Below are 52,357 nucleotides of genomic sequence, written 5' to 3'. Positions count from 1 at the left end.
CTCAGGAGGCAGAGATAGGTGGATCTCTGTGAGTTCGGGGCCAGCCTGGTCTATAAGAGCTAGTTCCAGGACAGGCTCCAAAGCCAGAGAAAGCCGGCCTCGAAAATATATAAACTGTTGCATGCTTCATAGAATTATGAGTTTCTGGTCACTGACAAAAATATGTAAAACTCTGGAATTATAGAACCCAAGATTCCTATTTCTTTACAATTTTAAGACCAACCAAGTCCAGGCAAGTGAAATGGCCCAGCAATAAATGGTGCTTACCATGAAATTTAACAACCTGAATTTAATCCTAGGGGCCTACATAGAAGAAAACCTGTAAGTTGTCTATCTTCTGCTCTCTATACGTCCACCATTGCACATGCACGTCTACACAAAAATAAATAAATGCAAGTTTTTAAGATGATTAACTGAGTGGTTCGGTGGTAGCACACACCTTTAATTCCACCACTGGGAGGCAGAGGCAGGAGGATCTGAGTTCAAGGCCAGTCTGATCTGCAGGTTGAGTTCTGGCACAGCCAGGGCTAGCAGTGAAACCCTGCATCAAACAAAAAATAAAATAAAAATTAAAAATATTGAGATAGTAGGGTATGGTGACTCAAACCTGCAACCTCGGTACTCAGGAGGAAAAGACAGAAAGATCCCAAGTTAAAGGTCAGCCTGGTCTACAGAGCAAGTTCCAGGACAGCCAGGGTTACAGAGAAACCTTGTCTTGAAAAAACAAAACAAGACAAAAAACACAAAAACCTTACACAGTCCAAAAAAAAAAAAAAAGAAAGAAAAAAAGAAAAAGGGGAAAAAAAAAAGCCAGGGCAGGCACACTCCATTAATCCCAGCCTGGTCTACACTGTTGAGTTTCAGGACATACAGGGCTACAGTGAGGCCTTGCCTCCAAAACCAATAAATAAATAATTCAGAAGGCAGAAGCAGGCCAATATCTGGCCTGGTCTACAGAGTAAGTTTCAATGAAACCCTGAACTACACAGAGAAACCTTATCTAGAAAAAATAAATTTAAAAAGCCAAAGGCATGTAGTAGTTAGCCCTTAATCTACTTCAAGTGCCACTTTAATGAGGCATAAAGAGGAAGACAAACCTCAATTTAACCTAGTTTTATTTCAATACGGGTCGTCTTTAATTATTAATTTCTCAACCCCTAGTCTCTCATAAGCTGCTGTCATGGCCTCACATTCACAGGGGCAGAACTCCCCCTGCGACTCTGGCTAGGAGACTTCCTAGTCCTCACTAGGGTCTGGTTCTGAGGAGTGAGCCATACCAGGTCTCACGACAGGAGGCCACAGGGTCGCTCCGCTCCGCTCCCACCAGCCCCTCCCACCCAGGCCAGTCGCTCCTGCCACCACCACCCCCAATCAGTCACTCTGTTCCGCTATTCGCCCCTGCCCACCCACTCCTTCAGGTCGCGAGTCCCATCCCCGCCAACCGCTCCCGCTCCCGCCACCGCCCCCTCTTCTGATGTTGCGCCCTCTCTGGGTCCCCCTCCCCCCGCCAGCCCTGCCCCCAATACTCCCTCCCCTCGCAGGAAATGCGCAGCGAGCAGCCCCCACCCCTGCTTTGGTGCCTCCAGTCCCCGTGCCTCACCAGCCAGCCCCGCCCCCGCTCCCCCCCTCCATTGCAGCGATCGGCTTTGGTCCCTCCAGCCCCGCCCCCGTACCTTACCAGCCAGCCCCGCCCCCGCTCCCCTTGCAGCAATCGGCTTTGGTCCCTCCAGCCCCGCCCCCGTGCCTTACCAGCCAGCCCCGCCCCCGCTCCCCCTCCCCTTCAGCAATCCCACTTCAGTCCCTCCAGCCCCGCCCCCGCTTGCCCCTCTCTTGCAGAGCTCAGCTCCCTCCAGCCACCCCCCCTTGCAGTCCCTGGCAGCACGCGCCCACAGCCCTAACTCTGCTCCTGCTCAGCCCTAACTCTAACCCTGCTCCGTTGCCACCAGCCAGTCCAGCCCCCTCCCTCCAATGCCCGTGCCCTCGCCCCCCAATCCGCTGTAGTCCCCCCCCATAAGTCGGCCACGCCCCGCTCGGTCCGGGTCCCCTCCGGTCCCCTCCGTCACTATTGGACCCTGCCCTGTCCCATTCCCGCCAGCAGCATCTGCCACTCAATGTCCCCAGGCTTCTGCAGCTTCCTATTGGCTGCGCAGCCAGGGGTTCTTTCAGGCTCCTCCCCCAACCCGCCCACGGGCCTGTTTTTTGAAAAATTCTATTAACACAATAGCTTCCCATTGGCTAAGCAGTCAGGGATTCTCTCAGGCTCCTCCCCACAACCCGCCGACCGGCCTGCCTAGTATTTCTGAAAAATTCTAGAAATACCTTCCCATTGGCTGAGCAGCCAGAGGCTCTCTCAGGCTCCTCCCCCCAACCCACCCAATGGCCTGCCTAGTATTTGTGGAAAATTCTAGAAACACAATAGCTTTCCATTGGCTGAGCAGACAGGGGCTCTCAGACTCCTCCCCCCAACCCACCCAATGGCCTGCCTAAGTTTTGTGGAAAATTCTAGAAACAGAATTGGCGCTCTTCTAGTTCTAGAAACTTCCATTGAGACTTCTTCGACCCCTCCTTCTTTTCCCTACCTGCTAGGCCACTGGTCTACTGTCCCATGATCCTCAAACATCTCCCCTCAGCTCACCAACAACCCCGTACCCACTTGGACACCTCCAAGTAGGTGTGCGGCCATAACACTATGTACAGACAGAGCTGCGCCATTTCTTCCACAGCATAAAAACTCTAGGCCTACACCGCTGTTGTCCCACCTGTCCCAGACCCGACCTCCTACTACCTGAACAGACCACCATGGCACCTGTTTGGAGCCAGAACTGCCCTCTTCCCACTATTCACTTGTCCCACTTGTCCCTCCATCCTCCCACTCCGAGACCTTCTCCTCAAACCCCCTCAGAGGTTTCGGCCAAGGTCTCCGCACCCCACCCCCACCGCCATGCTGGTAACAGCTTTAAAGGGGGACCGGAGGGCCTTTACGGCAGTGCCAGGGATGGTACTCAGCTACATTCCCACCCACTCGATTCCTCTGCCCTTTTTCTGGGGGGAAAAGGGTCTAAAGGAACCTCAGTTCCACAGTTCCCGTGTTCACACACAGAAGCCGAGAAAGGTGAACAGTCGCGGTGGCGCTTTTAACAACATCCACCACACTAAATGAAGCCGCTGCCCCACCTAGGCCGCCTTCTCTGTACCTGCTCCGACGGTTTCTGGCGGACCTCACAGCCGACCCTCAAAGCAATGGTCCGGTCCTGAGCGGATGAAATGGCCGCCAGCACTGACACAGCCACCACCAACGGCTCCGGCGCACGTCACAGCCACTAACGGCTCCACCAATGGCTCCGGCGCACGTCACAGCCACCAATGGCTCCACCAATGGCTCCGGCGCACGTCACAGCCACCACCAACAGCTCCGGAGGCCAGGCACAGTGCCTCTTATAAGGCACAACCCTCCCCCCACAGGAACTGACGTTTTCCCGCCTTCTTGTGCCCACCTATCACAGCTCATCATAGAGCGAATTTGCATGTTACTATGGAATCGGCACACCAGCTTCGGGAATGGAATCCTTACCTACCGAGACTGAGATAGCACTTGTGACCTTGATAGCACTTGTGACCAAGTAGCACTTGTCGTATATGTGCACCTTCTTGAACAATTCTCACCTTCTCACCGCCCTCATTTTGTTTTTGCGGCCATTTTGTTTTTGCGATCTGATCTATGTAGTACGGGTTAGAGTGCTGAAATTACAGATGTATAGCTACCATGCCTGGCTTCTAATAACTTTCTGAGTGCTAAGAAAAACCAAACTTCTTTAAAAAGTGAGAATTTGAAGGCTGGTTCTACTTACCTTGCTTAAATTGCCAAAAAAATTTTTTTTTTGGTTGTTTGAGACAAGGTTTCTCTGTATAGTCCCAGCTGCACCCGAACTCGCTGCCGTCTAACTCATTGCCTCCGCCTCCCGAATGCTGGGATTAAATGCGCCACCACTACCAGGCTGCCCAAATCTTTTAAACGTTTATCTACCTGGTTGGTCCTCCAACTACTCTGAGGGTTGGCTGGCATAAAGGACCATCTAGTCCCCTCAATAAAAGCAAGAGGGAGCAACGCAAAAACATCTAGCAACAGAGATTTGTGGTGCTGGCATCCAGAATTGTCAGACCCTGGAGAAAAAAAAAATGGAGAACGGTTACTTTAAGCTTTTTGGTACCCATTCAAAACGCAACAAGAAAAACAAGTGCTCCAAAGCTACACAGAGAAATCCTATCCTGAAAAAATGAAATAAATAAAGCAAACAAACAAAAAAAAATCAAACAAAAAGTACACGAAGGGGCCAGGTACAGTGGCACACACCTTTAATCCCAGCCCATGGGAAGCAGAGGCAGGCAGATCTCTGTTGAGTTCGAAGATAGCCTGGTCTACAGAGTGAGATCCAGAACAGCCATATAGTGATACCATGTCCTAAAAAGGGCTGGAGAGATGGTTGCTTCAGTGGTTAAGAGCACTATTTTTTTTTTTTTTTGTTTTTGTTTTTTCGAGACAGGGTCTCTCTGTAGCTTTGGTGCTTGTCCCGGAACTAGCTCTTGTAGACCAGGCTGGCCTCGAACTCCCAGAGATCCACCTGCCTCTGCCTCCCAAGTGCTGGGATTAAAGGCGTGCACCACCACCGCCTGGCAAGAGCACTATTCTTGCAGAGGATCTGGGTTTAATTCCTAGCACCTGTACAGCGGCTCACAACCACCCATAACTCCAATTCCAGAGAATTTAAGGATCTCTTCTGACGTCCTCAGGCACCAGTGCACACATATGGTGCACTGACATACATGCAAGCAAAACCTCATACATGTAAAAGAAATTATAAATATAAAAAATTAAAATCTAAAAAAAAAAATGTGTACATAAGCCTCCTAGACACTGGCATGCCACACCCTCGTTGCAGCTACTCAGGAAGTGAGACCGAAGAATACCTTGGGGAACCCATGAACGTTCCTAAACAACAAAAGGAAAGTATTGTCTCTAAATAATTAAAAATTCAACGTTAGGGTCTGGGAAGACGGTTCAGTAAGCAAAATGCATGCTGGAACAGCATGAACATAGAGTACAGGTGTCTCTTTAATCTCAGGGCTTGGAGATAGGGCCAGGTAGGTAAGGGATGAAAGATGGAAATAGTGAACTAGAAATAAGATGGAGCATCCCAGAGAGAGAAACAACTGACATCCACACAGAAACAAACATATACTACACACCCAAATTTTTAAAAATAAAAATATGGGGCTGGAGAGGTGGCTTAACTGTTAAGAGCACTGGCTGCTCTTCCAGAGGACCTAGGTTCAATTCCCAGCACTGGCATTGCTGCATGCAATCATCTGTAACTCTAATTTTCCAGGAGATTCAACACCCTCTTCTGGGGTCTGTCACCTCACGAACATGCAAGCAAAGTACCCATACAAGACCTAAAAAGAAATATTAAAATGCAATGTTAACACTCTCATTTTAAGAGGCCAAACAACTAGAAAGTGGCATAGCTAGAACTCAATTGTAACAGCTCTAATTAGTTCCAAAATGCACCATAGATTAGATAGATAGATAGATAGATAGATAGATAGATAGATAGATAGATAGATAGATAGGTAGGTAGGTAGGTAGATAACTAGGTAGATGAGTAAATGAATATACAAACAAGCAGGCTCCTTGAACGGAAAAACAGTAAGAATAATTGTAACTCTCCTCCACAAAAATGAAGATTGCTTGACGATGTGGATTAGAAGTATAGGTCAAGAATCTAAACGGTAGGTATAAGAAACATAAGCCAAAAGTGTCTGTAGGGGCTGGAGAGATGGCTCAGAGGTTAAGAGCATTGCCTGCTCTTCCAAAGGTCCTGAGTTCAATTCCCAGCAACCACATGGTGGCTCACAACCATCTGTAATGGGGTCTGGTGCCCTCTTCTGGTCTGCAGGCGTACACACAGAAAGAATATTGTACACATAATAAATAAATAAATATTTAAAAAAAGAGTGTCTGTACATGCTATACTCCCAGCACTTGAGAGGGGGAGGAGAGGTTCAAGACCAGACTGAGAAATGTTGTGAAACTACCTCAACAACAAAAAGCTTCAAATAAAAGTTAGAATTCAAATTAAACCTTCAAACAGTTCAGCCAGGGACGAAAACACATACCTGTAATTCCAGATCAGGAAGCTGAGGCAAAAGGATAAATGTGAAGACAAATTTGAAGCCAGTCAGTACTTAGTGATATCTTGTCAAATACAAAATACCAGTAGGACGAGAAGGCACATGCTTATAATCTCTTTAACATCAGCACCCGGGAAGCAAAAGCAGGAGAACCTGAAGTTCAAGGCCAGCCTTGGCTACACAAAATCCTCTCTAAAAGTGCAAAAGAAGTTAAAATTCAGGCTGTTCACTAATTACACAAATTTATTTAGTCTGTTTAAGGAATTTAGACTGAATGCAGGAGCCACCTAAGAGGAGATAAATGAAACAATCTTAACAATGAGGGTGAAAGACAGACTTACGATTAGTTGACTTCATCCCACACTACAGAGTAGTGAGGCCAACCTTTTTCCCATACCATCTTGTTTGAGACAGGGCGTCACTAGATAGCCTGGGATGCCCTTGAATCTCTAGTGCCTACCAAATCTGTCTCAGCCTACCAGTGCTAGGATTTACAGCTCTGAGTTAGAACACACACTCTAATACTATTAATCATTATGACCCAAAGTATCCACATTCCAACAAACATAAGTCTCATTAGGGCTTTGGAGGTACAATAACATTGTTAATTATATGAAAATTTACTTAATATTATTTGAACATTTAAAGTATGTTATGTGTATGGGTTTTGCCTGCATGTATTTCTATGCACCATGTTAATATATATGTTTTTAATTTTTAAGTGTTTTGCCTGTATGTATATTCATCTGTGCACCATGTGCATACCTGGTACCCAAGAAGGCCAAAAGAGGGTATCGGATCCCCTGGAACAGAGAGTTACAGATTACCAAGTAGGTGTTGGGAATCGAACCTGAAGCCTCTGGAAAGTGCACCCAGAATTCTCAACTACTGAGACATCTCCAACCCCAAACATTTCCCTTTTATCTCTGAAAAAACTGGAAGCCAAACTTGTGACTGAGTTCAACCATTGTCCAGAGTGAAGGGGAAAAAAACTGTAAGTACCATATTAAAAAATGAGATTATATGGGCTGTACCTGTAGCTCAGTATTTATGTACTTGAAATGCATAGGGCACTCTGCTCAGTCCCCAGAATGGAATGTAAACAAAGAATGACCCACAAAAGCGTATACAGGTATTTGGGGCTCTGCTGATCCCTTAAAGAATTATTTAGTATCTCCAATCCTCCCATCAGACTTGGCAAAAAAAAAAAAAAAAAAAAGTTCTTTTTTTTTAAAAAAAAAGATTTATTTATTTATTATGTATACAATATTCTATCTGTGTGTATGCCTGAAGGCCAGAAGAGGGCACCAGACCTCATTGCATATGGTTGTGAGTCACCATGTGGTTGCTGTGAATTGAACTCAGGACCTTTGGAAGAGCTGCCAGTGCTCTTAACCACTGAGCTATCTCTTCAGCCCACAAAGTTAATTCTTAACATCACACCTAAAGTAAGGAAACACTGCCTGGTCATGCTGTTTTGAGCTATTCAAGCATAGGTTTCGCCAGTAATACTTAACATAATGAGACAAAATACATCAAGCCACATTAAGGGGAAATCATCCATTTATTGTTTAAAGATTGCAAGACAACATCTGAATTTCTGGAGCACAATTTAAATGCTTTACTTTTTCAATAAAGCAGAGTATAATAGAAAAAAACAAATTAGTTTCCAGTAATATCTATAACTTTATCAGAATTAAGTCTTCCACAGACATGTTACCTGGAAATAAAAGCCTGTTACAATATGCAAAGCTTCAACCAGAGCGGCTACTTTTCGTGCCAAGAAAAAGTTCATCCCTATAGGAGGAATGATGTGCTATGTAAAATGGCCACAGATCACAGCCTCAGCGGCCCTGGATGTCTATCATTCAATCCCACATTTAGCAGTTCAGTGGTTTTTGAAAGTCAGTTTACCTGTAACCATGCTGGCAACCTTTAACTGAGATCTATTCAGTTAAAAAATAAATTAAGAAATCCCTTAACTGTTTTCCTTGATTTACATTACTAAAGGTACACAGTTCATTACAATGTAATTCTGCTTCAGAATTACACGTGAGACTCCTTGCTTAGGTTTTAACTAGCAGTAAAAAAAAAAATCACAAATTCAAGTTCTTTATTATCAACAACTTGTCAGCTAAGGTACATTCAGGCAACGGCTGCAACTACAGAATAGGTGCACTGCCTAGGTGCTTTGGAAAGACGTAGTCTAGAGCGCTAACAGACAAAACTGGTCGGTGGCTGGAGTCTGAGTGCAGGGGAGCAGCACAGAGTCCTATGGCTGCCTGTTTAAGCTTCAAGCCCTCTACCCTTTTATTGAAATGCAACTGTCCTTTATCACCAAGAACTCAAGCTCCAAGAGGGCAAATGAATGTCTAACTTGTCCTCTAAACCAAGTAGTGACACAAATTCACTACTATCAAGGCTGAATCCACAAACTTAGAGACTAAGTCAAGAAGATATACACTAACACAGTCTGAAAAATAACTGCTTGTATAGAGATGGTCCTTTCAGAGCTTTTACCTCGAAATCTGTCAGTGAACAGTATTTAATATACAGAAATAACTGCAACTTACTAATCAAATATTTGAATACTTATACTTACCTGGAATTTCATTTCTGCTGAAAGAAATAGGAAGAACAGGACTCACTTTAAAAAACAAACAAACTTTAGAAAGGAAAGTAAAAATCTCATCACACACTAACACTTTTGGAAGCAGCATAGGAGGGGCAGTCAAGGGCTTAAACACTGGTGAAATAGTTAAAAATTAGGCAAAAAAATCTACATTATTATCAATAACAGTACCACAACTGTGCCCTTCATGATTAATATTCACTCCTTAAGAATTTTCATTTGGCACCAGATGGTGTGTTTAAGAGAAACACTCTGGGATGTTTGAAACAAGACTTAGTTTTGTTAGCAGTCACAGGAGAATTTAAAGGAAGTGGGGGAAAAGAACTGGGAAAGAGGCTGAAAAATCCTAAGTCACTGTCTAAATCAACAAAGCACTGACAGTATCAAGCATTAGGTCAGACACTAAAACGACTGATATAGGCTCAAGTGGTTTATAAAACCTATAAAAAGACTACACCAGCACAGTCCCTGTCACCCTGTCAGAGTTCAGACACTAAAACAGGAAGCAACATTTTAGTTTAAAACCTTATCTCAGAAGAATCAAGATCACTTCACGTAAGTAAAAATACCTGAAAGCAAACATTTTTAAAAGCTCCAATACCCAAAATATAAAGAAAAAAAAAAGGATCAGAAGACTCATTCTATCCATGGAATTACGAAATGGCTGGTCAATCTCTATCTCCCTCCACATTAAGCATCCCATGGAAGACCAAGGGAGACCAGACCTTCCAGACCTCTGCACCACCTGCTTGCTGCAAAACTCTACAGAGATTCCTTGTGGAATAGCAGTTTCTTATCTCTTGTATCTCCCTATCATGCAGGAAGCAAGTTTGGCTGTGCTATTCTATTATCATTATATATCACCCATCTGCAACAAGGTACTGTACAGATAAGTACAAAGCATGTTATCTAGTTCCCTTTCCCCCAGAAGGTTGAGGCTCAGGTATAGGGGTAATTCTCCCGTGCGCAGTCTTTTATTCAGGCTGACTCAGTGACTTCAACAGGCTTAATCATGTGGTCAGGTTTGTTGCCGGCTGCATAATGCTCCCACATCTGCAGATAGAGCCGCTCTAATTCCATTGTGTACTGTTTGGTGTTGAACAGAGGACTAGATATTCTCTGTTTCCAGACTTTGCCACGAATTTTCTTCAGGCTAGGTAATAAAAACAAAGAGAACCTATTTTACAAATCAGAACAAAAACTCAGAACTAGACTCTATAGTCATTTTTGTGGCATAATATAAAAAAATTTTTTTTCTGCTTGGCCTGGCAACTTGACACACATATCTGGGAAGAGGGAACCTCAAGTATTCATAAGAATGGTCTATGGGCATGTCTGTAGGTAATTTTCTTGATTCTTGATTAATGACCCAAGCTAATATGGCCAGTACCACCTCTAGCAAACTAGGGGGATCAAGCCAACAAGCAGTGTTTCTCCATTTCTGCACTTCAATTCTTGCTTCCAGGTTCTTGTCATGGCATCCATTCATGATGAACTGAGTTATGGATATGTAAGGCAAATAAACCCTTTCCTCTCCAAGTTGATTTCGGTCATGGATTTTAACATATCATCAGAAATATACTGAACTGGGTGGTGGCGCACGCCTTTAATCCCAGCACTCGGGAGGCAGAGGCAGGTGGATCTCTGTGAGTTTGAGGCCAGTCTGCTCTACAAGAGCTAGTTCCAGGACAGCTAGAGCTGTCACAAAAAACAAAAAGCAAACAAACAAACAAAAAAAGAAATATATTGAAAGTGAAAGTTGGCTGTCCATTGATTAGACTCAACTCAACTGTATTCATAGTAATATCAATGCTTCCTTTAAAAAAAACAAAACAAAACAAAAAGACCCTATGGACTATGTGTATTTGGGTATATATGCTTGTGTTTGTGTGTGCATGTAAAGTCCAGAGGACAACAGCTGGCCTTGAACTCAGAGAGATCGCCTGCCTCTTCCTCCCAAGTGTTAGGATTAAAGGCATGCACCTATACCACACAGAAAAAAAAAATTTAACACTTTAAACAAACACCATAAAACAAAGGGACAAATTAGAAACACTATTTTATTGAATGGGCGAAGCTCCATTTACCTTAGCATGATCCCTCTAATTTCCACTCATTTTCAGTCAACTAAGCTTTTTTTGTGATTTTTGTTGTTGTTGTTGGTTTTTTAAAATACTACTATGAAGAAATGGATACTAGACTAAAATATCTGATGCTTTGAAAGTTCTTTATTAAAGTCTAGTGATTACTTGAGAGTTTAGATTATGTCCCCTTCTATCCAGAGAGCATACAACTTAATTCATCTATTTTTATATCATCCTTAATTTATGACTTTATTTTGTCACATTTTCACATATAGTTTGTTCCTGGCAGTTTACTTACTATTCTAGATCAGTTCCTAGTTTCACAGCTATGTCTTCATATTCTTGTCTGCTTTTAGCAATGAGCTCAAGACATCCTAGGCAAGTGAGCTGAGAAGCCGCAACTCGAGAGGCAAGAGTCTCTCCTAGAAGGTAAAAATAGTAATTGCTCATCTTAGAACTGTAGGTCACATAGTCATCATTGGTAATTGCATTTAAGTATCCACAGTACAAGATGAGGAGGATGGTGTCAAGTATTCAGGCTTGAGTAAGTCCCATTTTCTATTATCCTGCCTTAATTACTTCTAATACATATAATTTCACCTTCAAGTACCCCTCGACCCAAAGAAAAATGTTAACGAATAAAGAAGAATTGAGTGATTTGTCGGCCACTAACCTGGCATAGTCACCATGGGTGTTCCTGCCCAGAGAACATCCATTCCTGTGGTGTGTCCATTACATAAGGGAGTGTCCAGACAGACATCAGCCAGCTGACCTCTCCTGACATGCTCCTCTTTAGGAGCCACAGGTGAAAAAATGATACGGTTCTGGGGAAGACCCATATTTTGTGCATATTGTTGAATATTGGGTTCTCCTACTGCTGGAAAACGCAACAGCCAAAGCACGCTATTAGGTACACGTTTCAGAATCTGAAAAAAAAAAAATATTAATAGCACATCTGCCCTTTCCCAAAACCACTCAGAAAGTGTGACTGACGCCCAACACCACCTAATCTGGGCATTGTGGCACACACCTATAACCCTGGCAGAACTGAAGCATGAAGTTTCTAAATTCAAGAAGACTCTGCCATAAACAAGTGAAGAAGCCTGCTTGGGACCTGGGTCTTTTCTTTAAAAAGATGAATTAAATCATCTGAGTTACTTCTTTTCTCTTAGCTGTCCCCAGAGAGTTTGAGGACAGAGAAAAGAATTAGAAGACAAAAGTCAAGTTACTAACGAGTACAATCTGAGGCAACAATATCTGGCAGGAACTAATATAGGAAGTGGTCTTTGTTAAAGATGGAAATGTGGGTGTCTTTATGTTTGCTTTTTAACTTACATTTTTTTAAAAAAATGTTTTGACAATTCCATTATATATTTTTGGAAAGAGTCATTTCCACCCTCCACTATTCACCCCTTCCATTTTTACTGAAACCCTCTTACCTTCACCTTTACCGTTGTTATTTTGTGTTTATGATCCACTGAAATTAGTTGGGATTGCTTGCATGAAAATGGGTGAGGTGAGTTACTGGAGGATGGGCAAATGGCCACCACAGAAAAGAACTCTCCCGCTGCGAGTAGCCACCAGGGAACGCTGAGGCTGTGTAAGCCTCTATCCATCCCTATTTTTGTTTTTAAGGAACAGGGTCTCATTAAGTTTTCCAGGCTGGCCACAAACTCTAGCAACTCTCTTATCTCAGCCTCCAAAGTAGCTTGAAGTACCAGCACATTTTACCATACACAGTACTTCAAATTTTAAATCCCCCACCTCACCACATTAGAAAAGTAACTCAAGAATTTGCCCAAATTGCCTAATGTCAACCAGAAGGCAGCATAAACTTCTATAAATGACCAGGGAAAAAATAGTACTGGCTTTTTAGTCACTGCCTGTTTTGTAGCTTGAAAGCAGCCATAGATAGTAAGTGTATAAACACATGTATGTGGCCATGTGTCAAAGTTTTATTTATAAAAATAAGCAATGAGAGGCTGGGAATGTACCTCAACGGTAGAGTACTTGCCTAGCATGTGCAAGGACCTGGGTTCCACCCCAGCATCAAAAAGTACCAAGCAACGAGCCAAGCAGTGGATTTGGCCTCCAGACCAGTTTACCTACTCCTGATTCAGAAGTGCATTTATTCAACATATCACAGAACTTCACACTTCCTTCTCTGAAAAATTTGAGAATAGACAAATTTCCAAATTCAGACTATTTCACATTTTTAAACGTACAATGTACATACATTTATCTAACACTCTTGGAAGCAACTCCTTGTTTTTTTTAAACACATTAGTATCTCTATATTGAGAAGCAGGAATATTCATAAGCAGAATTTTTAAAAAAGTAAAACTAGCCTACTGTTAGGTAAGTTTTGGCTAAAGCGAGGATTCAGGGAAAATAGAGGCTTACTCATCCACTTCCTCTCTTTCTACATTACCCTTCCCTTTCAAACAAATAGAACAGATATGGGGGGGGGGGATCAAGCAAGGAATGATTTCTTTCTAACATTAAGGTAAAATATAGCATTTCAGTTATACAAACTCAGGGCCAGCTGGCCGCATACACTCAGTATTGTACTTCTACAAACCAGGTTCATGAGCTGATTGCAAAATAGGGTTATTGACCAATTCTTTCCTGGTTAACACAATAGAATTGCAAGGATGTTAAATATGGATGTCCACATAGCAAGTTTTGCTATCACTTCAGGTCAGGGGTTGGGAAACTATGGTTTATAAACCAAGTATGGCATACAGCCAGGGTTTAGAAATAAAATTTGATATGCTAAGCCATGGGTTAATTTATATAATATCTAAGTGTTTTCATTATACATACTATAAATAAACAGGAGAGATGACTAGATTACTTATTAAAAAACTGAAAATTTCATTTACTAACTCTTTAAGAAGAAAAAGTTCGCTGACATCAGGTTTGGATAAAACACTTTGAATAAATAAATAAATGTTTATAGCATGAAATTTAAAAAAAAAACACCAAGACTGAAACCAGGCTTGGTGGTATACAACATTAAACCTAGAACTCAAGAGGCAGAGCAGGTGATCTAAGTTTGAAGCCAGCCTGGACTACATAGTGAGTTCTAGAACATTCAGGGCTATATAGAGACACTGTCTTAAAAAATGAAAATAAATACACCAAAAGACTGGGGATACAGCTCACTGGTACAGAGCTTGCCTACTGTGTATCACACCCTGACCTTGATCCCCACACACTGGAGGAAAATACAACAGCAGTAGGTAAAATCAAAACTGAAGATGACTGTGGACATAGCTCAGCTGGTAGAGTTATTTGTCTAGCGTGAAGGCAGCCCTGGATTACTTTCTAGCACCACATAACCAGATGTGGTGGCAATCCCGTGTTATCCCCATACTTGGGAAGTATAAGAATGAACAGAAGTTCAGTATTATTCTCTGCTATGTAACAAGGCCAGCCTGGGATACATTGAGACCTCATCTCAAAAACAACAATACAAGTAGCATTATACAGAATGAGTGGGTTTCATTTATACATTTAGGAATACACATGAATACACAAACCATTAACAATTACTACTACTAAAAAAGAAGCACTGGGCGGTGGTGGCGCACGCCTTTAATCCCAGCACTCAGAAGGCAGAGGCAGGTGGATCTCGAGTTTGAGGTCAGTCTGGTCTACAAGAACTAGTTCCAGGACAGTTAGGGCTGCTACAGAGAAACTCTCTTAAGAAAGAGAGAGAGAGAGAGAGAGAGAGAGAGAGAGAGAGAGAGAGAGAGAGAGAGAAGCAAACAACAACTAAGGAAAAGAAAGCCGTGAATTTGAAAAAGAGAAAAGGGACTGGACCTGGAGAACTTGGGAGAGAAGAAAGGGGGGGATTATATTGGTTATATTATAATCTCAAAAAATAAAAATGATTTAAAACAGTTGAAAATGTCACAACTCTTGGAGCTAAGAAATGAGCTTAATAGTCCATAAATGAAAGAAGCTTCAGCAAGGTAGCCCAAATACATAATCTTTACTCATCAATAGGCATTAATTAATAACAAATCTACACATACTCACATTTGCCCACATCTGCAGGGTAGAAGGGTCGATTTTATATAACTGATTAAAGTTACAGTACACAATGGCATCTTCTGGTAGCCCGTACTGGGAACGGGTGGTTACAATAATGGTACGGGGAACCTCCTCTCCAGTTGCAGCCTTATTATTGATCTAGAATAACAAAAAGAACATTTTTTTTTTTTTTTGGTTTTTCAAAACAGGGTTTCTCTGTGGCTTTGGAGCCTGTCCTGGAACTAGCTCTATAGACCAGGCTGGTCTCGAACTCACAGAGATCCGCCTGCCTCTGCCTCCCAAGTGCTGGGATTAAAGGCGCGCGCCACCATCGCCCGGTCAAAAAGAACATGATTAAATTTAGAGTTAGCACTGGCCAAAGGGAATTGCAGATGTGGTTCAGCTGGTCAAGATGTTAGAAGCCCTGGTTTTGATTCAAGTGTTGCATAAACCAAGGCATAGCAGTACCCAATTATAATTCTAGTATTCAGGAGATGGGGGAAGAAGGCTCAGAGATCAAGATTTGAGGCTAGCCTGGGCTATATGAAAGCCCTACCCCGACAAGCCAAGAAATGGGAGTATATCTACATGGCAGAGTGTTTATCTGGAATGCACAAGGTCCTGGGGTTTCATCCAACACACACATACATATACATATACATACACACACACACACACACACACACACACACACACACACACACACACATCCAGGAAGGCCTCACACTATGTACAGGCCTCAGTCAACAGTAAGGCTTCCCAAATGCTAAGATTAGAGTGTTGTGTATGTCCCTATGCCTGGCCTGTTTTTTGTTTTTGTTTGTTTGTTTATTTGTTTATTTAAGACAGGGTCTCACTATGTAGCTTTGGCTGACCTGGAACTTGCTATGTAGACCAGGCTGGCATCAAATTTATAGGCAGACAGATTTCTTATGACTCTGAGGCCAGCCTGGTTTAACATAATTCATGGCTAGCCAGGGCAACATAGTGAGAGACAGATGCAGAGAGAGAGAATAAAGAGTGCCATGAGTCAGTGAGCTAGCTAGAGATGGCTCAGTTCTGTAAGAACACTAGCTGTTCTTCCAGAGGACCTAGGTTAGAGCTTCAGCACCCATGTGGTGGGCAGCTCGCAAGCATCTGTAATTCTAGTTCCAGAAGACCTTCTGGCCTCCCTAGGCACAAGGCACGCACATAGTACACAGACATACGTTCAGGCAATATCCATACACATAAAATATTTTTTTAGAAAAAGAATCAATTCAAAATATATAAAATGGTATAAAGATTTTAACTTCTGTCCCTGAACTGTAATGAGAAAATATTTTTATATAGTTTAGTTTTTTAAAAAAAAAGATTTTATTTACTTATTGTGTATACAGTATTCTGCCTACATGCATGCCTGCAGGCCAGAAGGGGGTACCAGATTTCATTACAGATGGTTGTAAGCCATTATGTTGTTGCTGGGAATTGAACTCAGGACCTTTAGACGAGTAGGCGGTGCTCTTAACCACTAAGCCATCTCTCCAACCCTATAGTTTACTTTTAAGACATAAAAAGTTACACCATTACTTTGACTTAAGAGTAACTGCCCTATGAAAAGAGGCCGGGCAGTGGTGGCGCACACCTTTAATCCCAGCACTCAGGAAGTAGAGCAGGCAGATCTCTGTGAGTTCGAGGCCAGCCTGGTCTACACAAGCTAGTTCCAAGACAGGCTCCAAAAACTACGCAGAAACCCTGTCTTGAGAAAAAAAAAGGGGGGGGGGGCTGCCAAGTTTGAGAACAGTCTGGGTTACATAGCCAGATCCTGTCTCAAAAATAACCAGACAAGGCTAGTGGTGATAGCCTTTAATGCCAGCACTTAGAAGGCAGAGGCAGGTAAATTTCTCAGCCCAGGGTCAGTTTATTCTATAGAGTTCCAGGACAGCCAGGGCTCCAAAGAAAAACTCTTGTCTCATAAAACAACAACAACAAAAAGTACTAAAAACCCCATAACCAACAGTAAAGCTTTTGCTTTTTTTACTCTGTTCTTCATGGATGAAATAAATGCTCTTCTCCAAATCATATCCTCTCTCCAAGACAAATTTCAATTACTCCTCCCCAAAGGGTCTCTTCTCCCCAAGACTCAAGACTCCCCGTTACACTGATGGTCAACTCCTTCAACTACAGTTTTATTTGTAAATCCCATACTTGTTGAAGACTGCCTTATGATGTTACATGAGTATGGACATCTCAATAAAGTTGTCAGCACCTAAGAAGTCTAAGATTCCTGCCCTATGTATTTACCTCTTCCAGTATGCACTCTCTCTCTCTCTCTGAATGCATACTATATTATTATTGGGGCTAAGACATGAGTTCTAAAGTAATTCCATTTGCTGAAGGATACAAATACAAACATTACACTGCACTATGCTGAATATAACAATATACCCCAAAACAACAGAAGCACAGGAGACAAGTACCAATTAGTATGGAAAGAGAGGCAAAAGATCAGTTCAGGAACTGGTTTCCATAAGAACTATCTGAACTGAAAGGCGAGGCAGGATTTGGCCAGGAAAAGGGTGAGTTTACAGAAGCAAGCAACCATATGGTGCCTAGAGGTAAGAGAATAAAGGTACAGACAGGCAAAAACAAATATTAGCACAGTAGGCACTCACTAAGGAGCCTGATGGTTGAAGCCGAATGACTTTCAAGACCAGACACAGCTACAAGAGCAAGTTTCCAAGAAGCTTATTTCCTCCTCTGTAGAACAGAGTGGTTATAAGGCTTCAAGGAAATGATGCATGTATGGTGGCACATAGTTAAGGTCTTTCCCACCTGTGTAGTTGCCAGTCCATTGCTAATGCTGAATCCATTAATTGTTATCTGAATCTGTCCTCTGTTAATCATTTCAATAACTGCTTCTGCAATTGTATTCATGGGAATGACAGGCATATTAAGAGCTGTGTTACTGCTGTCTACATTGTCACCTCCATCAGGACATTTCATCTGAAAACAAAATCCAAACAGAAATGCATTATAAGAAAAAATTAACAAATTCAGTTCATTTCAGTAACAAATGCCGACTGGGTTCTGACCTTGACAATCTTCACATCTGGTAGACTATCAAGAAATGCTTTGAGATCGATGCCATTCAGAACTATCCGATTGTCGTAAATGTGCCCATTGGATTTAAAATCGATGACTGCTTTTTTCTAATGGAAGAAAAGTTGACAAGCCTGTCAGGGTGCATATGGACAATCCAAGGGGAAAAATGAATTAACCCCATAGCATTATTTTCTGCCTACCTTCAGGTGAGGGAACATATTAGCATGATCACCAATAAAAAAAGTATGAGGCATGTAAGCCAGTTTCTCAGAATACTGTTCTGCAACTTCAGCTGGGGAAGTTTCCTGATCAGTGATGATATAATCCATAAACAGTGCACCACTAGTCCCAGGGTATCCCAGCCACATTGCCTAAAAAACAATCAGACCGAAAACTAAGAACTTTTATCCATCTGTAAACCCACCAAATTACCGCAGTTTTTCAAAAGAGGATCTTCATTTAAAGGCTCCCAAATCACTTATGTACATATATAAAGGAGGCTGACTTCTTTGGCCAAGAGCAATCAAGCAGCTTTTCAGACTAACCCTGTAAGTGGTAAGGTGTTCTTCAAATATATTAGACAAAGGAGCTATTTATTATAAAACCATGAAATGCTAGTCTCCATTGACATTTTACCTGTGGGCACTGGGTCTACACCCAAAAATCTATCCTAGTGCATTACAAGAACACTCAAGAATGTCTATCCTGTTGTTTTCAAGGGTAGTTAGCCAGATGGAAGAAAACCAAAAACCACTGTCTTTTTAGTCCAATAAACATTGTGAATGATTATTCTCTTACCTGAATAGGAGCTGGCCTGAGAGCAAAGAGCTCATTTCGAGCACCCTTGGTATACCCATTCATATTTACAAGGATGTGAATTCCATCTTGGTGGATGCGGTCAGCTGCTTTTCCATTGCACGGAATCTACAGGATAAACAGTAAGAACTATGTAGAATCTCAAGATTAATTCAACTGGTTTTAATAGCATTAAACAGAATTCAGACCTAGATGCAAAAGAGATGAGTAAACTGGGTATAGTGGCTCACTCTCATAATCCCAGCACTTGGGAGGTAGAAGTAGAAAGATCAGTTAAACATCAGCATCAGCTACATGAGACCCTGTCTCAAACAATCAAATAAATGAACTACGTTAATGGAGGTAACAGAGCTAGCACCACTATAATAGCATCAAAGCATTACAGAAATAGAAAATAAAGGAAGCAGACTTTCCTTCGAAATTGGATGGATTAGTAACAGGGTTACAGAAGGGAGCGAGTATTTTAAATGGGCCTTCAAAGATGAACAAGAGGCTAAGCACATATTGTTACAAGCCTTGAAGGCAAGGATTCAGGGAACCTGAGACAAAATCATGAGTTTCCACTAGCCAGAGCTAAACAGACTGTCTCAAATCAATCACAACAATTACTAGATGTTTGATACTCTATAATCTCAATGGGAAACAGTATAAATAAGACGAGAGATGACTCAGTAAGAAGACTTAAGTCTGGATTCCAGCATCCACATAAAAAGCCACATATGACCACACATGTGCACCTGGAACCTCAGCTCAGGTCTGTGGGGGTTGGAGACAGGAAGATGAGTCATTTTCAGTATTGAGAAAATAAGGCCAAGAGTGGTGGAGCAAGATCTCCACAGTTGGCTGGGTAGGAAGGCACACACCTTTAATCCCACAATCTTGGGAGGCAGATAGAGCTTACTTGGAGGCCAATCTACACAGCGAGTTTAGCTGAGCTTCAGAACAGCCAGCCAGGGCTATGAAGAGAAGATACCCTGTCAAGAAAGGAAAGAAAGAAAGAAAGGAAGGAAGGAAGGAAGGAAGGAAGGAAGGAAGGAAGGAAGGAAGGAAGGAAGGAAGGAAGGAAGGAAGGAAGGAAAGAAAGAAAGAAAGAAAGAAAGAAAGAAAGAAAGAAAGAGAGAGAGAGAAAGAAAGAAAGAAGCCAAAGATATCGAACATCCTACTCTGAGCAACATATGAACCTGCAAGTACACTTACATGTACACTAATCACAATACACATACATACATGCCAAAAAAATACAGCAACAGGTGCCTATAATCCTAGCACCTGAAGACTAGATTGACTACCTAGTGAGACCCTATAGCAAAAAAGGGGTGCAGGGCTAGAGAGATGGCTTACTGCTAAAGAGCACTGAAGGACTACATGTAGAACTCAGCACCTACATGGTTAACAACCATTTGTAACTCCAGGGCATCCAACTCCTTCTGACCTCCAAAAGCACCAGGCACAAACATAATGTACATATATGGTGCAAATATAAACAAGCATATCACACACACAGATAAATCTATCAAAAACATTTAAAGCCAGGCAGTGGTGGCTCACTCCTTTAATCCCAAGGATCTCTGTAAATTCCAGGACAGTTTCAGAGGTCTACACAGATAGTCCCAAACCAACCACGGACACATAGTGAGCCTGCCAAATCAATCAATAGATGGCTGGATGGACAGATGGATAAATTTTAGATAGATAGATAGATAGATAGATAGATAGATAGATAGATAGATAATAGATAGGCAGGTAGGCAGATAGATGAGGGAAGAGTCATTCAAGATATCTCTCATTTGCAATTCTAGCACTAAGAAGGCTGAGTTCAAGGCTAGCCTAGGCTACACTGGGAGTTTACAGGCAGTTCTGATCACATAGTTAAAGTTCTGCCTCAGAAAAATAAAAAAATCAAAGCTGGAAATGTAGTTCACTGGGTAGAATACTGCCCTAGTTAGTATGTACCTACCAGAAGTGTATGAGACTGCTCACAGTAAAAAGGCCAGCCTGGGGTACGGTGAGACTCTGTCTCAAAAATCAAAAGCAGACCAGACATATTTTTGAAGTAGTAACCATGCTACAAAAGATACTGGTATGCAAACTTTATTAAATAAGATAACTCTCCCAACCCATCTAAGAAAATGTCTATTATTTACTCATTCAGTTAGTTAGTTATTGGTTATTTGAAACAGGGTCTCCCTATGTAGCTCTGCCTGGCCGGGAACTGCTAAGTATATCAGGCTGGCCTCAAACTCAGAGAGATCTACCTGCTAGGAGCTACACCATCCCTAGCCTTGTTTTTGAGACAGGGTCTCTAGCCCAGGCAGACCTTGAACTCTACGTAGCCAAGGATGACCTTTAACCCTGATCCTTCTGTCTCTGTCTCCACCTCCAAAATGGTGAGATTATAGGTATGAGTCACAACACCCAGTTTATACAGTGCTAGGAATCAAACCCAGAGTTTTGTGTATAATAGACAAGCCCTGTACCAACTGAGCTATGTCCCCAATCCCATTATTTACATTTAGATGTGTGCCTACATGCAAACATAGACATACTTATTCATATTCATGTCTAAATATGTGTATTTCATTACTAATCACCCATGTGACTAATTCTCCCATAGGCTTCAACTTTAACTCATCATAAAATTTACAGAGGAAAAAAAATAGAAACAAAGACAAACAACCAGTAGGGTATGATGGCTGAAGCAGGAGGATTACCAAAAGTTCAAGGCCAACTTTGTGTATTGCAAAAGAATAAAACAAAAAGACCACACACACACACACAAATGCAAAAACTCAGAAATAGATGGGCTTTTTGCTGCAGTCCCCTCATTTAAAAAAAAAAATGAGATGGGGGTCTCACATAGCCTAGTCTGTCCTTAAACTAGCTATTTAGCCAAAGCCGGCTTTTGAAAGAAATCCTCATCTTCTTGACATCGCCATTTACCCTTCTTGATTTTGTTCAGTATGTATTAAAAGTATCTAGAAAAGTTATATATCAAACAGAATTATATCACATTTCTATTTTATGTACAACTTAAAAGTCATGCCAAATATAAATGTAAATGACCAAGGAAACAAGGCCCAAATACAGTAGTTACTCCTTTTAATACCCATCATCAAAACCTACAAACATGAGACCCTCCATTCAACTCCTAACACAAAAAAAAACCCACTTTGTACCAAAAGGGTTTTTTTCAAATTTACTCAAAATTTAAAACATAAAGGCACTTGCTGTGCTTGCAGAGGACCTGCAATTGCTCCAGCACCCATATGACACCCCTGTAACTCCATGTCTGGGCAATCTGACACCCTCTCTTCTGGCCTCCTTGGGCACCTGTCTTCATACAAGCACATCCCCACATACCATACCAAACACATATACTTAATTAATTATGAAATCTTAAAATCTGAAGAAAAGGATCAGTGTTTTGCCTACCTGAGAAAGATCAATGAAATGATTGGCTTCTGCCATGACCTTCACTCGGAAGTTTGTGCCGTCATCTGGGCTCAGGGCATAACAGAACACCTAAAAGACAGAGGAGGGCGTACTTAATAACCTTGGCTCCAAGCCTCTCAAAACACTGGGCTTAACATCAAAGATGACAGAAGAAAGTCACCAGAACCTACTCTTACCTCAAATTTATCAGGATTGTGCATGCCTGGAATAGACTGCATAAGGTGAGAAGTAGGGTGATTCCCAAAGTCAGAACTCACATACCCTACACGCAACCGGCCATCACTGAGTTTCAAGTCTTTTGGATGCTCATATGGTGGTTTATGAAGGACATTAATCTACCAAGAGAATACAATGGTTGTTAACAAAGTCAAGTCATGTGCAAATTTTTATCTAAAAGAAAAAACCGTTAACAGGGACTGGTGATTAGTGGTGTGTTTTCACTAGCATGTATAATGCCCTAAGGGTTCTGTCCCCAGAACTACATAAAGAACAGGCATGATAGTACCCATCGTTGATCCCAACCATTAGGAGGTGAGGCATAGTTTGAAGGCTGAGTTTGAAGTCAGCCTGGTCTATGCACTGAATTACAGGAAAGCCAGTCTGACATAGTGAGCAAAACAGAACAAACAACAAAAAATAAATGGACATGTTGATGCACTCTTGTGACCCCTGCAATTGGGAGGTGGAAGCAAAAAGGATCAGAAGTTCAAGGTAATCCTCAACTACAGAGAGAGTTTAAGGCCAACCTGATATACATAAGACCTGTCTCAAAAAAAAAAATTAAATAAAATAAATGAAGGTAGAATCTAAAATCATATAGACCCATAATTATGAAAAAACTTTGGTGGTGGCGCACGCCTTTAATCCCAGCACTCGGGAGGCAGAGGCAGGCAGGTCTCTGTGAGTTCGAGACCAGCCTGGTCTACAAGAGCTAGTTCCAGATCTTTGTGAGTTCGAGACCAGCCTGGTCTACAAGAGCTAGTTCCAGGACAGGCTCCAAAACCACAGAGAAACCCTGTCTCAAAAAACCAAAAACTTTAGATGGCAAACTTTATTTATGTGGCCAGTTTAATGGCGCCTTCAAAGGTAAACAGCTGTGTGTGGTGGCTGCATAGTGCTCATGCTTCATATCTGACCTGTTCTGAAGTGTAGAAAATATGCCTGAACAGACTCCAACATGAAATATGGAGAGAGTATCATTATTTTAGGAAATTCGACAAAGAAGCATTTTTGTATTTTAAAAAAAGAAGAAGAAGAAGAGGGCTGGCGAGATGGCTCAGCGGTTAAGAGCATTGCACGCTCTTCTTCCAAAGGTCCGAGTTCAATTCCCAGCAACCACATGGTGGCTCACAACCATCTGTAATGAGGTCTGGTGCCCTCTTCTGGCATGTGGACATACACGCAGACAGAATACTGTATACATAATAAATAAATAAATATTTACAAAAAGAAAAAGAAAAAAAAAGAAATCTTAATCTACCACTGTTTCCTAGAACAGACCCCAAACTCTTAACAATTCATATTCTAATTCTGAAAGTTGAGTATATAATACCATACACTCTGTATTTAAACCCTATTGGGGCTTTTGTTGTTGTTGCCTTTAGTTTGGTTTTTAGATGTTCTTATTAGGTGGAGGTTTTTGTTGAGATTACAGATTTATAATCTCAACTGGGATTATAGGTTTGCATCATCATGTGTAGCTGTGAGTTTCACCTTAAGAAAAATACCACTATTAAACTTGTTCAGAGCTTGAAATGAAAAGTCTCTCCAGGCAGTGGTGATACATGCCTTTAATCCCAGCACTCGGGAGGCAGAGGCAGGCGGATCTCTGTGAGTTCGAGGCCAGCCAGGTCTACAGAGAGAGTTCCAGGACAGGCTTCAAAGCTACAGAGAAACCCTATTTCAGGGGGAGAAAGAAGAAATAAAAGTCCCCATCCTGCCAGGCGGTGGTGGCGCACGCCTTTAATCCCAGCACTTGGGAGGCAGAGGCAGGCGGATCTCTGTGAGTTCGAGACCAGCCTGGTCTACAAGAGCTAGTTCCAGGACAGGCTCCAAAACCACAGAGAAACCCTGTCTCAAAAAACCAAAAAGTCCCCATCCTTTGGACTGAAGGGAATTCAGTTGAAGACAGGACACATTAGAGAGTGACTTCTGGAATAGCCAAGAAAGCTTTATTTCTTAACTTGGGTGATGTTGACTACATGCTGATTGGCAAAACCATACTGTACGTTTGATTTGTACAATGTTTTTATTTATTTGCATTTGAGTTTGTAACAGAAAAAATGAAAGGACAAGTCACCTTATCCAAGCAGAGATTCCCATGCCTCTCCGCAATAGCCTTCCTGAAGCCATGAGAAAGAGGGTACAGCATGCTGTGATGAGGATGCACAGAAGGCAGCCTATTCTTCTCTAGCTGCTCAGCTACAATACTAACCAATTTCTTCATTCGCTCATCATAGTCTGTCCAATCACAGACAATCTAGAGGAAGCAAAAAGAAATGATCACCCAGAAAACCTACCAAAGGATTTACTTTGCAAATATTTGACTTCCTAAAAGTGTTAGATAACCTACTAAAAATATGATCTTGGGGCTGGCTCAGTGAATAAAAGACAAGAATAAAAGGCAAGCCAGACAATTGGAGTTAATGCCTGGGACCCACATGTCATGAGAGAAATGACTCCTGAAAACTGCCCTCTGACCTCCACTTGCTAAAAAAACAACAATCTCCAGCCAGGCTTGCATTATTATGGTACATAAAAATTAAAAAGTGGTAACAATACAGAAAGAAAAACACTAGACTACTGTTCCTTACCTGTAGGCAATGAGCCAAATTACAATAGGCATCAGGAAAATCAGGCTTAAGTTTCAGAGCTGTGCGGTAAGAAGCTATTGCTTCTGGGATATTCCCTGAATCCTGGAAAGAAAGAAAGCTTGTAAGGAGTTTCCTATAATGAAACATGCTAAGGTGCCCATGTCACAATAAGCAGTAGTACCTTGTGAATAGAAGCCAGATTGCTGTGTGCATCTGCAAAGGCAGGATTAATCTGGATGGCACGAGTATAACACTGCAAGGCTCCCTGAACATCCTGCATCTCCTTTAGAGTGTTTCCCATATTAGAGTAAGCATCAGCAAATGTAGGACTGATTCTGAAGGAAAAGACAAGGGTTTGATTATCTCGTGTAAAATCCTTGTTGTTGTTAAAGCATTGGAGGAGGGAGGGGGTTTGATGTGGTTTGGTGGCACAGTTCTTGCCTACCAAGCATGAGGCCTAGCTTGAATCCCAAAGGCAGGGAATCATTTCAGCAGCTGCCAAATGCCAACCTTTAATTATTAATAAGAATAAATTATTAAATAACAATAAATTATTTAATAGTTGAGACTCAGCAGTTAAGAGCTCTTAATATTCTTTTAGAACTGAGTTCTCTTCCCAACAACAATGTCCAGCTATAGAGAATCTAACACCTTTTGAATTCTGAAGGGATTTTATATACATACTTTAAAGTAAAATAAGCCTAATCTCAGCACTCAGAAAGCAGAGACAGGCAGATCTCTGAGTTCAAGGTGAGCCTACATTACAAAGTAAGTTCTTTTTTTAAAAAAATATTTACTTTGTATACAATTTTCTGTCTACATGTGTGCCTGCAGGCCACTAGAGGGGACCAGACCTCATTACAGATGGTTGTGAGCCACCATGTGGTTGCTGGGAATTGAACTCAGGACCTTTGGAAGAGCAGGCAATGCTCTTAACTGATGAACCAACTCTCCAGCCCACACAGTAAGTTCTAGGACAGCCAGGGCTACACAGAAGAAACCCCGTCTTGAAAAACAAAAGAACAAAAAAGTAAAACAAATCTTTTTCAAAGATGACAATAAAATTTTAAACCACAAAAGAGATGGGTCAGCAGGTAAAGACACCTGCAATCAAGCCTGACATGAGTTCAAACCCCAGAACTTATAACAAAGGATAGAAACAATGCCAGTAAGTTGTTCTCTGACCTTCACATGGGTACCACAGTATATGCCCACATTGCTTCCATGAACACAAAATGAATAAAATATATTAAATAATGTAAACCAGGAGCCAGGCAGTGGTGGCACACTTTTAATCCCAGCACCCGGAAAGCAGAGGCAGGCAAATCTCTGTGAGTTTGAAAACAGCCTGGTCTACAAGAGCTAGTTCCAGGACAGCCAGGGCTGTTACATAGAGAAACCCTGTCTCAAAAATATATAAATAGCCGGGCAGTGGTGGTGCATGCCTTTAATCCCAGCACTTGGGAGGCAGAGGCAGGCGGATCTCTGTGAGTTCGAGACCAGCCTGATCTACAAGAGCTAGTTCCAGGACAGGCTCCAAAACCACAGAGAAACCCTGTCTCGAAAAACAAAATAAATAAATAAACAGACAGACAGACAGAGAGGAAAGAATCAATGAGTAGATGAATGGATATGGATGAATGAATGAATAGGGACATTATATTATACACGCCTTTAATCCCAGTACTTGGGAGGTAGAGGTACAAGGATTTCTGTGAGTTCTAGGCCAACCTGGTCTACAGAACGAGTGAGTTCTAGGACAGTCAGGGCTATGTAGAGACCCTGTCTCAAAAAAATTAAAAATAACTAAGTGAATAAATAAATAGAGGTGGCTCAACACTTAAGAGCACTGACTGATCTTCCAGGGGACCTGAGTTTTCTTTTTTTTTTTTCCCAGAACCTACATAGTGCAGCTCACAACTACCTTTACTTTAGCTCCAAGGTTTCTAAAGTCTTCTTCTAGCCTCTGTAGCAGGTATCTACATGCACTACAGAAACCAGGCATTGAGGGGCTGGAGAGATGGCTCAGGAGTTAAGAGCACTGGCTGTTCTTCCAGAGGTCCTGAGTTTAATTCCCAGCAACCACATGGTGGCTCACAACCATCTATAGTAGAATCTGATGCCCTCTTCTAGCATAAGGCCAGATATGCAAACAGAGCACTCACATACACAAAATAAATCTTTTGTCAAGTGGTGGTGGCGGTGCACGCCTTTAATCCCAGCACTTAGGAGGCAGAGGATCTCTGTGAGTTCGAGGCCAGCCTGGTCTATGAGAGCTAGTTCCAGGACAGGCTCCAAAGCTACAGAGAAACCAAGTGTCGAACAAAAAACAAAAAAAAAGAGAGAGGAAAAGAAGAAGAAAGAAGGCAGAAGGCAGAAGGCAGAAGGCAGAAGGCAGAAGGCAGAAGAAGAAGAAGAAGAAGAAGAAGAAGAAGAAGAAGAAGAAGAAGAAGAAGAAGAAGAAGAAGAAGAAGAAGAAGAAGAAGAAGAAGAAGAAGAAGAAGAAGACGACGACGAAGAAGACGACGAAGAAGACGACGAAGAAGACGACGAAGACGACGAAGAAGAAGACGAAGACGACCATTAATCTCATCATCTGGAAGGTAGAAGCAGGTGGATCTCTTTTTGGAGTTCAAGGCAAGCCTGATCTACAAAGTGAGTTCCAGAACAGCTAGAGCTACATAATAAAACCCTGTCCTAAAATAAAAAGTTTAAAATAAATAAATATCTTTCATTATTTTATGTGTATGGATGTTTGATCCACATGTAATTCCGGGTAATCTGAAAAAGCAGTCAATGCTGTTAATCCTTGAGCCATCTCTTCAGCTTCTAAATTTTGTTTTTTTAAGACAGTATCCTACCATGTAGCCCTGGCTGCCCTTGCTCTTTTTCTATGCAAACCAGGCTGGCCTCAAACTCACAGAGATCCACCTACATCTGTCTCCTGAGTGCTGGGATTAAAGCATGTGCTGCCACCATGTGCCAACCTTTAAAAAATAGAGATGCCAGGCAGTGGTGGCATATGCCTTTAATCCCAGTATTTGGGAGGCAGAGGCAGGCAGATCTGAGTTCAAGGCCAGCCTGGTCTACAGAGTGAGTTCCAGGACAGCTAGGGCTGTTACACAGAGAAACCCTGTCTCAAAAAACAAGAGGAAAAGGGGGATGGGAGGAAAGAAGAGAGGAGAGGAAAGAAGAGAGCGGGGAGGGGAAAGGAGGGGAGGAAGAAGAGAAGAGGGGAGGGGATAGGATGCTGAAGTGGATTAGGGCAAGCCCCTGAAGCCTCAGTCCAATACAAAGAACTACAGGGCATCTAAGGAATGCTGAGAGCAGGAGAAATATTCTTCCCCAGGGAAGAATACACCAATTGGTTATCCAATCCCAAATAGTCAGACCTGAAAATATACATCTGAGTAATATTATACATAACAAATTATGCTTAGAAACATATCTGCATATAAATACATATATATATATATATATATATATATATATATCTTGCAAGAATTAATGGAAGAGGAGGCCATGAATTTGAGAGCAAGGAGAAGTATATGGAAGGTTTTGCAGGGAAGGGAAGGGGAGATGATGTAATTATACTATAATCTCAAAACTGAAAACAGAAAAAAGAAGCCATAAACTTCTTACCGTATGGCTTCCTTATAATGCATCAGTGCTTCCTGCAGCTTCCCCTGTTGTTGCAGTACACTTGCTAAGTTGGAATGCGCAGCAGCAAACTCTGGGAAGACCTAGAGAGTCACGATCACGGCTGACATTAAATAGCAGAATCTCCCAATTATCTCCCACAACTCTTTTTCCAAGTTTACTCATTCTTCAGGTCTAGTAGCTTAAATTCTACTGATTCCTCCATTTTATACCTATCTTCATTTGAAATGTGAAGTAGGCCTCTCTTCCAGTTACTCACACTGAGTAATGCAGCCTCTTTTCTAAACTCCTACCACACCTACCAATCACTAGACACTGACCTGAGCCCTTCATTGTAATAGCTTTACTCAGTTTACTAGTCATTGGCTTTGTCCAGATCTCATCTATGTACAAAGTAATGAGCTCAATGTAGGGACGTCTGGCATTGTCATAGGACCTTACATAGGTAATGAAGAGGTGAACAGCAGGCAAACTTAATTGCTTTCCCTCTACCGTCAAACAGGCTAGACACCCAGTCACAGTACTCAACATACTTCTAATGCTTTGCGATATAGGCGGACCGCCTCTTCAATATTGCCCTGTTCCCGTTTGATATTGGCGAGGTTATTCAAAGAGTCTGCATGGGTAGGACACAGACGAAGAGCTGTGTTATAACAATCTTCTGCTTCAGCAACCTGGAAAATAAAACAAATCATTCAGATACTACAGAGAAGAATCAGAGAAACCACTTATGTTCTAGTAATTTAAGTAACTGCATCATTGAGCCTAATGGCTGGTAAATACACCACAAAATGGATACTTTTCAGTATTCTCCTTCCCATCAACCAAAACTCCAAAGAAAACCAATATTACTTAATATGTACAATGAAGACTTTTCTACCATGTAACAAAGAAATAAAAATAGACTGAAAATCCTTACACTGCCCTTCTCTTTGAGTGCATTTGCTAAGTTGCAGTAAGCATCTGGGAAATGTGGCTGCAGTTCTATAGCTCGTCTGTAGGTATCGATAGCCAAGTCTATTAGGCCTTGCTCGTAGTACACACAAGCCAGGTTTCCATGCACCACCGCATGATTTGGGCTCAAACTTAAGGCACGAAGATAAGCTGCTACAGCTCTGTGAAAAGCAAAAACATACAAACACATATACACAAATGCCACTAATATTAAATATATTATTATTATAAGTTTGTCTGTGACATGAACAGATTGGCAAATGGCAAAAACCATGGTACACATGTGGAAGTCAGAAAACAACTTTCTGAAGCTGGTTCTCTCCTTCCATTATGGGTTCCAGGGATCAAATTCAGGTCAATATGATTGCATGCCAGGCACTTTTACACACTGAACCATGTCACCTGCCCAAATCCAACTAACTTGAATGTGTATTTTGTTACAATTAATTCCAGATACACTATACCAAAAATGCCATTAACTAATAAAAATTAACTTATGATGTATTTTACTGCATAACAAAAATATCACCTTTATAAAATATATTTTTTGGGGTGCCAAGAACTGAACCTAGGGCCTCGTGCATGCTAAACAAGGGCTCTACCACTGAGCAAATCCCTCGGCCCTCCACTTTTGAGTGTGTGGTTCGGTTTGTTTTTGTTGTTGTTTGGTTTTTCGAGACGGGGTTTCTCTGTGGCTTTGGAACCTGTTCTGGAACTAGCTATAGACCAGGCTGGCCTTGAACTCAAGAGATCCACCTGCCTCTGGGATTAAAGGCTTGTGCCACCAAGGGCCACTTGTTTTTAAGACAAGGTTTTACCCTATAGCTTAGGCTGGCTTGAAAGTCTGAGCAAGCCCTTCTTCCCTTGGCCTCTCAAGAGCTGGTATTACAGGAAAAAGCAACTACAGCCAGGCAGGCCTCTGTTAAGTTTTTTAAGAGAGAGTATTGCTCTATAGCCCAGTCAGGCCTTGAACACACAGCAGTCCTTCTGCTTCAGACTCCCAAGTGCCAGGCTATAAAACATTTTCACAGGGAAACAGTTGTCTATTCCCACTCAAGTAGATTCTCCTTTGACAAAAAAAGTTAAAAGTCGGGACTGGAGAGATGGCTCAGAGGTTAAGAGCACTGGCTGTTCTTCCAGAGGTCCTGAGTTCAATTCCCAGCAACTACATGGTGGCTCACAACTACCTGTGAGATCTGGTGTCCTCTTCTGTCATGCAGGCAGAACATTGCATACACAACAAATAAAATCTTTAAAAAAAAAAAAAAGTCAAGTGCTGAAAAATATGGCTCAGAGGACAAGACCATTGGCTGCTCTTCCAGAAGACCATGATTTGAATCCTAGAACCCAAATGGTAGCTAACAGCCATCTGCAACTCCAGTTCTAGAGGATTTGATACCTCTTCCAACTTCTGCACATAGTTCACAGACATACATGCAGGCAAAACACCCATATACATAAAATTTTAAAATCACAGGGCTGGGAAGCTGATCAGTGATCAAAGTGCTTGGTGTGTAATTATGAGGACCTGAGTTTGGATTCCTGCCCCCATCTACCAAGCTTAATGGTCATGTACATATATGCAACTTCAACACTGGGCGGAGGGGCTGTGGCAAGAGGACCACTGAGGCTTACTGACTGCAACCTAGCCCAGATGTGAGCCCCAGGCTCCAGGAGAAACTGCCTCAAAGGCAGAAGGTGCCAAAAAACAGGATTGAGAAGGACACCCAATGTCTTCTTCTGGATGGACTCCAATGTGCATGTAGCTCCTCTCACAAACACACACAATTAGAAAAGCAGTTTCTTCAACAAAACAGTTAAAAGTCAAGTTTTACTTAGCTTTCTGAATCAAAAACAAACAAACAAAAAAAAAACAAAAAAAACAAACTTAGCCCAAAAGGTAATCATCATTTCTAACAGTTTACAATAAAGGAAATTTCAACAGCACTAAGTGGAAGGATAAAAGCATTCAGGAAAACCAACAAGGAAAAGTCAGCCAACATCTATAGGTAAAACAGAAGAAAACAGCTATCAGGAGGGAAAAACTATAATCTAGGAAAATGTACTTCAAGAAGCTGTTGTCACATTTAGTTCAAACTCTGAAAAGACAAGAAAATTCATCAAACAGAACATTCTCACCTGTCAAAAATGCGTGCCTCTTTCAAGACATTTCCTAAATTGATATAAGCATCCAGAAAATTTGGGTCAAGGGTGACAGCCTAAAAATTACAAGACAGTTACTTAGAAAAAGATAGGCTTTTGTCAAATTAACTTCTCATTCAGCTTTTATTCTGAAGTCATTTTAGATATCCAATTACATTTTCTACTTTTTTTTTTGTTTTGTCTTTTTGTTTTTCGAGACAGGGTTTCTCTGTGGCTTTGGAGCCTGTCCTGGAACTAGCTCTTGTAGACCAGGCTGGTCTCGAACTCACAGAGATTCACCTGCCTCTGCCTCCCAAGTGCTGGGATTAAAGGCGTGCGCCACCACCGCCCGGCCAATTACATTTTCTAGAAAACTCATTTTGTTTTTAAAAACAGTCCTCATTTAGTTCCCTTTCATCGATAAGCCTCATTAATATCAAAATAACTGGAGAAAGGGGCTAGGCGTGTAGCCCAGTGACAAAGCACTTCCTACTAGGCTCCATTCCCTGCATCACAAGAAAGGGAAAACAAAAGCAAAACCTCATGAGCAAAATAAACCCAACTTAACTAAGCACAGTACTTCCTTCCTTTAATCTGTTTGGTTGTTTGGTTGGTTGGTTTTTCGAGACAAGGCTTCTCTGTGTAACAGTCCTAGCTATCCTTGAACTAGCTCTTGTAGACCAGGCTGGCCTCGAACTCACAAGGGATTCACCTGCCTCTGCCTCCTGAGTGCACGCGCCACCACAGCCTGGCCCCCTTTTATCTGTTCTTTGAAACAGGGTTTCACTACGTAGCTCTGGCCAGGCTGGCCTCAAACTCAGAGATCCACCTGCCTCTGCCTCCCAAATGCTGGGATTAAAGGAATGAACCAGCATACAAGCAGACTATTTCTAATGATTGGCCCGATTTTATTCAGTCAGTCAGGTTAACATTTCTAAAAGACGGGGGCAGAAACAAGCAATGATCTCTTAAGTATGTAACTCTGTTACATAAACACGACCCAGCAAGTCCTTAGTAAGATATGTAATTAGAGCTGTAACATTAAGCCAAGCAAGGCACAGCCTCTATCCAAGCAGCTGGGAGGTGGAGGTAGGAAGATGCAGCGTTCAGGTCATCTTCAACTACAAAGTGAGTCTGAAGGCAGCTATAATGAGACACATTCTCCAAATAAGCAAATGATAGTCTGGTGCTCACTGGTAGAATGCTAGCCTAGTATACCTATACCAAGAGCTCTAGAAAGATATCCCTCTAGAATGGTAAATGTAAATTTAACCAAAACACTGAAATAGATAAATGTTTAAATATTTTAAAAATTCCTAGAAAACACTTCTTTACATAGATAATAAACAAGTCTCTATCAAATAAAAGCATGACACACTTAGCTTATTATCTACAGTCATAAATATCTAGCCTGAAAACTTTAACTTTTGCTTTGAGGAAAGGTCTAACTCTATTACTATCCTAGAATTTACTTTGTAGCCCAGTGTGGCCCAGAACTCACAACAATCCTCCTGCCTCAGCCTCCCAAGTGCTAAGATTAATAGGCATAAATCACACCTGGCCCTCTTAAAAATTTCTTGTAGGCAACAAAGACATGTCATGGCTCATCATCTTTATAAATTCAACAATCATGCTGGCTTTCATTTATTATGTATCTACTCCCCTTTCTTCCAGATAATTTTGAAGCAAATCTCAAACATCTCATCCCATTTAAAATTATAAATTCTAGGGAGGTGACAAGAATGTTTTCTCACTCAAACATACCACACTATCATTATCTTAAAAAATGAAATTCCTAGCAGGAGGCTCAACAATCACCTATAACTTCAGGAAACCCAACACTTTTTTCTGGCCTCCAATGGCACCTGCACATTCAAACACACAACCACACACAAACACATAATTAAAACGTAAGGCCAAGCAGTGGTGGTGCACACCTTTAATGCCAGTACTCAGTTAGAGGCCAGCCAGGTCTACAAGAGCTAGTTCCAGGACAGGCTCTAAAACTACAGCAAAACCCTGTCTCCAAAAACCATTAAAAAAAAAAGAAGAGGAAAAAGCAAAAAAAAAAAAAGCAAAACAGCCAGCCACTGGCATTCATCTCTACCTCAGTCTGAAAATGGCGATCCTGCCTCCAGGAATCTCAGAATGAGATTGTGTGTGAGAGCTGTCTCCTCCCATTTTAAATTCCTCTCTGGAGCTGGGATTAAAGACAGGACTATACATATACCTGAACTCACAGAGATGATTGCCTCTGCCTTCTGAATGCTTGGACTAAAGTCATGTGGCACCTGGATATTTTTTTAAATGCTTACAAAAAAGAAAACACAGGGAGATAGGTCAATGGTTAAGGATGCTTGTTGGGCCGGGCGGTGGTGGCGCACGCCTTTAATCCCAGCACTCGGGAGGCAGAGGCAGACGGATCTCTGTGAGTTCGAGACCAGCCTGGTCTACAAGAGCTAGTTCCAGGACAGGCTCCAAAACCACAGGGAAACCCTGTCTCGAAAAACCAAACAAAAAAAAAAAAGATGCTTGTTGGTCTTTCAGAGAACCGAGTTTGGTTCCCATGACCCATGTCAGGTGGCACACAAGAGCTTATTAACTCCAGCCAGGGGATCCCACACCCTCGTCTAGCCTCCATGAGTTATCTGCACACATGTGCAGGCAAGTACACAAATACATCACCAAATAAATCTTTTTGTAGGCCGGGCAGTTGGGGGGGGGGCACACCTTTAATCCCAGCACTTGGGAGGCAGAGGCAGGTAGATCTCTTTGAGTTTGAGGCCAGCCTGTTCTACAAAAGCTAGTTCCAGGACAGGCTCCAAAGCTACAGTGAAAAGCTGTCTCGAAAAACCAAAATTTTGTCGGGCAGTGGTGGCGCACACCTTTAATCCCAATACTAGGGAGGCAGAGGCAGGCAGATCTCTGTGAGTTCAAGGCCAGCCTGGGCTACAAGAGCTAGTTCCAGGACAGGCTCCAAAAGCTACAGAAAAACCCTGTCTCGAAAAACCAAAAAAAAAAAAAAGTAAAAACAAAAAAGCAGCAAGCTGGGTGGTGGTAGCACATGTCTTTGATCCCAGTACTTGGGAGACTGAGACAGGCGGATCTCTGTGAGTTCAAGGCCAGCCTGGTCTACAAAGCAAGTTCCAGGACAGCTGCAAAGCTACAGAGAAACCCTGTCTCAAAAGAAAAAAACAAAAAACAAAAAAGAATAAAAGCAACTTTATTTAGAAAAATGTAACAAGAGCAGTAGGCAATGTACTAAAAGAAGTACCTATCTCTTTCAATCATCCAGATTTAATTTAAATCTTTTCGTCCTGCACCTTGCTGAAAAAAAAACTCAGATCAGTGTCCTATCAACTCATAGTTGACATGTTTGCTGATGAAACCCCTCAGCTATCTTTTAACATGTTTATCTGCTCCATACATATCCTAGAAACTTTTTTTTTGGCTAGTTGGTTCGTTTCTTGCTTTTGTTTTATAGAGACAGGGTCTCACTATGTGACTCTGGTTGTCCTGGAACTCACTATGTAGACTAGGGTAGATTCGAACTCATAGAGATCTGCCTGCCTCTGCAGGATTAAAGGCATGCACCACTAAGACCAGCTCAATTTTTTTTTTTAATATGTATGGGTGTTTTGTCTGCATGCATATCTCTCTACTTACATGTGTGCTTGGTATCCTCGGAAGCCAGAGAGGGCTTCAGATCCCCTGAAACTGGAGTTACAAGAGGTCATATACTACCATGTGGGTGTTGATAATCGAACCTGGACCCTCTGGAACAACAGCTAATGCTCTTAAACCCCTTAGTTATTAAGTTAGTCTCTCAAAGACTATAGTTCCAGGCCAGGTTCCAAAGCTACAGAGAAATCCTGTCTCGACCCCCCCCACACCCAAAAAAAAAAAACCCTGTTTCAGCTCACAGCACCCACATGGTGGATTACAATCTGTAACTCCAGCTCCAGTGCCTCTGCAGTGCACACACACATAGTGACAGACATACTTCCACTCACACACATAAAAGTAAATGAGTCTTTAAAGAGTTAAGCTGAAAGCCTTACTTAGCTATTGGGCCCTTTTTGGAAGGAAGGAAGGAAGGAAGGAAGGAAGGAAGGAAGGAAGGAAGGAAGGAAGGAAGGAAGGAAGGAAGGAAGGAAGGAAGGAAGGAAGGAAGGAAGGAAGGAAGGAAGGAAGGAAGGAAGAAAGAAAGAAAGAAAGAAAGAAAGAAAGAAAGAAAGAAAGAAAGAAAAGAAAGAAAGAAAGGCAGTGGTGGCACACGTCTTTAATCCCAGCTCTTGGGAAGCAGAGACAGGTGGATCTCTGTAAGTTTGAGGGCAGCTTGGTCTACAGAGTGAGTTCCAGGACAGGCTCCAAAGCTACATGGAGAAACCCTGTCTCAGGAAAAAAAGAGAAAGTCAAGTGTATGAATAAGTAAATAGATACTTCCTTGCCTTCTGGTATGACAAGTTATTCCAGACAATGCTGCAGTATGTCCTATTCTAGACTTGGAAACAGCTTTTTCAGCAGGATACTCTGAACCCTCCAGTATTCTCCCTCATGTGGCAAACATCTCTCTATAAGCCATACTATTGCTTCACTCTGAGGAAAAACAGAGTCTTTTTTTTTTTTTTTTTTTTTTTTTTGCTTTTTTCGAGACAGGGTTTCTCTGTGGTTTTGGAGCCTGTCCTGGAACTAGCTCTTGTAGACCAGGCTGGTCTCGAACTCACAGAGATCCGCCTGCCTCTGCCTCCCGAGTGCTGGGATTAAAGGCGTGCGCCACCACCGCCCGGCAAAACAGAGTCATTTTAAAGCCAGATGTGGTGGTTCACTTGTGCACTCAGGAGGCTTAAAGACTGCCACTAGGCCGGGCGGTGGTGGCGCACGCCTTTAATCCCAGCACTCGGGAGGCAGAGGCAGGCGGATCTCTGTGAGTTCGAGACCAGCCTGGTCTACAAGAGCTAGTTCCAGGACAGGCTCCAAAACCACAGAGAAACCCTGTCTCGAAAAACCAAAAAAAAAAAAAGACTGCCACTAGGTTGAAGGCCAACCTGAGCCACAAAGTAAGTTCCAAGTCATTCTATACAGAGCGAAACCCACTCTCAAAAGAAAAAAATTATAATAAATAAAAAAGCATTTTCAATATAAATCTCAAAAACCTGTCATATTATATGCCACCTGCAAATGCTGCAATACTATCAAGGAAACAAAAATATTACACAGCTGGTTAAGCAAATGCCTACTGTTTTATTCTAGTAAGAACATTCTGTACACATAAACATTTCATAAATATCAATTATTAATGACTAACCTTTTCAAAGTGATGAATTGCCAGCCAAATCTCCCCTTGTGCATTGAAAACACAGCCGAGATTACTCCAAGCTACTGCAAAGTTTGGTTGCGTCTCAATTGCTTTCAAATAACATGCCTTAGGAGGGTTTAATGAAAGAAGACGAGAAGGGAAGGAGATAAGGGGAAAGGGGGAAATTTGTAAAGGGGAAAAAAAAAAAGATTGGGGAGGGGGAAGAAGGTGATATCATTATTTCTTCCCTGACCAGCCAAAAGTGACCCTGCAGCATAGGCTCGCTTGCGCCAAAACTAATGCGCTGCCACAGCTGGCTGCTCCTGCGCCTGCGCCACCAGAACCCAAGTGCAAACCACCATGTTCAGTTCTGCCAACCAAAGAGTAATCCTCATAATAGGACTCATCTGGGAGGTTGGGTGCTGCTAAACACTAACGCTATACTCCTCTTATCTGAACACCTATGGGCTCTAGAGACTGATGATACTTGACAGGGCACCATGAAATCTAGGCTTCCCCAACCCACATTTCCCAAAATGTGTTCTGTGAAATGCTAAGACATATTACAGAAAAAACAAACACCAAAAAAGGCACCCAATTTTATAATCAAATAAAACAGGAAAATAGAAAACAGGTTTCTTAAACTGGGTATGGGGGGCACAGGCCTGTAATCTGAGCACTCGGAAGATGGAGGCAGGAGATCATAAATTTGAGATCATCCTCAGCTACAAAGTGAGTTGGAGGATGGGAGAGGAGACAAAGCAAACAACAAAAAGTTTCCTAGAGAACTTCCCAAAGCCTTCAACCTCTAATCAAGCATTAGAAAACCAAAAAAGTTGAGGGAAATGCTTCTCACAACAATAATGTTCTCCTTCCTTAATATTAAAATTAAGCTACTGAGACATACAAAAATGTTTCTGCCAAGTCAGTCATCATTTGCAGACTCACAGCACACGCCTCTCTTCTGAGGAGGAAGAAAATAAAACCTCACACGACAGGATTGCACCTAGGTTGAGGTCCCTGTAATGCAAGCGCAAACATCGCTGGCGCCACCTAACAGCATCGCACTGCGCAAACGCTGCGAACTGCTGCGCTCCATAGAACACCCCTAGACGCAGCAAACGGCCAACCAGATCCATTAATCTACTAGACAGGCCCGTAGAGAATATTTGCTTAATGAGATTAGTTGGACTCAAGGTACGTTAAAACCCAATTTTATCCAAAAAGGCTACAGAATAGGACTGAGAGAGCCAGTCAATCAGATTACTCATCTAGTCAACCGTTCACAGGGGCTCATTCGCACGCAATGCGCATTAACGCTGCGCAGCCTTTGCGCTACTGCAGGGTCACAGCGCATCATCAGAAGAGCAGAATGCTGCAATCCAAACAAAGAAGAAAAAGGAAAAAAAATGAACAACAAGAAGAGTTAGAAGCTTTTACTAGTAAATTATCTAATAATTTTAATATCTTAATTAAATTTTACTTTTTTTGACAGAATTGTGGCTATAGTATAAAACATTCTTTTACATAACTTGCTTGTAAATAAAATTATTTTAAGCTGTTTCTGAAGCCACAAGACAGAAGATTCAGGCATGGAGGCAAATTGTTTTGCTGTGGCAGTTACAAACCCGTTACCATATTTCTCATCATGTGACTTTTCGGTGCGTTCCTTGCTGGAAGAGGAGGAGGAGGAGGTTGTGTGTCTGCCCTAGATCCAGGCCTCGAGCTCCCTTCAGCGAGGCACCTTACGCATGGAATAGGAGGTTTCACCCACCTGAAACCTTCTAAATACAATATCAATGGTGAAAAACCAAAAACAAGAGAGAAAATAAAAACAAGATCATTAGTAAAAGTTCAACAAAGCAATTGAAATTCTTTGGATGTCTATTACATATGGGAATGAGGACAGTCTCAAGTCTGTAACATGGGAAACATGCAGAAGGGAGAGGGTTAATCAGGGCTATTGCATACAGCAGGGATTTTTGCTGGAAGAAAGGCTCTTCGTTTTCTACAAAGACAACTTAATTTTGCTGCCATCTACTAGGAATGTATGCTGGCTTGAATTTTCAAATGCACTGATTACAAAAGAAACACATTGCATTTCACTCAAGAGTATTTTCTGGTTTACTAAGTTCTCACAAAAAAAAAACAAAAAAACAAAAACAAAAATAAAAATAAAAACCAAAAAAAAAAAAAATGACATTTTTCAAACTAGGTGTCTCCAGAGCTCTGAAATAAAGAAGTCAGCAACCTAAGGCAGGCGCAACGTCTCAGCCTAAACCGATGTCTAAAGCTGCAGTGAAGTGCAATTCATGTTAGCTGTCCGCTTGGTGGGATGACAATTGATAGGAGCGTATCAGATATTTGTTCTGGAAATTACCAATTGCTTTATCAGCTAAGATTGAAATCAACATAGTTAATCAGCTGGAAACCTACATAAGGTTAATCCATAGTGTTGTTAGAATTTATGAGTTTTGCACTTAAAACTAGTGCTTTTAACATTAAGTGGTGCTGCAAAGCCTTCTCCCTCCCTGGATGAACAAACAGACAGCTACGCTGCGCATACACTCCACGCATTAGCATGCGCGTGGGGCTCAGAGCAACAGGTGGGAGTTTCAGAAGCATTCTGGTTTCTCCCCACTCCTCACCCCTGCAGCGCGATTGCGTAAGGTGGCTTGTAACAAGACAACTGCATTTATAAATTTAATTGTAAATTATACCAAAAGCTTTAATTAACCCAACCTAGAGTTCAAATTCATTATTTGGAAACACAGAATGCTAAAAGCCACCTTTCCACTTTGGCAAGTTTTCTTTCGATCAGTCCATTTCCAAACAAACCAGCTTTGTCCTTCTCATTTTTTTTAAGGAGGTGGGTGGGGAGGGATAAAAGAAGGAAGTGAGGAAGAAAAAGAAGGTAGACAACTAGGATTGGGGAAAAAGGAGAAAGGAATTTGGGGAGGAAGTGGGGACAAGAGGAGCAGGAGGTTCCAATTATTAATTTGCAATATTTTAGCAGCCTTTCTTCCACTGTGAAAAGGGTGAGGAAGATGAAGGGAGGAAGGTTAAATAAGAATTTTAAATGCCAGTATTACAGGGTAACATTGGATGAAATTCTTCTCCACTTACAAGCCACAAAGGACTTAGAAGAGCAGCGTTTTCAATGGCACCTGCATCATATAGGCGTCTTGAGCCAAAAATCACAGGCACTCTGCTTGTCACTAGCAGGCAAGCCTCAGATTTGAAGGAATGTTATTGATTCCCACATAGGTCATGACGGAGCCCATTGTTATAAAGATGATCTAGCTCAGCAGAAGGCTCCACAAAAGCTCATGTTCTTGCTTTACCCCCAGATTTAGAACAGATATGCCAAAGCCTGGTCCTGCTCTAGTCTGAGGCAAGTCATGCCGACAGTTTTCCTCAGTTTCATAGGATTATTTTGTGAAGATAGCTCAATGAAGAGTTGAAGACTTGGCAAAAGGTACAGGTTTTCATAACTAATGCTTAAGTATGTTCTAGCAAGCACCTACCTTGGCTTCTTCCAAGCGACCCAGGGCTTTGAGCAGGTTCCCCAGGTCACTACGAACACAGTACAAATCCTATAAACCCAGAGATAGTAGCATTAATTATATTGTTTTCTCAAAAAAAAAAAAACCAACAACAACAAAATCCCAACATCACTTCTACAAATCTAGCGCTGCCATTTTCTTGTCAGTTTAATGCAGCACTTAAACTTAAGCACAGGCTCCCAACTCCTCCTACTCTAATTCCCAGAAAATACAAAAGGAGCCTGAGGGGGACAAATCCAACCAGAACTTATAAGATATTTACAGAATTTATTGCTCTTCCTTAGTCTGAATACTATCTTTGGCTGCACAGATATGTGTTTTGCTATCAGCTGATGCTCCAGTTCTGGCTGGGAGATCTGTGACACTATTGTCTAACATTCTTTCAAATGCATTTGGCCTCATCAGTTTCAAACACAAGACTACAAGACCTTTCTAGAGCCTCTCTCCTCTCCAAATGTCACTCGTCAGAAAAAATGATTGAATATTTATTCAACTGTTTTATTCAAGGTTATGATGAATCATTCCTGTATCAAGGACCAAAAATTTTCCACAGCAGGAAAAACAGCACTGCACTTAGCAAGTGATTACCTGTCAACAAATCTACCCTTTGGCTCTCAGGCTTATTTAGAAACCTTGATTTCATTTCATGCCTAGGCAGAAGGATTACCATCCAACCACAGCCTCAGTCCTGCACCTGCCACTAGATTACTCATTAGTATTAAGTACCATCAGAGCTGAGTGGGCGAATAATGAAAAGCGGCTGACTCTGCGTTTTATTAGCAGCTCAACTGTGCTGCTAGTCCAACTCACCAGTCCATTCAGCAGGAGGACATGCTCAACAGACAGTAAGAATCTATCAGTCAATAACAAGCAGAGATAATGGCAATATGAGGCACGTTTATCATCCCAAACTGTTATGTGGGTGAAAGAACCTTAAATTAAATCCTACAAAGTAAAATTTTATTAAATACTCCAAAGAATTATCATGTATATTATTCCAACAACTGTATATTGGTTTCCAGAATTAGTAGTTAGTTTTACTGATAAACTGACTCTGTATTGTTTACTGGCATTCACTGGGTGAACTGAAAGGTCTGCCAATAAGGTAATGACTGGCTAAACTGGGACAATTCCACGATCTACTTGAGTTAGTGCTGTCCCTCAATCAGTGACTGATGCTTTGGAAAAGTATGGTTATCTTCTAGTGGCCTTAAGTACAGGCTGATAGTAATCCTCAAAGCCTCTCATGTAGCAGGCACAGTAACACACACCTGTAATCCTAGCACCTGGAAAACTGAGGCAGGAAGATGGTCCTAAATTCAGGTCCCCACCCCCACCCCAGTTATATCATAGTGAGTTCTAGGCCAACCTGCACTACAGAATCAAGACTCTGACAATGAATGAATGAATGAATGGATAGATAAATAAATAGTGCATGAATAAATAAAAAAGCAAAACACAAAAACAATTCACAGGTACCAATAATCTTATTAACAACTAATCGCCTTCTGTAATTAGTCTAAGTACTTTGGAATACTATTTGTATTTCGAGAAATAATGAATTCTATAATCTTGCTATCTACTTTGTATAGGTTTCCTCCTTTGAACCTTAACAAGGTGCCCTCTGTCTGATGGGCTATGTCTAAAAAACCTAATCTGCTTACCCAAGCTCCCTCTACCATTTTTTAGTGGGTGGTTTGTATCTTTAAACCTTCACCAATTTCTATGGCTGTTCTAAGCCACAAAAATCAGAAACACAATAACTGACTAAAAGTTGCATTTTTAAAGATATGTTTTATTGTTTTTAATTTCAAATATGGGGTGTGCACATCAGTGCAGGTACCTTCAGAGCCTAGAGGCTTATTGCATTCTCCTGGAGCTGGAGTTACAGGTGGCTGTGAACTGCCTGACATTGGTACTGGAATTTGAAATTGGGTCCTCTGGAAGAGCTGAGCCATCTCTCCTGCCCCACCTATATATTTTTACCCACCATTACATAATTTTACCAGCTAGTTTCCATGAACTCTTAGATGCATGACTATATTTAGTTATATCATCTAGATTCATCATTATCTTATAGACTGGCAATGTAGGTCAGTTGGTAGAAAAAAATTAACCAGTATGTCAAAAGTCCTAGGTTTGATCTCCAGAAAATGATAATATAAATACCTTCAAGATTACAGTGAAATAATTAGTCCACTTTAGGAAAAGGCAAAACATATCCCATTAAGTGGACTAGTAGAGTGGCTGAAAGTAGAGCTCCACTTGCCCGGGATACAACAAGGCCTTGCGTACCTAGTACCACAAAAACAAACGAAACAACTCTCAGCTGGCATGGTGGCACGTGTCAAGTGGCATGGTGGCAAGTGCTCCCACTTGGGAGGTGGGAGCAAGATAATCAAAAATTCAAGGTCATTCTCAGCTACTCAGTTCAAGGTCAGCCTAGACTAAGTGAGACTCAGTCTCAAAAATGCCAAAATAGGGCTGGAGAAATAGTTAAGAGCACATGCTACTCTTCTAGAGGACTTGAGTTCAATTCCTAGTACTGTAAGCTGTCTATAACTCCAGCTCCAGGGGATCTGACACCTCCTCCGGGCCTCCATGTGCACAGATACAACAACAGATACATAACAACAACAATATTTAAAACACCAAAATAATAAACAAAATCATGAGATCCAAATCTACACACACATGCATACACATAAGATTACTTAAATGTCTACAAAGTACAAGAACACTACAATTCTACAAAAGTCCATTCAAAACCTTGTGTCAAATTCTGCTTCATCTGTCAAATCAAAATGGTATCTAAGAGAATTACTTTGCTTAAACCTGACTCTTTCTGTTCATCCCTAATTAATATTTATGGAAACATTAACTTAATAATAGACCTAAAACCAAGAAAAATAAATTAGACACACACACTCAAAGGACAGATTTAAGCTAGGCCTTCATAGCTGAGTAGGGCGTCAAAAACAAGGAAAAAACAGTATGACAAAGGAACCAAAAGGTGTTCTGTTCCTACGTAACCATCCCTCCTCTCCTAGTCTAACAACTGCTTCCCGACTTTCCTCTTAATGTTCCACCTCTGGACCCCCTTGACATCACTCTATATATGCACACATTGAGGAAAATCAGGCCAAGAAAAACCTACAGTGGTTCTCAACTGCCTCTCAAATTAACTTCAAACTCCGCAGCCTCTATTCTTCTGAAATCTTCCAATTGACTCTGCCCTGCTCCACTCACTCCTCACTACTACTTGACTCACCACTTCAGTCTGGGAAGTCTACTTGCTGTTTACCTTCCTACAGAATGCTGAGGTCCTAAGCACCCTCTCAAGGGAGTCTTCTGATTAATACTCTCCAACAATAATCACCCGAGGAGCTTACATCTTTTTCCTTTATGGATCAGGTCTGTCTCATGATAACCCCTCCAGAACACATTCTCCATCTCCTCACCAAGCACTGGACACAACAATAAGCACTTGAATATTTAAATGTGACCCTTGCCAGACAACCTTAACAAAAAGCAGAGTGGAGAGAAGTAGATAGAAACGGAAGGTTTTCTCATACTTCAGCTATCTGGGACTCTCAAAACAACAAAATCAACATGACAGTAACACATGATGGGATGTCAGCCGCTCTCAGCACTGTGTTATCTACCATTCAAGCAGAAACAACTTCTCAACAACTTTCGCACTCAGGCTCACGGCTATCACACAAAGGAGAACTGTATGCATAATCTGTAAAGGGATTGCCAAGTATGGGCAATTCTAACAAGCCAACAGGAGAAAGAACACCAGAAGAAATAGCACCTTAAAATATGACAAGCTAAAGTTTCAGCAAATGTATTAAGCCATATAACATTACAAAAGGCAGCTCCAAATAGAAAAATATAAAGCAGCTCTATCTCAAAACTCCTGGCAGGGCAGTGGTGATGCACGCCTTTTATCCCAGCACTCAGGAGGTAGAGGCAGGTGGATCTCTGAGTTTGAAGCCAGCCTGGTCTACAAGAGCGAGTTCCAGGACAGAGAAACCCTGTCTCGAAAAACCAAAAAAAGAAAAAGAGAGCCAGGTGGGAACACACCAATGTCATTAAGAAGTAAATTCATTGTTTTAGTGCTATCTTGCTTTGAAAGTATATGACGCTAAGTTTCCTGTTAATAGGTTAGATATTTAACAATACAAACTATGCACAGTATATATTTAGATAGTAGCACGGCTTTGTCTATCATTTTTAATTTTCCCTTCACAATATAATGCTATGGTATACTGTCTGCAGAGGTAACGCCCTACTACACAGACAAGCAACTAAAAACCTGAGCCAGGGCTGGGGAATCTAGCTTAGGTGAAGAGTGCTTATCTACCATGCACAATGTCTGGTTTCTATCTACAGTACTACATAAACTGGGCATAGTGGGACATCCTATAATATAATCTCAGCACTGGGAAAGCGGGGCAGGAAAATCAGAAGTTGAAGGTCATCCTCAGCTACTTAATGAGTTAGAGGCCAGCCTAGGCTACACAAGACCCAATGTCAAAATAAATTAAGAAAATTAACCAAGATTACAAGTATGAAAGAGAGACAAGCTAAATTTACAAGTCAGCAAGTAAAGGATAAACCTAGCCCTAATTACTGAAGGAAAAGAATGTACTATCCTGGCCCTTAGAAGAATCAAGTTCAAGCCTTGCAGGTAGACCTTTCAAGGTTAGCCGCCTAAAACTATTAGTAACTAGATAGGGCTGCAATAAAAATTACAAATGTACTCTAATTTCTTTTTTCTTCTTCTTTCTTTTTTTGTTTTTTTTTTTGTGTTTTTTTGGTTTTTTAGACAGGGCTTCTCTGTGTAACAGCCCTAGCGTGGAACTCACTCTGTAGACCAGGCTGGCCTCGAATCTTGAACTCTCAAAGATCCACCTTGCCCCTGCCTCCTGAGTGCTGAGATTAAAGGTGCGCACTACCACCGCCTGGCTTCACTTTAATTTCAAATATACACTGAGTACCTCTGAAAGAATATGTAAGAAATTACTTTCATGGGGCTGGAGAGATGGCTCAGTGGTTAAGAGCAATGACTGCTCTTCCAGAGGACCTGGGTTCAATTCCCAGCAACCACATGGCAGCTCACAACTGTCTGAAGATCCAGTTGCAGGGGATCTCCTGACACCTTCACACCAATGCACATAAAATAAAAGTTAAATAAACCTTAAGAAATTACTTTCATTATCTGCAAGTCTATGTAATTTCTCGCTAGATTAAAAATAGAATGAATAAAAATCATTTATTATAATGAACTCACAAATAAAAGCAACATGTAGCTAAGCCAAGGTAGTCATTCCAATGAGCAACTGGCCCAGATCCAAACTCTATACATTGAAATGAACAATTAAAACAGCCATTACATATAGTGGGTTTTTTAAATCTTTTTTAAAAACTAAAAGAAAAATTTAAACTTTCAAAATTAACTTTAAAATTGTTTAAACCGGATGGTGTTAGCACACACGCCTTTAATCCGAGCACTCAGGAGGTAGAGGCTATGGATCTCTGTGAGTTAAGGCCAGCCTGGTCCACAGGAATTCCAAGACAGCTAGGACTGTTACATAGAAAAACCCTGTCTCTGGGGGGAAAAAACTGTTTAAGGGATATTATGATGGAAAATAGTTACAAAGTTTTGGCAAACTACTAAAAATAAGCTTCAATTTGCTAAACTATAAAACTGGAGTTAAGAGCCAGGCAGATAATGCAAAATGATTTCCAGGCTGTGCACAAGGGAGGCCTTTGGCCACAGAAGGTCCTTTTCAGCTTTCATTTCTTGTTCATGTCAACATTTGCTTCAATAATTCACCTTTAAGTTTCAACATCCAGTTCGCCATTGCTAGCTATGTGATCTCAAGAAAATTACATAACCCTGAGTCTGTTGAGGTTTTTATATTGGTAAAACTGGAAACACTGTCCTCTTCGTGAAAAGGATCATGGTAAAGATTCAGAAAGACTTATCTGAAGCAGCAGTGTCTGAGCCTATAGAAGACTTTTGATAATGGCAACTGTAGGAGTTAATCATTAAGCACTTCCCCAGGGTGGCTGCAAAGTCAATGTTGATGGAGCTCAAGTATATGCTGATGCTGCCAAGGACCCCCCCCCCATCCCTAACACTTATCTCTTAAAAGTTTATAGCCACTTTCCCTTAATTACATCAACAGTTTCCATGGCAAGTTTTACATCCCTGTATTTTACTTAAAATTTTTTTGTTCTGCATTTTGATCTTTCCCAACTTAATGTCTGTCAACCAGGATACACTTGCCCCCTAAAACACATGCAACTCAAATCAACAAAGAATTAAAGAACTAATGCAAAGTCTAGTCTGAACATGCAATTGCCTTAATTCTACTACTTCTAACTTGATCGAGGGAGGGGCTATATTGAGATCATTCTGTACTCTAGTTTTCATGTCACTAATATACTAGCAACAACTTTTAAAAACCATTTTATACTACAGATTAAGATCTTTAACCCATCATTCCTTGAAAATCAAGAATTATTATAAATACCCATCAGAATTTTCCCAAAGTTCACTAAAATAGCACAAAAAAAACATGTGTCTTGTGCTTTATTAGTATTACCAAAAGAATTGATGGGAGTTTTTTAGTAAGGATAATTTTATGCTATTTAAATAACTTTTTAAATAGGGCAGACCTTTATGCAGACCAAGTAAAACCAATTTCATCATTTCAAGTGCATAAACATATTAAACATCTCAACTATTGACTTTCTTTCATTAAAAAAACCCTATTGTCTAAAGTATCAAACGATGTTTGCTTGTTTGCTGGATTGCTGTAAAAGGAAAACAACTGATAAACTTTTACTTACAGGATTGTACTGAAGAGCAGAGACGTAAGCTTGTACTGCTCCTTCCATGTCACCTGCTGCTACCAACGCTGCTGCCAGGTTAATATAACCATCAATGAAATCAGGCTTGAGCCGCAAGGCATGTCGATAATGCTCAATTGCTTCCTGCAACTGCCCTCTTTCCTTGTACACATTCCCCAAATTCGAATAGGCTTCTGCTAGGAGGGGATTCTGTTTAATTGCCAAGGTGCTAAAGTGAGCAGATCTGGAAAAGTAGAAAGCGTTGACACATGGATATGCACGTTAGAAAAAAGGAGGCATGGCTCATATGCAACCATTAACAGTTCTTGAAACCCTGTGCTATGGAACATTAGCTTTTAACCAGCAAACACCAGCAAAGTTTGAAAACTAAAACTTTGCTAAGATGAGAATATCCAGATTTCAAAAAGGAAAGTTGGTTCTTATGTAAAAAAAATTCTTATTAGACTCTATTACCAAACTGTCACATTGTATAATGTGATCATTAAGATCAAGAATAAAATCTATGGGCCGGGCGGTGGTGGCGCACGCCTTTAATCCCAGCACTTGGGAGGCAGAGGCAGGTGGATCTCTGTGAGTTCGAGACCAGCCTGGTCTACAAGAGCTAGTTCCAGGACAGGCTCCAAAACCACAGAGAAACCCTGTCTCGAAAAACCAAAAATAAAATCTATGAAAAAAAAGAATAAAATCTATGTACATGAATCTCATTTTCCATTTGTTGTTAATATAAAACACATCTTCAATGCCTAAGTGTGCCAAAATAATTTACTAAAAGATCTAAAGCACAAATTCTTTTCATTAATTCAACTGATTAGCTAAAAGCAACAATTTAGTGAGGGTATTTCTAACTTGAACTACATATGCCCCTCCTTACCAGTCTCTCAAGCTGACAGGTCTAGATGCCCAGATTTATACCAAGACTAATTATCTGAAAAGAATTAATAAAGCAGCAGCCCCAAATGATAAAATCTAGGGGAAAAATCTAGCCATACTGATAATATGCTCACCCCCACAAAACGGGGGAGAAAAACTAGCAGCTAGGCAGTCAAAAGGGAGCAAAAGAGCACCTGTGTGTTGGTGGCTCAGATGAAAGATAGCAATGGAAAGCTCTGAAATGCAAATATTTAGTAATCACTTTTTAAGCTCAACACCCAGAGGTAGGTTACCCCGACATCTCCTACCTGTCCAGCCTTCGACACTGGAAGTGTATAGATGAAAGTAATAAAAGGACACCAGTATTGTCAGGCTCTTGTCTCCAGAGCTGCATGCAGTGTCTCTCAGCTGCCTCAAAATCTCCTGCCTGATATTCTCGATGTGCCAACTCAGCTAACCCTTGGAAGGAAAGCATACGTTTCGTTGGTTCTGGAGAATCATCAAAACATTTGAGGGAGGGAGGGGGGAAAACAAAAAGTTAGAAATGCAAACCAAAAAAAAAAAATGTAAAACTATGGTAAATTAAACTTAAAGATGAAAATGCTTGAAACTATGTAAAGCACTAGAGTGTTCTGCATATTATTAAAGCCCCATCTATAGAATCCATCTCTTCAAATTCACCCATTCCTAAAGCTTCCTTTTCTTAAACCACAGTAAGTTACTGCCAAATGAGGCTCTTAATTTTGTAGTTTTAAGCTATAAATCATAGGCATAGTCACTAAACTAAGTTAACACAAAACATTAAACATGAAACCTGCAAAAGTTACAAAGATTTGTAAGAATAACCTAGTGCTAACAATACTTCATTAAACTACATTTCACACTGGGTTTGCAAGAGCTGGAGTATTAACACTTTCTCAGTGGATGGGACACCAGGTGTCTCCAGAACTCTTTATATTGACGTTTTTGAGTTTTACAGCTTTATCTTTTTAGGAGCACCGATAAAAACAAGCCTAAGGAAAACAACTCAAAGTGCTGCTTTCACTTTTAAAGCAGTTGATAAACAAGAGTATCTGTCGAGGGCTAAAGCACAGAACAGGTTCACCGCACATTTTAACTAAACAAAGACTCAAAGGTTGCTCCTCTACTGAGGACCACTCCGGAGAAGACCAAATTAGCTAAACCCACCCACCCCCACCCACCCCCCACCCCCGCTGCCTTAGCGCTAACATTTTCCGCTCTTTTCCTTGCTCTCACGGAAGGACTGGGACATTGAAAATCCTGTACAATATTCAGGCAACCAACTATTTCTATAGTTTAAAAATGCTATAATATAAAATACTGAGTAAAATATAACATAATAAATGACAAAACTTATTTTGTTCTATGGAACTTGGTTTGGATAAATAATGAACGGCTGAAGCCCAGGGACAGTTCTAGGGCTCAGCTGTAAGCATTTCTCTTCTCCGTGACACAGTAGAAATTCAACCAGAACGAACACCCTACCCTCTAGTCTAGATGGTTAGAATGGGAAACCACAAACCGAGTACATGATCTTACCAAGGTCATGGGGACAGGCTCAAATTTAAGGCAGGCTCCCCTATCAGAGCTGACGAGTGCTCTGGATACTCTAGAAAGCAATTTCCTGACAGAATGCAGCTGACCACAAAAACAAAGACCGGGAAGATCTGTGTCCAAATCCGAGGTCGGAGTTTTAAGATAAACTAGAAAATTAGATTTGAGACAAGAATGCTGCACTTGCTAGCTCCTAAATTTAGCACAGTATTTGTCGGCACTTTTCCAAGCCGCTTATCTGCTCTTTTAAAACTGGAAATGGCCATTTCCTCAAAAATAGTTAACAGTCAGAAAAGGGCAAGCTCTTACAAAAATCTAACACGGAATCTTCAATCTTTGAAAACCACTGTGGGAAAATGGGAAAGCGGGGATCGGACTAATTATTAATCCTACTCCCGTCAATTATGGATGAGATATTACTGAAGATTCATCCATTTATTGCAGTGCCCAAAGCCAGCAACTAAAACCTTGACATACCGCAACTACGAAACAATATGTGTGTGTGTGTGTGTGTGTATTTTTTTTTCTCGGAAACCTTAGAACCGCAGTCCAGTTCCTCACTCCATCCCTCCCCAAATAGCCTCAATCTGGAAAGGCAGTTGAAGGACACTACTACAATTTGGTTGTTTTCTTATTTTTCAGTAGCGAAGGCTCGGGAATGAATTGTCGAAAAAAAAAGGGGGCAACCTCTTTTCACTTGTGCAGCTACACTCCAGGTGCTTTACAAACTCTTCAAGCAAGGATGGAAACTTAAAAAAAAAAAATACACACCCTATGAATAAAGAGATAACTGGGCTAAAGAATGGGGATGAAAACCCAGAGGTGGCGGCGGAGGAATACATTCAGAAAGTAACACAAAGAGAGAATTGGGCGGGCAGGGTGGTCAACGCCAAGCAAGGCACCGAGGTGGTTTCTTCTCCAAGGATAGGAAACGACCGTCGGGCTGGCACACTTGCGGAGGAAGGGTGTGGTTGCCACCAGCAGGGAGGGCCGACGGGGTGGGAAACTCGAAACGGGGGCAGCGGGTGCAACTGGGCGATGGCTAAGAGAACCCCTGGAATTTTCCAACCTAAACCGGGACCGCTCAACCCAAGAACACCAGAAGGCGCTGGCCGGCAGGCGTGCGGGCTCAAGGTCCCCTCTTCTTGAGGTTACTTGGAAGCACATCGACGAGCTTTCGCTAGTCTTTGCCTATGTCTGATGCAAAGTGAGGTTAGAATTACATCAAAATAGCACCCCGCCCCAGACTAGCAGAGGGCGACTAAAAGTGGCCAAGGGAAAAAGGCTGGCGGGGGAGAGGTGGGAGTGCGTGCGTGCACGAGGGATTTACAACGAGCTGCAATTGAGGGAGAAAGCAGTTGCGATGGAGACAGAAAGAGTAGGGATTCCAATGCAGCCCATTCCAAGACAGTCTAGGCGCGCACGTGGACTGGAAGCGTCCCGAGAGAGAAGGCTAGAACACTGGTGGGAAAAAACAAGGAAAAAGCCCAAAGCAAGCAAAATGCAAGCAAGCAACGAGGAAATGTTTACGGAACGGACGACAGCACCAAACCCGATCAGATGGCAGTAGAACTCAAGAGAGTTCAGCAGTGCCACTGATAGGGATGGTTAGTGGGAAGGGAGTGATGAGCAATACAAGACGGCGCCAGACCCCAAAGGGACGTCTGCCAAAGTAGAATGGGACACTGGTACCTGTGCTGTCGGCCACGTTGCCCACGGAAGACGCCATCTGGAGCTTCTTGAAATAGAGCAAGGGGGTAATTGACTTCTACTGCCGCCACTACTGGCAAAAATGTTTCTAGAGGTAGCAGGAAAAGGGCAGCAGCCGTATCAGTGTTTTGGAAGGCTTAAGGGGCGGCAGCAGATACTGGACTCGAATCTTAGCAACTCTTGCTAGACATCTACCTCTCACTGTCTTGAAATGGCGGCGACTGCTCCTCGACCGAAACAACACGGGCCGGAACTACTTTCGGCTACAATCAAGTGCCCCGCGGAGGTAGCGCGTAACAAGACTACCGACGAAATGACTGTAATCAAAATCACTTGCTCTTACGTAACCTTCCGCCCAAGGTCCATTGCGACAAACACGACTATAGAGAGCGCATGCGACAACCCTGTCAAGGCAACTCCGGGTTAAGGGCACCCTGTGGGACGAGAGGCTGCAAGTTTTTAAGAGTGAGGCGGAAGGCAAAAAATGCACGTCGATTACATTTTTTCTTTTGCAAGGGCTAAACTAGGAGTCTAGTGTACCTTGGTCATTGATGGCAGGAATGCCAGAGACGTCTAGAAAA

The 52,357-nt window shown here is 41.7% G+C and overlaps 1 protein-coding gene across 2 annotated transcripts; it reads right to left on the bottom strand.

The window, feature by feature from the left end:
• Positions 1–7,734: 7,734 nt before the first annotated feature.
• Ogt (O-linked N-acetylglucosamine (GlcNAc) transferase) lies at positions 7,735–52,005 on the bottom strand. Of its 2 annotated transcripts, none has more exons than XM_057759070.1 (22): positions 51,759–52,005; positions 48,800–48,980; positions 47,601–47,844; positions 40,695–40,763; positions 37,177–37,293; positions 31,866–31,945; positions 29,692–29,887; positions 29,306–29,446; positions 28,755–28,855; positions 25,294–25,447; positions 25,113–25,214; positions 24,599–24,778; positions 22,476–22,634; positions 22,279–22,368; positions 18,829–18,954; positions 18,231–18,401; positions 18,021–18,137; positions 17,761–17,931; positions 14,953–15,105; positions 11,579–11,831; positions 11,204–11,327; positions 7,735–9,974 (listed from the first exon to the last, which is right to left on the bottom strand). In XM_057759070.1, the coding sequence occupies exons 1-22, from the start codon at positions 51,793–51,795 to the stop codon at positions 9,800–9,802; spliced, it is 3,141 nt and encodes a 1,046-aa protein (XP_057615053.1). In that variant the 5' UTR covers positions 51,796–52,005; the 3' UTR covers positions 7,735–9,799. The 2 variants fall into 2 exon arrangements, with proteins under 2 accessions (XP_057615053.1, XP_057615054.1); XM_057759071.1 differs by having other exon boundaries at positions 48,800–48,950.
• Between the last annotated feature and the right edge of the window lie 352 nt (positions 52,006–52,357).

Source organism: Chionomys nivalis, chromosome X, assembly GCF_950005125.1.
Source record: "Chionomys nivalis chromosome X, mChiNiv1.1, whole genome shotgun sequence".
Lineage (NCBI taxonomy): Eukaryota > Metazoa > Chordata > Mammalia > Rodentia > Cricetidae > Chionomys > Chionomys nivalis.
Note: the sequence above shows the minus strand (reverse complement) of the source record. Positions and strands in the feature narration are given on the sequence as shown.

What these genes read in the sequence shown, in the direction of transcription:
- Ogt (XM_057759070.1), bottom strand. Translation starts at nt 51,795, where the DNA reads ATGGCGTCTTCCGTGGGCAACGTGGCCGACAGCACAG. An exon ending in CTGCTCTTCAGTACAATCCT is followed by an intron (nt 40,764 to 47,600) that starts GTAAGTAAAAGT and finishes CTGGGTTTATAG; the next exon opens with GATTTGTACTGTGTTCGTAG. An exon ending in CCCTGCAGATGTGGGCAAAT is followed by an intron (nt 11,832 to 14,952) that starts GTGAGTATGTGT and finishes TTTTTTTTTCAG; the next exon opens with ATTCTGAAACGTGTACCTAA.